We start from the raw sequence: 71186 nt of genomic DNA on the forward strand, positions 1-71186 counted from the left end.
CCTGGGTTTGTAGCAAGTATTTGGATTTAGTATGGCACAAAGACCTGTTTCAGTCTGTCTGTAGAATAATAATTACTGATATATGTACAGTGGAAGCAATATTCAAGATAGTATTCAAATCTCTCCAGTGCCTGAGATCCCAAACTGTAATTCTTGTTCACCGAAACATTTGACTAAGAGAAGTATGTGCAGTGAGGCTGGAGTGCATGTTCTATGTGCAGCCTTTCATGGCAGGAGAAGCAGGAACTTCTCCTAGTAGTACACTGCCTTTTTACTATGCCTTTATGTTGGAGGCTGCATCTGGATAGGTGAGTCTGCTACTCACAGTAAGAGACCTGGTAGAGCTGACTATTGCCAGAGCTCAAAGTAAGATAGATATCTGCAAATCACACACAAAGAACAAAGGACTGCGTTGGTGAGCATATTTCCTTTGTGCCTTTGACAGTCACAGTTGTGGCAATGGTAGAGGCCATGAGGAGTCTGTTCAGGAAGCCAGGAGTACTGTTCTGGGTCATGAAAAGGCAGCCAGTGGTTTGACTATCACATGTTTATGTGTTTTGATGTTTCACAGTGGGTCTTAAGCAAAAGGAACTCAGGTTTTGGTTGCCTGCAGGTCAGATGTTCTTTTGGGTTCAATATGTTTGCATAGTGACTTGCAACCATGGGACTGGTGTTCAAGGACCCTCTTGGTTCCTTCAGTTCCTAGGTTCTTTCTTGCCTAGATTTGACACTTTGTTTCAACAGAAGAGCTGATATTCTCTATGAAGGCTATTAGTTTGGGCACAAGTGGTAACCTAAACCTGTTCCAACCTGTACATACAAACCTGCAAGATGGTCTCATTTCAGTCCTTCTGTTTTTCTTTTCTTCCCTCAGAGCCAAAACCTGTGTTTATAAACCAGGAGCAGGTGCAGAAAGAGGTGAGTGCTGCCCTGGCAGTGAGTGCCTCCCTCAGCTGTGAAGTAGCACAGGATCCAACTGGAGTAAAATGGTTCAAGGATGGAAGACTGCTTGCCTCCTCCAGAAAGTTCAGAATGGAATCTGTGGGCAAAACACGGCGTCTGGTTGTGGAGCAGCTGGAGAAGAAAGATGCTGGAGAATACATCTGCGAGGCTGCTGGCCAGAAGATGACCTTCGAGCTGGAAACAACTGGTGAGCATTCAGAAATTCTCAGCCAGGATTTTGTAGCCTTGTTGTGAACTGGGTTTTAGGGTGAAATCTCAGTTTTCTTTGCACCTGACAGTGTGAGAATTTGCTCTGGCCCTTTGTGTACCTCCCTGGTGCTCAGTTGTTCCTTCCCTTACTTGGGGATAACGTCATTTATTCACGGTGATGTCCAAACAGTCCTCTGCAGTGCTTTAAGCTGTCATATGTCAGCCAGAATTTATGCATGTTCTATAGCCATTCCTACATGTTGAAAACACTGCACTGTGCTTAAGCTTCAGCATATGTTCCAGTAAGTACAGTTCCATTAATTCTAGGGAATTGGGTGAATTTAGCATAGATCTGAAGGCTGCCTTTGCCCAGTGCAGAGATGGAAGGACTAATGTAGATTTGACTTGATATTTTCCCTTCTAGGATGGGAAGGAGCTCTGTCAAAGTAAAAAAGTGGACATTACTTCCCAGGGAAATAAGAGAAGACTCATTATTCACAGGCGGTGAACTCTCATTTTCTCTCTCAGTCTGCAACCAGGCTGGGTTGCTGTTTCAGTACTGGCTGTTTTATGCAGGAACTCTGCTCCTGAGGTTAATCCAAGTTGTATCCAGGCCCTTCAGAAGGAAAGGGAAATAGCAGCACAGAAATATGGTCTGATTCTGACATAAATAAGTGCAGACCTAGAGAGTTAAAAGGGATTGTGTGATGTTCAAGGGACTTTGAAGCAAACATGTCCCCTAGGTAAGATTTGTGGCTGACATTCCCCATACATTGTGGGCACACAAGCTAAGGAGAGACTAGTGATGAGCATGCAGAGAAGCCAATGGTTCAGACAGGTTTGTAGTGACACGACATTGTAGAGTTCTGTCTAGTTCTCCTTGGCATAGTTTGGAAAATAAAGATGAGGTGATTGGTGGTAACCAATATGGCTTCCTCAAGGTCAAGCCATGCCTGACAAACTTGGTGGCCTTTCATGATGGAGTAACAGCATCAGTGGATAATGGGAGAGCAACTGACATCATCTACTTGGACTTGTGCAGAGCATTTGATCCCATCCTGCATGACATCCTGGTCACCAAACTGGAGAAAAATGGTTTTGATGGATGGACCAGTTGCAGGATAGGGAACTGTCTGGATGGTCACACTCAGAGAGCTGCAGTCAATAGCTCAGTGTCCAGATGGAGGGTGGTGTTGGGACCAGTGTTATTTAACATTTTTGTAGGCAACATGGAGAGTGGAATCAAATGAACCCTCAGCAAGTTTGCAGATGACACCAAGCTGAGCGGTGCTGTTGATGTGCTAGAGGGAAGGGATGCTACCCAGAGGGACCTGGACAGGCTGGAGAGGTGGGCCCTTGGCAGCCTCATGAACTTGAGTGTGGCCAAGTACAAGGCCCTGCACCTGGGTCAGGGCAATCCCAAGCACAGGCACAGGCTTAGAGGAGAATGATTTGAGAGAAGCCTTGACCCTGAGGAGAAGAGTTGGTGTGGAGGGAGGTGTCCCTGCCTATAGCAGGGGGACTGGAACTAAATGACCTTAAAGATTCAGTCAGTTCTATTCTTTTTCTACCCTTAATTTTACTTGAAAGGTTTTAGAATAAATGAGATTCTGGTTTCCATGAAAACTGTTTGCAGGGAGCTCCATTGTAGCTAGTAAGTCTATCTTTAAGTTCAAGGGCAATAATGCATTGACTGTGTTAAAAGGGAAATGACTCAGGAATGGATGATGGCTTAGAATAAAACATAATCCTACTTATTTTCTATGCAAATATGTGTAAAGAAAAGATGCTGCACTCAGTTCTGGAAATACCCTGACAAATATATCTCTAGTATTTCACAGCTGGAGATATCAAGATTGTTAAACCACTGGAAGATGTGGAAGTGAATGAATATGGGAGTGCATCTTTTGTCTGTGAGATTTCACACGATGAGGTTCAGAGCCAGTGGTACAAAGATGACAACAAGCTGAAGGCTGATGACAACATTAGAATGCAGCAAGATGGTAGGGTGTAAAGAGGGGGATCTTTCTCCTGAGTGGGGGGTGGGTTGGAGATCAAGCATATAAGACATCTGAAATGAAGTGAAGAGGGTTCAGAAGCGAGTTCCCCTTTTGTTTTGGGACTGAGGTTTAGGTGGAACAAGTGACATGGTGGGATGCTTAGTGTGGGAAGTGTGATGCTATCCCACCATCCCACACTGCTGGGAGCAGGTAGGAAATGAGTGCAGTTATTTCCAACGTGGGGGTGAACAGGGCAGTCAGTTCACCTCTCCAGAGAGGTTTTGTCTGACAGTGAGTGTGATCCTTCTGTATCAGGTACTTTGAAGGTGACGGCGGCCACATTTGGTCAGTCCTTGTAGAAGCCATGTTTAGATTACGCTTTGGTGGGGATGTGGACATGGGGGAATGGGTGGTTTCATTGACATGAGAGAACAGGCAGTGATGCTGTGAAACCAGATGGATGATGCTCAGCCTGGCCATGTGCCTCAGAGCTCTTTGCTCAAGGAAGCCAAGTGTAGTTGTGGGTTTGCTCTCAAGAGCACAGTTTGGTAGGGATGAGTTGGCGGTTGGACTAGATGACCTTAGTGGTCTTTTCCAGCCTTAGTGACTCTGTGGTTCTCTGCTTCAGGAAAGACCTACTCGGTGACTTACACACGTGTCCAAGTCAAGGATGCAGCAGAAATAAAATCTGTAGCAGAAAAGGCAGAATCTTGTGCCCATCTTACAGTTAAAGGTAATTATGCTTCTGATGACGATTTTGATTAAATTATCTTATGTTATAAACGAGCTAACATCCTTTGCTTTAATGTCAAGGAAGTTAAACACCACCAGGGCCTTTCACAGAAATAAAAACTCCTACCTACCTACCTTTCTGCCCACAAAATATCCAGCTTCTCTTTTGGAATTTACTTTTGCAAAGTAAGACGGATTATTTTCTTAGGAGGTTGATTTTCTACGTTTAGACTTCAGATTTGTGTTTGAACGTTGAGGGATAAAAAACATAGCTTGACCTTTTCTTCATTTTCTCTTGCTGATTGAAAAGAACACAGGGTTTTGGTTTTTTTTTTAATATATACAATGTTAGGGTATATATATGATGTTAAGTGTGATAAAGAAAAGGGAGACATTTGAGTTAGCACACTACTCAAGAGTTCAGTCCCCAGCTTTGCCACTGTTAAAATTATAAGGGCAAGAACTTCCTGGAAAATGAATTTCTCCTAAGTAGAGTCATTACATTTGAGCTACAGAGACCTTTACTAGGTGAAAACTTGTTGTTCAGAGCTAAGTTGCTGTATTTAACCAAAGTAATTATCAATGTCCGTGTTTCAATGAACCTCTTTTCCATTTCGTAATGCGAGGAGTTTGATATTGGGATGGGAAGGTCATGGTTTGATTTAGATGTTGGACTGGGAATCAGAAGATCTGGGCTCTTTTCAGGTTGTCAATCTTATTGTCTGACTTCTTAACAACATTCTTTTCTTTCTATTATTTTTTAATGATGTTTTAAGGCATTTTGAGCTGATAGGTGTAGTGTTCATGTGCAGTAATGCTGACGTGAGTAAGTGGGGTGATAATGTAAGGGTTTTTTACATTCCTTCTAAATCTCTGCTTTCTCTTGTTCCATCCTTCTTAAAGAGCAATCCATTAATCTAGTAAAGGAGCTGTGTGATGAGGATGTGACTGAGCCTGAAAAAGCCAAATTTGAATGCGAGATATCCATTCCTTCTGTGAAACCTCCCAAGTGGTATTCCTACGTGGGGAAGTCTTACAGGCTGGCAGAAACTTGATTATGCAGCAAGAAGGCACCATCCACCAGCTGACCATACCGAAAACCACCACTGATATGACAGGCACCATTCAGTTCTCAATTGGCAAATCCAAATCCACAGCAACTCTGCTCGTCAGAGGTAACATATCCTGGCTTTGAAAACACTGCACTGTGCAAAGATCTGTTTGAATAGCTGTGATGTGCTTACTATTCAGATCTACAGAGCTGAGGTTTAGTCCTTGGCTATACCAAAGAAGTCAAATCAGGTGAAATTAATTGTATTTCTCAACTAGACAAGGTTAAGTTTGGTAGCACCTAAATTTGATGCAGTTTGTCATTGATTTCACCTGAAAGAAACTTGCAGGCTTTTTATCTGCTGTTGTCCCCAGCATAAGAGTCTCCATTCACACCCTAAAGTACTTGTTATATTTTCAACTCACTCTTATTTGAATAAAAGCCTCAACAATTTGGAGCAATTTAATAAGCAAAGAACAAGAGCTGGACCTTGCATTTGGTAGATAATATACAGTATTACTTTATAGAAATGTAGTCAATGGCATTCCCTATAGACAATCGTTTGTTTTATCTTTAGAGTCGTTCAAAGAACCATTGTGAACTTGACATTAATTGGAATGGAATACACGCAAGAGACTTTCCTCTTCTTCCAATTGTCCTCATCCTTTCTTCTCTTCCACCCCTGCTTTGCAGATTACCATATAGAAATCACCAGGAAGTTGGAGGACAAGACAGCTTTGGAACATCATTCTGTCATCCTGTCCTGTGACTTCAGGCCTTCTCCAAAGGTTGTGAAATGGTTCAAGGGCCGCACACCCATCGAGCCCTCTGAGAAGTACAAGATCAAGAGGGATAAGCATTCAGCAGAGCTCATGATTCTGAAGCTGAAGCCCGATGATGCTGGTGTGTACAAGTGCAAGGCAGGAATTGCAGAGACTGAGGCCACGCTGACAGCTGAAGGTATGAGCAGGGAGGGTGGCCTCTTCCATGTCCTATTTCACCTCAGATTTCTCTTCTTGAGGTTGATTTCTGCCGTTCTCTCCTGCTAACTTTATAAATGTATAATCTTCACTGAGAAGATTACACAAAGATCATCTAGTCCAACCATTCTACCACATCCCAGTATGATTTATAGTAACAGTGGTAACAGTTCACCTTGTTTCCCCACAGCCCACGATGTAGAAGTAAGGAAGCACCTGCAGGATGTGGAAATTGAAGAAGAGAGCTCTGCTGTCTTCTCCTGCGAGCTTTCCCATGATGACGAGGACGTGGAATGGTTCCTGAATGGCAACCTCCTTTACACCAACAATTGCAATGACATCAAGAACGTTGGCAATTGCTGCACACTGACAATGAAGCAGGTTAAGCCTGAGGATGCTGGCACAGTGACAGTGAAGTCAGACAAGGTGTCAGAAGGCGCGCGCCTGAAGGTGATAGGTGGGTCTGATCACACCCCTCCTGGATGTAAGAGATGCTAAGGAGCTCCAGTTCATTCTATTGTGCAGCAGTCCTGCTTCTAAAGCTGACCTCTCTGGGGTGACAAGTCATCAGAGGCTTTCTTCCAGTGGAAGGTTCCATTGCAGCAGATATCAACGAAGGAGGATGGTTTTGGTGTCCTGCCAAAGCATTCCATTGCTTTTTATCATCATTTTATTTAGCACAAGGAGAGTTACAAGAGCAGTTTCTTTTACTGCTTCAGTAACATGCAGTGTCAGTGCTGTTGTCTCCAAGGATTTATGACTGTAGGGAGAGATCATTCAGTGTGTGTTTTGCCTCTGGGATGACTAATGACCAGGCTGTGAGCAACCTGATCTAGCTGTGAATGTCCCTTTTTATTGCAGGGGAGCTGGGCTAGATGGCCTTTAAGGGTCTCTTCCAATTCTAAGGGTACTGTGATTCTAATCTGCTCTCCCCAGCAATTAAGCTCTTTTACTCTATGCGCTCAGAGTTTGAAGGATTTCCTCTTTCTCCTTTCTTTTGCATTTGGTGGAAGTTTTTTCCCCAGTATAAACATCTGATGTGTGAAATAGAAGATAGATAAAAGGAGTCAATAAAACAGGAAAATCAAAAGTGTTCAGCAGCTTATCCTCTTAATCCTGAGGCCTGCTGTATGAGCTCTGCTCCATGTGAGGGCAATGCCAGCTCTCCAGCTTTAGAAGAGCTGCATCCCAATTACTTCATATGATATCAGTCCCACCCAAGGCAATGCAGACTGTCCCTCCTGTTCCCTGTATTCTCCTACTGATTAGTTCAGAATTCCATAAAGTGCATTCAGTCAACACACATGAAACCGCTTTATGTTCTATATTGGTGTTGTCAGTGCTGGTAAAGATTTATTTATCCCTCTTTAAAAATCTGAAAGCAACTGGAAATGTCTCAACTTCTGTATCACATTGTTCTGTTTTGCCCTTTTAATTGCAGAGAAGCCTGCTGTCTTCGTGAAGTCCTTGGATGATGTTTTTGGTGAGGAGCGGGGTGTGATTAAATTGGAATGCGAAGTCTCTAAAGAGAAGGTCAAACCAGTGTGGAAGAAGGACGGTGTTCTGCTCACTTCTGGCAACAAGTATGAGCTGGTACAGTCTGGGAAGACCCTATATCCCCTTATCCATGACCTCGAGAAGTCAGATGCAGGTTTCTATACCTGTGATATTGGCACTGATGTTGCCAAATCAAAGGTCGGCATTCAGGGTAAGTACTGTGGAAAGTAAAGGAGTGCTGAAAGCACATTCAGTGTGGTCACTATGTCTTACACCTATTCCCCCACGAGCCTTAATAGTTTCTACAATAGAACTGTATTACTGCAATTTAGCGCAATGATGTCTGGAAAATTCCCATTGCTTTTGATGTAAATGTATCTCATTTTGCCATGAAAATCACCAAACACATCAAGAATGTCCTGGAAATATTTCCTTTCTAAACATCCCTAAAATGGAGAAATGGTTTGAACACCAGTAGGGTAGGATGGTAACAAATTAGCTAATAGAAACATTTAATTTCTTGTCATAGGCAAAACCCTTTTTCTCACGCAGCATCCTAGAGTTGTCCTCTCTGTTAGGTTGTTCCCTCTGTAGCTCATTGAATCTTCATTCTGCTCCATGGACTGAGCTGCTCTAATTGTAGTTCTTCCAGAGCAAAGACAAGAGATTCACGTCTCTTTTTTTTTATAGCTTTCTGGTAATTCTGAGTGGAGAATGTCTTAGAGAATACATCAGTAAGGAACGCAGCCATGTTCTGCAAATCCTGAGTTAAAACACCAGTACTGCTACTCATGTCAGTCACAAATGCCTTTTCTCCATATAAACCTCATACTAACCTATCTCTTATCTTCCAGAGCTGAATAGTGGCATTACCAAACGGCTGAAAACCACTGAAATCCAGGAGGGAGAAGATTGTACTTTTGAATGCATTCTGTCCCTTGAAAGCATTGATGAGTTCAACTGGACACTGAATGGAAGCAGAGTGGAAAGTGGTGGGCGATTTAAAGCTTCTAACGTGAGTCGGAAATATACTCTCATTATCAAAAGTGTGACTCCTACTGACGCTGGGGAAGTCGTTTTTTACTGCCCGTGGTCTAACCTCCAAAGCCTCTCTGTCTGTGAAAGGCAATGAGATGGGAGAGATTCTGGGGCCTGATTCCTTCAACTGTCTTCTGATAAGATTGTCGTGAGAGCTAACTCATAATATGGTTAAAGTGAATAGCAACCTTCTACTTGAACCTCGAAGCACTGAGAATTTCTCTTAAAAATAAGTAAAAGGACAAAACATTTTACACAAATGTGAGAACTACCCAAAGCACTGGGGTAGTGTTGGAAATGGGCATCTCACTACAGCTTGTTCCATTAACAGTAAATCAGGAATGCTCTGTTGAGGGAACTGTGGGAGCAAATATCCTCTAAGTATAAGCTGAAGGGATGGCCTTCACATCATCTAGCTGTACAACAAATTCCTATCTAGAGCATGTGCATCTGAGAGCATCATCCGAGGCTCCCAGTGTGATGAGTGGAGAGAAGAGAGAGGCAGTTTTCAGACATGGTTCATCATCCTCAATTGGGTAGATTTAAGAGAGAATAAATGCTGCCTGGAATTCTATTGTCTGTACTTTGCAGATTACTGCTGGCTGTAGGATGGCGTCTGTTGCAAGTGCCTCTCTAACTTATCTCCAGCATGTAGATGCATGTATTTTGAGAGAGGCATCCTACCCTAAGTGTATGTTACTCAAAAAGCAATGTTTTCTTCCAGGAAAACCTACTGAGGTTTCAAAACAGCTGGAGGATAAGACAGCAGCAGCAGGGCAGGACATCAGCCTGAGCTGTGAGCTGTCAAAACCGGATTTGAACATCAGGTGGTACAAGGATGGCAAAGCAATCAGAAAAAGCCAGAAGTATGACTTGCAGCAGGAGGGAACTGGGGCCATTCTGATCATCCATGACTCTACTGCCAAGGACAGTGGGGAGTACCCCTGTGTGACAGAGGACTCCATAACAAAAGCCAGGGTCACTGTGCAAGGTGAGTTGAAAAGCACACTGGGGATGGCATGTAGAGAAGTCGAGGTAAATATCTGCAGCCTGTGGGTGATGTTTTTCTCTTCTGTTTCCTTGAGCAGGATCAATTCTTAGTTTTCAGAAAATATGATGGATTAAAATCTTTTCCTTAAAATAATCTGGAAACTGAATGATTCTCCAGTGTGATGTGGATCTGGGCAGCCTGGTCTGGTGGTTGGTGGCCCCTTGACAGGGGGTTTAAAACTAGATGCTCTCTGAGGTCCTTTCCTACTCAGGCCACTCTATGATTCTGTGATCATTCTATGGTTCTATGATCTTGGTTGTTAGTGAGCCAAGAAAAGATGGCAATCTGAATTAGTCTATATTGAATATGTGTAATCCAAACTATATGCAGTTTATCAGATGAGATCCTACCAGCGCATGTATAATGGTATTGAACTTTCCAAGCCAACCAGCCAAATAAACAACAACAGACCCCAAAAGCCCAACAACCAGAAAACAAGAAATGTTCATATCCCAGTGTTTTTGTTAAGTTCAGTGCTCAAGCAAGCAGGAGGGAAGAGCTCCTTCCCCTCTACTCCACACTGGTGAGGCCGTATCTGAAGTAGTCTGCTTATGTCTTCTACTCCCCAGTACAAGAGAGACACAGAGCTGCTGCAGAGTCCACTGCAGGGCCACCAAGAAGATACAGAAGTTAGAGCAACTCTGCTATCAGGAGAGGCTGAGGGAGATAGGGGTGTCCAGCTGGAGAAGGGGAGGAAAGTTCAGATTTTGGAAACCACCACATCAGCTTTAACGGAGTGAACCAGTTCCAAAAGCTGTGTTCCAAAAGCACTGCTAAATAGCCCCTGTGACTCCTCGTGCTTACTACAATAAAAGAACAACACATGGGGTTGTTTAAACGTTGAGGCCAATGCATCCCATTCCTATGGGAGGTAGTGATATGTGGAGGAACTCAGTACAACAGGGTACCTTTGGAAAAGCATGTATAAAACATTAATTGCATCAATCAACAAAATGTATAAGTGAATAACTGTTCAAATCCATTTAGTGCATTTCTTACTTCTATCACGTTTTTAATTCTCATTATAATACCAATAGAAAAGAAGAAAAGCACTTTTTCAGCAGTCAGTTTACTACAAAAAGAAAATACTTCATTTAAAGCTTTTGCAGCTCCATCTTATCTGTTTCTTTCTCAAGGATTTGATCATGAATTATACATTCCAGCACAACATGAAATATTTAACTGATGCTCTTCAATTCCTTTTCAGCTTCCCAAACAAAGAAATGAGTTTGAGCACAGGAAAATTTGGGTATACAGCTGTGAATCCACTAACGTCCACAGTAGCTTTCCCCTGTTTAGTGTCCAGATCAATGGGACAGGAGCCTCAAAAGACTTCAGGTTGTCAGCACTGCTCTGTGTGCTGTAATTACAGGAGAAATGTGGATGGATTTTGCAAGTATGAATTTAGGCTTGATGCTCTGAAAATACTCCTGTAGATTTCTAAAGGCTAGGAGGGAAATATATGAGGAAAAAGGAGTGTAATGACTATTACTAATGCAGTGAAGCTATTCTCTTGTTCCAGAATTTCTTCATGCTGTCAGGAAGGTCACAGCACTGTAGTGGGACACCAAGCAGTCAGGGAGGCTACACTCTCAATGTCCTGGACTCCTTGCCCATACTGTGCTTCTACAATGCTAGTTAATCCCTAGTGCTGTGCTGAAGAGGTCTGACGTGAAGCAGAGATAATTCAGGTCAGGAGTTGTAAGTGATTGCATTCAATTTAATTTTAATAAGCGCGCATAAGATTATAACTGGATAGAAATAGAAGGTTGATACTATGTAGCTATATACAATATCATTAGCTCTGGCTGTCCAAAGTGTGGAACAGTTATTGATCAGCTGGTATTGCCTTTGAGGAAAAGGACAGAGATCTCTCCTAGATTTCATTTAAGGGCTGACCACTAAGGCAGCATCTCTTTCTGGAGATCGCTCCTTTGTGGCAAGACTCAACCTTTTCCATCTTGTCTGAAGGCCTCAGAGTTGATGAGTTTTTCCCATAGATAACATCTGATTATTTATTTACAACTGTTCTTGTGTTATTCCAACTGTACATTACTGTTCTTGTATTATTCTAACCATACATAACTATTCTTGCCTTATTCCAACTGTACATCTGACTGCACAGGGTTCAGTGTAAGTAATGCCCAGAAACCTGAACTTGAGGTACACTTGGGAATTCTCACTGAAATCCCAGCTGATTATTTTTTCCTCTGCAAGATTTCTTGGTATGTTCTTCTTCTTTTCATTCAGAGCCAGGAAGACTGAAGGAGCAAGCTCTTACCTTAGCTTTTGTTGACTTCCACATTTCTCCTCAGGTGGACCAGATTACAGTTAATGAAGAAAGTGACATTAAAACTTCCTCATAGCTTTCTCTGAACTAAATCCAAAGTGTATCTTGTGCAACAGTTGGCTTTACTTGACCTCTTTCTTCCTAACTATAGATATATTAAGAATGTGTCTGTTTGCATCTGCTTTCCAGCACATTTGTTTGTCTGGCTGTCAATACATTGCAGCTTAGATGGCTTGGAAGACATAAATTACATATTTTGCCAGAAATAACAAGAAAGAAAATAGAGTAGATGTTGGATTTCTAGAGTACTAGCAATAACATTTCAGGCAACATCTATCTGACACCTGAAAAATGGGGATGTACTAATAATTTGTGAAAGGCCATTAATCTGCTGTGCTTGCAGGCAGTGGATTTTTGTGGGTGCAGTGCAGCACATCCTCTATGTACCATCTGTTCCTCAGAACAGGTTCACTATAAAGTGAGATGAAGTTGTTCTGGCATGGTGTTTCAAATACAGATGCTCTCAGAGGCAGCTGGGTAGAGGAGGAGGTTCCTATCAGCAATTAATGGGTTACATTAATCTTAGAAGGTATTCTGTCTTTTATGTGTGGAAGGGGGGTGGGGGATCATGGACTACAGTCTATGAATATACTACTGAAGCAGTGCGTTTCTATATGAACTCGGAGGACATCAAGTCAGGCCTTGTTTTGAGTTATACTTTGGATGAGGTGATTGGGATAGTGCCTGATGTTATGAGTGTGTCATTCTCTGCAAATCTGTGGGTTCATTTCCAGGGGAAAGCTGAAAATCAAATGTAGCACCTCCTGATTGTGTACAGTGTAATGCTGACTTGTGCTGCATCTGTGTTTTCAGTAAGATAAATGCAATAGTTTTGCTGTTTGCTAGCTAGCATTTTAAAGATAATTCTGGATTTGGATACACCTTCTTTCAGATGTTCCATACAGAAATGCGCTAACAAATTTATTGAGCCATATCCAGTATAATTTGTTCAAATCTACTGACATGAGCGTAGCCATTCTCTTTCACTATTTTACTTACCTTCTACAGCAATTCTTCTTCTGTTAAAGAAAACGTATTCTTGTTGTTCTGGCTGTCTGTATGCATGGCAATTGCACTTCCTTCTGTTTTGGTTTGTTTGTTTGTTTTGCCCGAATGTCGCACATCTGAGAGCCTAATTGCAACAGTAAATCCTCTAACTAATGTGTTGTTTTTGTAATAACTCGTAGGCTTTCTGGTTGTAAATCTTTCCATTCCAAGGCAGTAATATTCCACAATACTCTTGGAAGTCTGTGAAACAGAGACTACCAAAACAGGTTTTAGTTTCTTGGCATAACTAAAGCGATGAGATACTTTTCTAGGTTTCCTCTAGCCTTCTAAATTGATTTCTTCTGCAGATAAAGGGTGGGGGCAGTAGAGAGTTGGTTTAAATTAAACTGGATGTGATTTCAGTGATTTGACAGTTACCTTTTGAATAACAGAATTACAGCCGGATGGCAAAATGCCTCTTGGTGGCATCGCAGCTGTGATTATCCAGCTAACATAGCTGTCTATCCGGGGGAGTTCACAACAATTTGCCCTTGAGCCGAGCCGGGGCCGCCCGGGCAATGCGCAGCAGTGCCAGCAGATGGCACTCGTGGAGCGCAGCAGCTCCGGAGCTTCTTGCAAAGGAGAAGAAAATTCCGTCGCTCTGTGCCGGGCTCAGGGCTGGGCTCGGTTCACCGCTGGGAGAGAGCCGGGGTTCTCAGACGGTGCCAATGGCGTTAGGCCGTGTATTTTAATATAGATCGTCTGGTTCTGGGCAGATCGTCTGCCTGGGCAATGCCTTATCAGGCCTTTCTGAGAGTTCATAACATAGTGTGAGCAACTGAACAGGCTGGTAGCCCTTCCAACCAGTGGTTTTATGGTTCTCTTTACTACCTTAAGGAAATAAGGAGAGAACTGTTAGACTTTCATAGGCTATAACTACAAATGCTTGGCTTTGTGTACTCTCTGCTTTGATCTCATTTTCTTAAAATTTGCTTAATTAATACAAGATTTGTAGAATTTAAGTTATGAAATATAATAGTATATGAAGTTTAAGAATATGATTTACCTACAATTTATTTTTTATTATGAGAATTTATGTTCTTTTCTTCCTAGAATAAACTTCAGGAAAAAAAAACATTTATATTAAATGTAGATTCATTACTAAGTAGAATGTTTACAAGCATTTAAGGTTCATGGAGGATACTGATGTGATGATCCACAATTTAAAACCTATGCACACAATGACACAGAAGCCAGTTATTCCTATAGATACGAAAATAAGGCATGTTCTCTGTATAATTCTGGCTCTGCTAAAATATGCACAGTGTTCCTGAGAATTTTCTATAAGTAATGCCTATGAGAGACAATTGATAATCCTCCAGAAACAGGCTTTAGCTGAAAATTACAGGACCATTAGGAGTGTAGAATCCTGTGTTGAAAGTAGACACATCGGTCTTGCTCTTTGTAGATTAGCATAGTGCCTTTTAAGTCAACCATTAATACCTTATTAAAATATTTACTACTGTTTTGCACACATACTTGAGAGCATTTGTGTCTTTCCAATAACCAGCATTGTTTCTTTATGGATTTCTGTGCACAACAGCATAGGTCTGTTTTAATCCTGTTTTATGGATACAGGAGTTCAAGCTCAGATAAATGGGGAAAACCACTTGGCAGAAATGGGGACTGTGGGTGGCCCTTCTGAACACCAGCTCAGTACCAGGTGCAGTGTAAGTGACCAAAGGCCAGTGAGCTTTAATCCAACAGTGCTATCATCAACCAAGCCACCTCTTTGCTGTGGGAGAACAACCATAAGGATGCAGTGTGACAGACACTCCCAAGCCTTTTGCAGGGGCTCTGGGAGTTAAAAGGGTCCTTTGAGCCCAGGAGATACTGTGCTATTCCCACTGTGCCCTTTCATAGACTTATAGAATCACAAGGTTGGAAAGGACCTACAAAATGATCTTTCCAGTGGGAAAAGCTGTCAAGTTGAAGGTTTAACTGGAGAGCTCTGTCTGTCTTGTAGTTACTGTCTCCAAGGAATGTTTCTTACACATCTCCAAGACAGCAAGGTGCTGGGGCAGCAAGGCAAGCAGGGAAGAGAATGATGAGCAACACTGTGGTAGTAGAAAGGTCTGAGTATACGGTGTGGGAGAACAGCTTGTCCACTCCAGCATGGTGAAATGCAATGTCCAGTTGTTCCCTGTCTGTGAATACAGAGTTGTAGTTGACTACATAAAGTCATTTAATTTCATGTCCCCGTCCCAGGAATGTAGCTGTTCTGTCTGTACAAAATGTCCTTAGGTATCAAGATGTATTTGTGTCCCCCAGCTTCTGTTTATGTTCAGAGCTCATTCCCTTTTGGTAATTTGATGTTGTCAACTGTGCTTTTATTTGTGAATAGCATGATTTTTGAGAACACCAAAGGTATTAAAGAACAAAGTTCATGTGGTTATTATATTATGCTCATTTTTAGGCTATGGCTATGTTGCAGAAAAAGTCACCCCCTTCCATAGACTTCAAAGCTGAGCACATGTTCTACAGAGAAGATGCAGGTGCCCAAGTAAAAACCATCTTGGAGGGATGGAAGGCTACCCTCAGGTGGGAGCCTGATGGCAGTGTGGATGTCTGCTGCCCAGGTCCTGACCTGCTTGTGCCAGTTGTTGCCCAGGGCAGAGCTGAGGGCAAGTGCAGTGCTGGTTGCCTGTGAAATACCACTGTTACTGGCAAATTTGCTGTAAGGTCACTCTTTCAAAGTACCCTTTTTTTCTTCCAAACATAAGCTCATGGATTATCAAGATATTTTGTTTAAGTATTCCTCTCTGTTTCTGTTTCTCCCTCAAAAAAACAAACAACAACAACAACAAAAAAACAGCCTTCCTAGAACCAAATTCAAAACAATCAAATGGAATTGTTGAGTAGAAGTATCTCTTCCTGATGCATTTTGATGATGTATTTGTAAGGGTTCAGATTTGTTAGCAACTTTCAGTGGTATCTTAAAACTCATTTCCTTCAAAATCATTGCTTCTCAGTTAGACATGGTCATTTGTGTTGGTTGATATTTTAATTATTTTTATTTTTTTGTTTGTTTGTTTAATCTTTCTCACAGATGCATGAGGCTAATACTAAATCTTGTAGAACAGAATATAGTAACAGCCATGGTATAGAGCAATGCAGATGGAGTCCTGTCTCATGTTGCTGAAAATTAATCATTTATGGCTACTACTACTTGAGACTTGCATGAGATTGCTGTGAGACAGGCCAAGAACATTGGTTCAGCAGCTTCTCTTGGCCTGTTAACCAGTGATAAGCATGACAGGCACACCAGAGGCAGCAGGTTTGGTTGCAGCCTGGAGCAGCTGGTGATCCGGCTGGTAGGAGCCCAGCTGTGCCAGGCAGGGGCTGGGTGGCATGGCCTGGGGCTGACTCCTCCTGACCTGTGCTGGGGTGGGAACAGGGACGGGAATAGTTCAAGGGAGAATTTTAATCTGCATAAAATAGGGACTATTTTAAGAATAAGAACCTGTGTTCATAATTTCATTCCCATGAGTGCCTCTTTGCTCATAAATATCTCCTATTTGCATGGAATTGTTTATTGTAATAGCTCTGGTGTTTAGAAGGTACAAATAACATTTCCACTGGGAATAAAGAAGTGTCTTCTCTGACATCTATAATATCTGCCTTGTCTACTTTTGAACTAAGGAGAAGTATTTTGAGAGTAATTTTTAAATAGTTTTCAACAGCTAATGGGAATTCAGGCTTTGATGTATGAGGGATCATCTCAGTGGTCCATTTGCAATATCAGCTTAGAAAAGATGATTCCCAGCACAGCACCCACCTCTGCTGTGGTGCAGCCCAGTCCCTTCCTCACACTTCTGGGGGCTGTGGCCTCTCCACTGGACCACTGGACTGTACGTGCTCTGTGCCCCCAGTGAGGGATAACTGTACTGAAAGGGGGAGGACAGAAACTCTGAGCCTTTGCTCAGCTGAATGGAGACTGCAGCAGCCTGTGCAGAAAGAAGGCAGTGTGCAGGAGTTGTATTTGTGTGCTGTGAGGTGGACCAGAAGTGTTGCTGGGCACTGTTCAGGGTTGATTTGCATCATGATACCAGCTATTTGGCAGTTAGCTTCAATGAACCATTTCTCTGCTGTTGTCTGTTGGTTTAAACTGCAATACTGAATGAAGAAATTGTCTAGTAAATTTATTTATTAGGCCTTTCAAAGCCTAATAACAAAATATGTCAGGCATTAATTTACCTGGAAAGATAATCAGAGACCTTTCATCTGGAGCAGGCAGTCTGGACAGTGTAAAGTTAATGGGTTATGAAACGAGAAGCTAAGAGGCTGCACAGCTTCAGTCTCTCTAAGGTCCTCTTTGCTGTGAGCAGCACAAGTATGCTGTGTGCCTCTAGAAACACTGCCCAGCCTTCCCCCCTCCTCCACCCCCCACAGCCAATGACAACTTCGGTGGCAGCAGAACTTTTGCTGGCCTGTACAAAGCGGGGGAATTTCCTGAGGTGCCTTTTAATCCACATGGCTCTGACATTTCTTGTCCAGTTTCTGAGCTGTGGGTCCCAGCTGGAGGAACACAGTGCAGTGTGAAGAAGAATTCAGGAGCTGGAGAGATGGGGGCATGGGGTGGCTACTAGGAGGTCAGGGTTCTTACTTCAGACGGGTGGGTGCAATGTCCATGCAGCCCCAAGCACATAGTGCCCATTGCACTGCATAGCCATGGGGTTCACTGACAGAGCACCAAGGAGCATAGCTGCTGAGATGCATGAAGGCATGCAGTCTCCTCACAGCAAGGTTAAGTGGCACTATGCTTTAGCTTCTTAACTTTACAGTCAGATTAGTGGCTCAGAGGCCCTTAGTGTTTGCTAGACAGAAGCAGAGATTTTTCAGGGCTGCTGTGTACCACACTGTATCCCTTAATGAGCAAAAGCTGCCTGAATCGTTTTGTATATGGGTCCTATCAGTTTAAATGCCACAAGAGTATCTCTGATGTCAGGATCATTGGATCCAGGACTTCTCCCTACAGCAACCCCAACTGCTCCAGCAGTGATATGCACTGTGTAGCCCCTGTTCTCCTGCCACCCCTATGTGTGGTGTCAGCCCCATCCCTGATAGCACCTCATGAGCCCAGATTGGCCATCACCTCCTGCCTCATCTGGGGCCTGTCCTCAGGGGAAGTGCTCTCACCCAGTGCCTTGCTAGGGATGCTCAGTGGTGCCATGACAATGGCTCTGGGCTTCAGTGCCAGCCTATTTAAGGAATGTATTATCTACTTTGGTAATTGGAAGTGTAATGTATTCACTCCCTGCACAGCACAGCTGATGGCTTCATTTGTCACATTTCTTTCTGTGGTTTACGCGGCTGTCACAGTGCAAATAAACCGATTACATTTCTTCAACATTGCTTTCACAAGGCTAGGCTGTGTGATGTGTAAATCAGTAAACAGAGGATGTCTGACTGCTCTCTTATCTTCTGTGGAGCCTCTTTTGATTAGTCTGGATACAGGAGCTAAAACAGGTGTGGAGGCTGTGAGTTGGGTGTGCTTTCTCTTGGAGGAAAAATAGCTGTGTAATGCTGTGGGTGTGCAGCATATGGGAAGAAGTGAAATATGTTGTGTTAAATGAGCCCTACTTCAGCTAGAGGAGATAGCCCAGTTCCAGCTGCTTCTTATGCCAAATCTAAAGGACACAAACATGACATTTTAAAATATGGAATATCTTAAAGAAACAGGAGCAAGATAATATAAAGTGAGGTAAAATAACATATAGATCAGGAACAACAATCCACAGGCCAGATGCAGCCCATGGAACATAGTATAACTATGGAGTTAGAGAAAAATTTCTGCTTTGTTCTGTGTGCTTATACCTCAGGAATGAGAGAAACACTCTGCCCAAGCGTTTGTTAGAAGCAGTGTATGACTGTGATGGAGCCTTCCATTAAGAGTGTTTCTGAAAATGTATTACCATCAGACCATTCTCTGTATTAAATCAATATTTAAACATTCTTTCTCCCTTCTCCAGAGAGTTTTCTCTATTTAAAAAACAAACAAACAAACAAAAACAAACAAACAAAAAAAACCAAAAAACACCAATGGGAAATTAGTTGATAGTGATCTTATTTTATATGTTCATTTTTCTGTATCTGCAGCACATCAGAGAGCATGTAATGGGCAGCTTTGCTTTCCATTAGCAGTCTGATGAACCGTGCTTGCCAGATGTGTTAGGTCTGGCCTGCAGGTGAGTCCTGCACCCAGTGGGACCAAGCAGTGAGTAGTGCATGGGCCAGGAGCTGTGCTTCTGTATGAAGTGTCTGCTCAGCCTTTCGCTTTGGAGTTACACTTTCTTTGTGGACGTTATTTCACCTTCACTGAAAGGTACACTGAAAGTAGTGATAGCTCTGCAGATATCATTGGAGTTAAAGCTTGAGACAGCTCTGCTGAGTTCAGTAAAAGCTGATCTATAATATTGAGAGGGGTATGTCACTTTCCTGCACTGCTCACAGTGCTTTTCTTTGATTACTGCTAAGACTCCTGGCTCCATTGTCCATTAGCTGACATGTTTGTTTCCTCCCATTTGTACTCTCACTTTGCTGAAGTCTGATCACTTTCTGCAAGCAGATGAACTTCTGAATACAGAGGTCTGATGAGATTTGAGCAGAATGATCTCAGAAACTGTTGCAATCAGAAATGTAAAAATTCTTTCTGCTCAATAAAATCTCATGGATATTGCCTAAAATCCTATAAAACCTGTGAGATTAAAAATGGGACTTCTCTGGCCTCTTCCCCTCTCTTGTAACCAGACTGGTCTGGGTGTGCCAGATCTGACTGCTGGTTCTCATGAGGATCTCAGATACCCCAACTCAGTCTCTTTTCACAGAATCACGGAATGACCCGGGTTGGAAGGGACCTCAAGGTTCATGAAGCTCCAACCCCCCTGCCTGGCAGGGCCACCAAACTTCCACATTTACTAGATCAGGTTGCCCAGGACCCCGTCCAAGCTGGCCTTGAACACCTCCAAGGACGGGGCATCCACAACCACCCTGGGCAGCCTGTTCCAGGACCTCACCACTCTCCTAGTAAAGAACTTCCCCCTAACATCCAACCTGAATCTTCCCTCTTTTTCAACTTAAAACCATTTTCCCTTGTCCTGCTATTAGTGGTCCTTTCAAAGAGTTTACTCCCCTCCTGGTTACAGGTTCCCTTCAGGTATTGAAAGGCTGCAATGAGGTCACCCCGCAGCCTTCTCTTCTCCAGGCTGAACAAACTCCCTCAGCCTGTCCTCATAGGGGAAGTGCTCCAGCCCCCTGATCATCTTCGTGGCCCTCCTCTGGACCCTTTCCAAAATCTCCATGTCTTTCTTGTACTGAGGGCTCCACACCTGGACACAATACTCCAGATGGGGCCTCACAAGAGCAGAGTAGAGAGGGACGATCACCTCCCTATCCCTGCTGACCACCCTTCTCCTGATGGAGCCCAGGATACCATTTGCTTTCCAAGCTGCCAGAGCGCACTGCTGGCTCATGTTGAGTCTCTTGTCCATCAGGACCCCCAGGTCCTTCTCTGCCGAGCTGCTCTCAAGGACCACTCCTCCCAGCCTGTACAGGTGCCTGGGGTTCTTCTGGCCCTAGTGCAAAACGTTGCACTTTGCTGTGTTGAACCTCATTAGGTTCACCCGGGCCCACCTTTCAAGTCTGTCAAGGTCCCTCCAAATGGCATCCCTTCCTTCCTCCATGTCAACCGTACCACTCAGCTTGGTGTCTTTTGTGCTAATCCTGTACAGTCCATCTTTTTCTACTTGACTACCTGCCTCTGCATCCTGCCTGCATAGAGCATTGCTCTTGAGCACACAGTTCACGCTATAGAAGAGAGCTAGGTTCAGCTTGTGGGATTTGATGAATGCAGTCTGGAGAGATGCTGCAGTGCTTTCACGTGGCTCCTTGTGACTCTCCTTCTCTTCTCCAGCTGCCAAGGAAGCAATGAGTGGAGAGAGGAGTCCTAGAGTGCCTTGGCCCCCTGCTGGGTGCGAATTCCAGAAGGTGGGGATTGTTCCTCTTCCTTGTGCTCTTTGCTTACTTGTACCTCAGCATTCAGAACTTGAAGTGCCCCTCCCAGCAGATGAGGGGCGGTGCTACTCTGGCTGTGGGACTGTCTGCAGGGTTAGCAGGCTCCAGTGAAGTGCTGGGGTGTGTGAAGTTCTCTCAGTGAAAAAAATCAGCCTTCTGCACTTTTGTGCTGAATATTAACCATGTTTCTGATCACCATAGTTCTGAATCCTACATCTTGTCTCAAAATAAGAAAGCAACAAGTTATTGTTTAAACCGAAGTAAGTAAATAAAATAGAAGCTCTTGCTATGGAAAGAACACTTTTGTTCATTCTCCATAATGCATCTTTTCCTGCTAAGATTAAAAGGGTTTTATGTATCTTCTTCACTTTTCCTTGTGAATTGCCTTTCTCAGGGTCACAAGCTATTTACATATGTATATATATGGGAGGAGGGAAGCACCACTTGTTCTCCAGACATTCACTCTCTTCTCTCATTCCAGGAAATCTCAGCCATTCTTTGCATTTTAGGAACAACACCAGATTTCCAGGAATATTGCAGTGAGTAAAGAGTTTCTTACCTCCATAGACTTTGAGGGCACTGGGTTGCCTATGGTCCTGCTCAGCCAGTATCCCATGCACTGGGTTGTTTTCTGTGACTTGGTTCTCCTTTTTGGAATCATAGAATCCTTAGAGTTGGAAAGGATTTTTGAAGGCCATCTAGTTCAACCCCCCCTGCAGTGAATGAGGAAATCCACAGCTAGATCAGGTTTCCCAGGGCTGTCTCCAGGGATGGGACATTTCCTATCCAGATCCTCTCATTTCCAGCCCCGAGGATTACTGCTCTGAGGCTGCACATCCCACTCATCTACCCATGTGGTATTTCTTCTGGCACATCACTTCGGGTTTTCCCTGAACCTGTGTCCTAAGTATGGTTCTCCTACCCCATGGACTCTGGGCATTGCTCTGTGTGCTCACATCCCAAGTGCTGTGTCTGCACATGCCCCAGAGCCCCCGCTGCTCCTGGGCTCCCCTCCAGTGACAGGACAGTGGGGACTTGACTTTGCCATGGATGTGACTGCATCTCACAGGAAGAAGTCCATTCATGCTCCTGTCATGTACAGTGCTAAATAAATTTGGGAGTTGCTCAATAGCTCAACAGAATGACAGCCTTTTTCCTTAAAGATAGATATTGCCTTTAATCAGGTGCTCACTTGCTTTGCTTGAGTAAGCCAAACTCATTCCAAGAACAAAAGGGCTGCCATTGCAATAGCCTGGCTTTTCAATTTCAAACTATCTGCAGATTACAGAATAAATGAAATATTCAGTATACACAAATACTATACAGAATGATATGATACAGACCATTTCATTTTCTTTCATCCTTTTCTAGCTTACTGGCTTTTATGTAATGGGTAGACCTACATCAAAAGCCACGCTCAAGTAAGAACAAACAAATACTTAAAGCACACATTACACATGGCATTCCTAAGCCTTCTGTAAATGATACAGAGTTATTCTTTGAAGAACAGAGAGGCAGTCTAATAAACTTCTCTATGAGACCAGACCATGACACGGTGACAGAGAGGCATTTTTGAGTGCTTGGCATATGTAAGATACCAGCTGCCCTTGGGGGAGCATGTGTATTTGACAACAGAAATAAGGGCAGTCTTTGCTGCTAGGACCCTAGGACACAGTGCAACGTTCATCTTCCAACTCTTTTTAACCGTATCTGTCTCTCCTTCAGTAAGGAGATGTGAGCTCCATCTCAGGCAGCACCGCACTGCCAACTTGTCAAGCAATCTCTCATGGTCCTCTTGTAGTATCCCTTACACCTGGGACATGTATTCAGTCTCTGAGGGACTACTTCATTGACTGTCTGTCTCTGCCTGAACATCTTTTCTGCCTGTCAGGGTGCTGGCAGTCTGGGGTATTTCCTGCTGTGACCATGAGATCCTGCTCATCTCCAGGTGGGGGCATATCACTGCAGTCTGACTGCGACCCACTTGCTCTGTGGGTCAGGAGCCAGACATGTATTTAGAGCAGTGTTTGGGAAAGACAGAAGCTCTGGTCAGAAGTGCTATGGGGGACAATACCAGGCCGACTCTCTGAGTATGGGATATACCCTGCAGCTGGAAAACTGACATTCATCCAGAAGGAAAACATCTGAGCAGTTTGCCCAGCCTGTGACACTGGAGGAATGTACACTGCTCAGTGCCTTTGGGACTCAAATGTGATCCATACTGAGTCTGACCAGTGGCTCATCGTGTTGACGCAGAAGCTCTTCTGTTCATATCTTCTGGCTCATTAAGTCCAGACAGTCACTGACTGCAGCCGTAACCCTTCTCTACTTTCATTCCTGTGGGAATCTCTTAGTCAAACATAAAATTTCAGCATTATACAACCAAACTTCATTGTTAGTAAGGCCTGTACAGTAATGCTTATGTTTTCTTAAAATATATGTATGAGTTCTCCCTTATATACACTCATTCCAGTCATTTATAGTTACTATTAATGATTCAGCATTTTTCTGTGGTTTCAGGTTTTCCATGCCACCCATGCTATTTGCCAAACTAAAGTCACTGCTACTTTTTGCACCAGAGACTATGCTACATATCCTGTGGCCAGCCCGCACTGCCATTTAGACCACCTGCTCCCAGTCTGTTCTAGAAGTTTCCCACAATGTCACAATTGCCAATATGAGAAGGATCTCTCTTACAGCACAGCAAAAACTTCAGAGTTTTTATTACAATATTTCAAATGTGAAACAAATCTCTCCAAGTGGGAAGTGACCTCATCCCCTGATCTGAGTCCCCTCTCCCTTGGCACATGGTGGTTCCCTGGGGCATGTCCTTGCCACCAAAGTTCAGCCGATCTTTCTGTATCTCCAGAGACTGTCCCAAAACTACTCATTGCACATTAGTATCAGCTCTCCTTCCAGCATCAAAGTGCAGATGAATCAGCCGGGCTCTTCCTAGGAACTCCCATCTCTCTTCTCACTTCTTAACCAAGTTGAATTTTAGTTCTGATCATGCTTCAGTGTCCACAAAAACGTGATGAAATATCGTTAAGCTGTCTGAAATTGAGTTTTATTTTGCTTTCAGAGGGTACTTTGGAAAATTTTTCTTTATCTTTGTCAGCCTTTGTAAGTAGTTGAATGACAGCTTTACCTGTCTCCTGTGATGCCTTGCAATGTGACATGCTCCCTGTGAAGTGCTTTTCTCAGAACTATTATCCTGTATGGTACAAATCACACACTTTATGCCCAGCACCTCCTCCTACTCATGCCATTTTCTCTTAATGCTAGCAGGTCAGACTGTGTCCTGGATGTTATACCTTGTCTGTTGTGTTCCTTCCACCCAAGATATCTGTTCTCATCTCTGATTCCAGGACCTCAGGTCCATTCTCCCTTGTTCCTGATCATCTGTCCAAAGCACAGCCATTTCTGTGTTTCTTACAGCCTGCATCCCCTCTTTAAATGTTGGGCAACAATATCCATCATCCATTCAGCTGATGTCCTCAGGAAATAATCATACATCTGTGGCCACTTCACATCATTTACCTTCTAACTTTCTAGATATCATTGCTAAATTCTCACTAATTCATTTCTTCTACCTTTGTGTAAAAGTGAACATACATATTACGGCATCTCCCTGCTCTTTTCCGTCCTTTCCCCACCATTAATTTCATTTCCCTCAAGCCCAGAGGGAAATGCTGGAAGGATGCACCTTCCTGTGAATGTGCCCATGACTCTCCTAAAGCTTGCCTTGTACCAGTCTCAAGTCCTTCATTTCTTTCCTTTTCTCATTGCATCCTTACATTACTCCCTTAAGAGGGTCCTGGTCACCCAAGTCTCCACATTATGTCTTCACATTTCATCAGTCTTCTTTGATCTGTGCTAGCTGGCATCTAGCATTGTCAGTCCTTTCTGGTTTACTTCTTGTAGTCAGTCCTCCTCTTTTTTGGCTATGACATCTAATGGGTCACCCAGTCTGCTCTGATTTATGGTATCTCTCTCCATAAAAGGTTGTGGAAGTGGCACATAACTCCATAAGTAATCCCATTCATCAGAGCAGAGTCAGAATAATCACCTATTTATCTCCTATTCAATAGACTTGCTACAGCACACATTATGAATTCATTTAAACTGATGCACAGTGTCCCATTATGCACTAATGGTGATGAGAAACATGACAAAACAAATGCCATTTTAAAATTGGGAAATGAATCTGTTCAGCAAGATGTATAACTATGGCTACTCATGAATTCTTACTCTTGCAGTCTTCTGCAGCACACACCTTGTTGTCTCCTCATACCTGAGCTGTACCCTGCTATGATGCTTCTGGCAGAATCAAATCCCCCCCTGCCATGGCTACCAACACATGTTGAGGCTGCATGACTCCTGCATTCCTACAGCCCACCCCTCAGCACAGCCCCTGTGCAGAGCTCCCACTGTTGCAGTGCTTCTCTCATGACTCTGTAGCACCAGCACAGCCTGAGTCCTTGGTGCTGGGGCTGGGAATTGCCCAATGACTGTGGCCATGCTGAGCGCCCTGACTGTGCTGCACTGCACCATGCAGTCCTGGTATGGCTCTGAATGTTCTTCAGGTCTCTCCCCTGTTCTTATCTTCAGGAGGATGGACTTTGTAGGGCTGTTAAATCTTCCTCTGGCACACCTTTGAAGCCATTACTTCTCATCCTATCACTAGTTAGCTGCTTCTGCTGAATAGTTTTCCTAAGGCAGTGGTTCGGCTCTGTAATGTAGTGCTGCAACCTTCTGTAGAAACAGCCCAAAGGATCCCAGCCATGTGTATGACTGCCCAAGAAGCTGATGTCTGGAGCGGTAGGATGAGTCCAGGAGCTTGTGGAAATCCTTGCCTTGCCATGGAGCCATATGTTTGAAGACTTTGATCACAGCTTTGCGGGGAAAAAAAAAGCACACTGGGAGATGATGGCGAAAAGATTTCTTCAGAAAAAGAAGCATGTGTAGAACAACCCCTCCTCTCATTATGTTGCTGATGCTCTGGGTGCCCCTGTTCATGCCGAATTGTTCTGGAGGTCAGCCCTGGATAGGAGTGTGTCAGAGGCCAGCAGACCCAGCACTGCTCAGGGGGTTCAAGCCTCTGCCAACCTGGTACAGATAGTGGGGCTGCTAGAATGGGGCATGTGTGATCCCCCTTTCCCCACCCTTCTCAACCCCCCCCCCCCCCCAAGCCATGTCTAGGCTGTAGGAACAGCAGTGGAGTTGTTGTTGTACCTGTAATGATAGTTCTGACCCTGGATGTCCCACCGCTCACTGGCTGCAGCATCTCCTCTTCAAACTTCTGACTTCTAAGGGCTTTGGTTCATGTGGAAACTTCTCTCAGAGGTCTTGATGAGGAGCAAGTTGGATGCAGTCCCAGAATAGCACCACTAACAAAAGCTCTCACAAACAGCCAACCAAAATGCATCCTGAAGTGAGATCACAGAAATGATGCAAAGCAATCAGATGAGAGACATGGCCATAAAGAGCTGTTAGATTTTTAGAACAGAGCTTCCCTTTGCCTCAGAATAGCAAGAGGATTGCTTTACATGTGCATGTGGCCTTGTAAAATTCCAGTATCTGGGAGCTGTGTGTGTTTAAAACTGCACGAGCAATACAAGGCGCAGTGCCAGCTTTCAGCTGCATTAAATCAACAGGTGGGTGTGCAGTGCAGGGCCTCCCCAACTGGAACCACCTCCTTAGAGCCTGTCCTGAGCTGCTGTGTCTCCACCTGGAGCCCAGGGCAGGATCCTGTGCTCAGCCCTGCTCAGGAGGACTGTCCCCTTTGTTCATAGTACTTTGTCACAAAGCCCAGTGACCCATCCAAGCCCTCGTCCTCCAGCCCAGCACACTGTCTGTGTGATACAGACGTGCTCCTCGTGGCCATTCACAGAGGTTTGCTCCAAGTCCTCAGCTCCAAATGCAAATAAACAATTATAAGTCATCAATATGTCTGATATCATGGAATTCTTGGCTGGCAACAGCTATTCTGTGTTGTATAATTGAAAGAAATGCAATGGAGTGTTATTTAATAGGTAATCAATCAGTGCTGTACTTGTACACCTGAGCTAATCAATTACTGCAGGAATGCCAGTGCTGGCCACCTGCTGGGAAACCACCTGTGTACATCAGGGCACCAAAATGCTCCCCTGCTTGTTGTGGGTTCATTAACAAAATTTCATGAAGAAATCTTATGTTCATAGATGCCAGTCATCTAATAAATGTTGTAGAGTTGTTTCTCAATCTAAGCTTTTTAATTTTTATTATTCCATAGAAAGTCTGAAAATGTAATAAAAACAGTTTAATAATTCTAAACAAACAAATGAACAAACAAACAAACAAACAAAAAACCTAAAATGGTAATTCAATGTTCCTGACTTGCTTTAAAAAGATCCCAGATTTAAGAAGTAATTAAAAAGTGCAGGAGAAAAAAATACATCCTAGAAAGCCCATCTGTGCTTTGCAAAGTGGCCTCGTTGGTTCTGGGCTGTGTCCTTCAGCCCTGTGCTTTGGGTGCTGGGTGCCTGCCCAGAAGGTGTTCTACAGTCCACTACCTGCATCTCATCATGTGCATCCCACCTGAGCACTGGGATTCTACAGCCCTCTGTATTGCTATTTTATTTATAAAATGTTACCAATAAAGCCAGAAGCTTCAAACAGATTAGATTCATTCATCCAGCCTTCACACAACGTTGAATTACTCACACAAACCAGGCTGTCTGAGGCAACGACAACAATGTTTTCACAAATTGTTTAATTAGACAACTTCTGGGCAATTTCTTCCAATGGTTTCACTTCCCCTGCCCACAGATATTCTGGTGCTCACCACATCTGTCATAACAACCCTTCCTGGATGCTGGAGTTTTGGGGCCAAGCCCAAATTTTTTATTTATTTTTATTTTTATTTTTTGCTTTGAAGGACAAAAAGAAGCATAAACAGCAAAGAACCTTCTTTATTTTTTCCTTTTTTTTTTCCCCCTTTTTCTTTTTCTTTTCCTTTTCTTTTTTTTCTTTTCCTTTTTTTTTTTCTTTTTCTTTTTTTTTCTTTTTCTTTTTCTTTTTCTTTTTCTTTTTCTTTTTCTTTTTCTTTTTCTTTTTCTTTTTCTTTTTCTTTTTTTCCTTTTTTCTTTTTCTTTTTCTTTTTCTTTTTCTTTTTCTTTTTCTTTTCCTTTCTCTTTTTCTTCTTCCTTTTCTTTTTCTTTTTCTTTTTATTTTTCCTTTTCTTTTTCTTTTTCTTTTTCTTTTTCTTTTTCTTTTTCTTTTTCTTTTTCTTTTTCTTTTTCTTTTTCTTTTTCTTTTTCTTTTTCTTTTCTTTTTCCTTTTTTTTTCTTTTCCTTTTTTTTTTCTTTTCCTTTTTTTCCTTTTCTTTTTCTTCTTCTTTTTTTAAGGAACAAATTATCATCATTTTGTTTGCTTAGCTGAGAACTCAACCAAGGTCTGGCGGGCAGCTCTGAGGGCACTGCAGGGGACTCCAGGCTCAGCTTCATCACCCCAGGCTCAACCAGAAATCCAAGGTCCCTCCTGCAGCCACAGCCATGAGTCACTGATGTCTTATGCAAGAAAATTCCTCTTCCCATTTTAAACTATGGATGAGAATTTCATCAGAGGGAAGCAGCTTCGGAACAGACGTTCTCACAAACTCATTCTTTGGCTCTATCTGTTTCCAATGAGGCTTTACAATCTGCCCTTCCAATAGTATTCCCATCTTGTTTGGTGGCTTTTATCCAAGTTGGTTAATAATTTCTGTTATCGTCCTTCGAGCCTGAACAATTTTAGCTCCTCCAAATCCCTTGTTGTTCCTTATTAAGACACTAGCTACTACTGGAGAAAGATGACTGATTGCAATAGCTGTAGGCAGAACTCATGCTGATTAACAAATCACTTGAAAATAATATGCTTTTTAGCCATTAGAGTTATTAATAGTATGTTTGCTCCCTTTCTTGGGGCATTTAATGCTCAAGGAATTAGCCAATCTGGAGAGTAAATCTTTTAGTTCATAGTGGACACCAAACTCAATCTGTCTAGCTGGAATGGGACTATACACTCATTTTCTTTTCAAGACTCCACAGAATTTGACATTTTAGTAGAAACTTAATAGCTTGCAGTAATTTTTTTTACTACCTGCAGCAAGATTAGCTGCTAAGATAAGGAGCTGATGGAGCTGGTGAGTGACAGGGCACGTTCACCTCATTTAAAATATGCATAGGGGAAGGGAAACACTTTGGTACAGAAGTGCTGCTGCTGCTTCCCAGGCATCCAACGACCCTCAAAAGACACTGCCGTCGCACTGAACCTTGCCTATGGGAGCCTAGTCAGAGAGACAGCAGGTGTTTCTAAATGAAATCTCCATGCTGCCTGATTTTAATGGGTCCTTTACTTTGTAAAACCAAGAATTATTAATTAATATTTATACTTTGTTTACGAGTTAATGGGTAACTGGCTTGGGTAAGATCCCTGGATGATCTATCAGTTCACACTGGGAGTAACTGTCATGCAGAACAAGCAATGCTATTAATCAACACAAAGCAGAAGATCACATGGAGGATATTCTTTCTTGCTCTCTTTTTCAGTTTTTTGTCTCCCTCTTTGTTCTCTCCCTCTGTGCACTGTATCATAGAGTGATGGGTAAGACTGTATTTCAGCCTCTCTTGAAGAATGGTTTTGTGGTAAGGAGCCCAACAGCCTCTGGTGTCAGTGCTGCTCAACAACCAAAGTTAGTTAATGTGTAGGAAGAAAACAAGTACCTCTGGCATAGGTGTGGTCTCGCAGTGCAGAGCAATGTTCACAATAAAATGGCTGTCTGGGATAGAATGGGACTGTTCCCATATGATGAAACAAATATAGGTCTAACCTGGCATAAAAGTCTACAGCAATTAAACAAGTGGCTGTTCATTTTGGTCTTTTAAAGAATTTCATCGTATCCTGACGCTGTAAGCCTTACCAGGAAACTCAGTATGTGAAAACGGAGGAGTAATGCTTGATTTGATTTGATTTGACTTGATTTGATTTTTTTTTTATACTGATTACTGTGAATATCACTATGCATTTGAAATACCTATATTTGAATTGCATTAATCTGCAGAGTGTTTCTGAATCTTTTTAAAAATCTAGCAGTAAAATAATGTCTGCTTGGCATTTAATAATGGCAGATACAACAATAAATATTCACTTAGGATGACTGTTTTTTGCACTGTTCTGTCCATCAAAATATGAACAGAAAATGTGTCCCATTAGTGCAGAAAATGTCTGGAAAAGATACTCCCTGATTAAGGCAGATGTGTCTGCTGATGGTTTGATTTGGAACATGGATTGCTACAAATGAGTCACATTCCTGGGAAGGGGATTTAACGCTCAACAGGTTCAGGCTCCAGGCTTTCCTCTGGCTCAGTCTCACTGCTCTCTTTCTGCTTCACACTTCTTTCGTACACAACAATTCAGTTGTCCCTTATTAAGAGTGCTCCCTCTGTCAGTTCTTCCTCAAGTGCATAACCTTGCTACGCCCAATCATATTAAAGAGTGACTGAAATGGCTTTGCTTTCCATCACAAAAACAGCTGCTACATCAGTTGTAAAATCCTGTCATTTATCTTTTCCCATTTCTATCATCTTATTCAATGCATGAGACAGACACAAATGCTCTGTATTATAGATATTAATAAACCTCCAAATTCTGTGCTATTTCCATGCTGGTTAAACATGGAGTAATCCTTAAATGGAAAAATAAAGCAAGATAAATGCAACCAAAACTCAGAAAGCCAAGGTATACAGCTTTTGTCTATGTACAAGCAAATCTTCATCCAAATGGCTTAAAGGAAATAATGGTGATATGCACATTCCATGCAATCATCATAAAAAAGAAACTGTACAACAGAGCATTTGTCAGAAATCACTGTGAGTAAATGACGACTTTCAGGAAAATCAGAAACATTCTTTGCTATAGTGACTGTCTAAAACTGAGGAATAGAATGAGATGAAATGAAGCAAACCAAGAGATCTCCAATGGAAGTTTTAAAACATTACAGCTAAAAGCAGAAGCTGAAATAATAAAATGAAACTGGTCAAACCCTAGAATTAGAGATTATGTGATAGAAACACATTTTGTTAGATTGTGGGTGACATGCAAGCCTGATTTCTTTTAGTTCTATTATAAGAAACATCACTGGATTCAAAATATCTTGGTGTGGTTTTCAATCATACTTCCATTTTACAGATAGATTTTCAGTTCAATACTCATGGTGTCCTTTGAGAAACGAGCAACTACATAGCTGATGTATACATATTTAGTATGCACATGGCAATCAATTCTGGAGGGGCTGGAATTACATGATCTTGAAAGGTCCCTCCAGACAACTGTTCTGTGATTCTATGATATATTCTAAGTATACAAATACACAATAATTAAATGTTTATATAACATGTGTAATATATACGTATATTTAAGAACAGCAAATCACACACAAAAAAAATGTTAGACAAATTTTGGAAGAATGCAATTCCAGTCCTCTGCTCAGATGTGGCCAGCCTGGAGGTTTGCTTCCACTGCAGACCTGGGCCAGTCCAGCTCCGACTCTGACTGGGGATGGAGAACCCACAGCTTCCTTGGTCTCCAGCAGAGTGCCTGGCCATCCTCTCGCCAATAGCGTCATCTTGTGCCTGCTCAAAATGTACCTCACTTCAGCTGTGCCCTCTGTCTCTTCTATGTCCTTCCATGTCCATCTGCCAAGGGCCTGGCATCCCAGAGGGCAACTGGATAGAGGAATAAAATACCCATTCTACACCTCTCACCCAGCTGCCAATACTCATTCACGCAGCATTGCTTCACTCCACCCATTGCCCATCATGCCTTGGTCTCTAAGTGCTACAAATTAGGAGGTTTTTGAAAATGCACAAGGGCATAGATGTTGAAAATATGTACCATCGCTTGGCTAGCAGAGCTCCAGTTAAGCCTTTTGTGTGTTTCTGTAATACACAGATTTTGTAAGGTAAAGGACAATTTGCACTTTCCCTAATAGCTTACTGGTAGTTTGTGTTCATGGCTAACACACACCACAAAGATCTCTCCAGCTGCTTGTCATATCTTTGCAGGCATTGTTTAAAGGATGAACTGTACTGAATAAGTTTCATTCTGCATACATTATTCATCAAAAAAATATTACTTCCATGAACTGCGATTAGTACAGTTGCTGTCCATAGACTTCAGTGTATTTTGCCATGAATTTTTCTATAGCTTTTCAAAGAATACACAGTTCCAGGGTTCTTTTTCTCTGTGCCTTTTTTAAACTTCCTTCAACAATCACTTGTAGCTGGTGATATGTTTCCATTGAAAACCATATTGTGATACAAAGCAGTGTGACAGCTGCAATTTTACACAACATGAAATATCAGCTGAGGAAATTACAAAGAGCATTTCCCTGAAACCACGATTTCAAGAACAAATCAATTACCTCAGTGAAGCTGCTGCTCAGAAATTAAACAACCCTGATTATCCTCAAGTAAAGTTCAGATCTGAGGAACTCACGCTGAGGCCCACTTGGAGTTAGCAGAAAATCTTTATTCTAGGGTAATTGCAAGGAAGGAAGGTTGCGATCCCACACATGTTGATAAGGAAAACCATTATTTATTACAGCTGTTTGTCTTGCTCCAATTCATAGGAAGGAGAGGAGGTTCTTTGATATATGTATACCTGACATGAGATTAAGAAACAAAGAGTTCAAATGGTGGTCCAACCAGCTTATTACAAATCTTAATCAGGGAGATGGGGAAGGGGAGGACTGGCAACTATTATGAATTAGGGTGATGGGGAAGGGAAAGTGGGCAATAGGAAATATAGGAAAGAAGCAAAAATTGCATAAAGCAGGGATAGTCACCACCAAGACCTAGCAGTATTCTGTTGCATGCCATTGCAATGCCCCAAGGCAAAAGTGCAGGGAAGAGCAGCAGCAGAGTGGCCGGCCTTAGGCAGCAAGCAGGTAGAGACAGAGCAGGCCCAAGAGGAAGGGGCAAGTTTCAGGTAGCAGGCCCAGGAGAGTCTATCAGCATGCAGGAATCATGTTGTGAAGCACCTGATGTCATGTTTATTGGTCCCTTTTTTATCCTTCTTCTGCTAATGTGGCATTCCTGGGTACTTGGGTAAGAGCCATGTGCAGAACCCCCGAGATGGCATCTCCCTTGAGAAAAGACTGCTTCCCAGCCACTAAGCTGTGGCTTATCTCTTTCTCTATCACTGCCCTCAGACTGCAAATCTTCACACAAAATATTTCATCAGCTCTGACCGTGATTTGCCTGGACTTGTCCATATGTGTCCCTAGGTTGGATATTAGGAAACATTTCTTTACAGAAAGGTTGTTAAATACTGGAATAGGCTCCCCAGGGAGGTGGTTGAATCGCCATCCCTGGATGTGTTTAAGAGCCATTTGGATGTGGTGCTCAGGGATATGATTTAGCAGAGGGTTGTTAGGGTTAGGGTACTATGGTTAGGCTGCTGTTGGACTTGATCTTCAAGATATTTTCCAACCTGGGTAATTCTATGATTCTATGATTTAGACAAAGGATTTCTCAACCCTTGAACAGGACTTGTCCATCTGTGTCCTCAGCAAACTTTGAGACAATGGTGTGAAAGAATAATCTCTTACACTGTTTTATAGAGATCCTCAGATGAAACAATAACAGAAATGTATTAGTAGTCTTTGTGTTTAGTTATCCCTCAAGGCAGCCCTATGACTCCCTCATAGCAGCTCCTCATGTCAGAATGCAGCTCCATGGCAGCCTAAAGCTCCCCATGGCATCCCTACAGCTCCTCATGGCACCCTGCAGCTCCTCACAGAGAGTGGAGGGGTAGCACTGAGCTCTGCTCTCTGACAGCCACAGGGTCTGAGGGAACACATGGAGCTGTGTCAGGGAGGGCAGGTGGGGGTGAGGGAAAGGCTGTGCCCCAGAGGGCGGTGGGCATGGCACAGCTTCCAGGGCAGCAGGCACAGCCCCGGGCTGCCGGAGCTCAGGGAGTGTTGGGACACCACTCTGACACCAGGTCTGGGTGGTGCTGTGTGATCCCTGTGGGTCCCTTCCAACTTGGAACCTTCTATGTCCTATGGTGACCCCACCACGCAGCTCCCCACGGTCCTGGCACAGTGGCTCTCTGTAGCACCTGCCCCTCAAAAAAGCTTTCCCAAATCTCTGATATTTTCATGGAAAGAAACCCACGCAGTTCTCAAGCACCTCTGTAACACGTTCCTCCTTATGCTGTTCTATCAGCCAGCTGCAGAAATCCCAGCTGCTGCGGATGCCTGTGCCAAACGGTGACCATGCCAGTGATTGTAATCTGGAGTTTGGGCTGTGTTCTAGTCTTGCTTATTTTGCACTGAATACATGAAGGTATAGTCTGCTTCTGTCTTAATTAACATCAGGAAATTTACACTGTTCCCTTTTCACAAAAGGAGAAAGAGAATCACTTTTACCTAAGGTAAATTAGCATGACTTCAGTGAAGCTAATTAAGTTATCCCTAAATTATGTGCAGAAATCAAGGGAAGCGCTTTGTTCTCCCTAGAAGGCTGTCTGTAAAAACACACTGCTTTTTCTCTTTTCTTAGGCTTTCTGCAAAATTACTCCTGGGGAGCCCAAATGCCTCCAACTGCCAGGAGACAACCAGCACTGACAGCTCCTGCAGCACTGAAGGCAGCCATGCAGCCATGCAGAAATGCAGCCATGCAGAAATGCAGCACTGCTCCTTGGCCACTTTGTGTGAAGTGCTCAGGCACTGCCCCCGTCAAACACAGCTCTGTCTATGAGCTCAGCAGCCAGTGATGAAACTCTGGGAAGAGAAGCTGCCTAAGATCCCTTTTATATTCTTGGCAATCGTATTTTGAATGTATGAATTTTCACTCAGTCAAAAGCACCGATACACGCTGCAGGTGTGTATCACAAACAGGTTGCTGTTTGTCTCCCAAACAGAAGGTTGTGTTGAGTTATGGAAGTAAAAAATACGTATATGGTACTGTATCCGGTTCTTGAGTACTGTATCCAGTTCTGGGCTGCCAGTACAAAACAGACAGGGATCGTCTGGAAAGAGTCCAGCTGAGGGCCACAAACATGATAAAGGGCCTGGAACATCTCTCCTATGAGGAAATGGGTGACCTGGGTCTGTGCAGCCTTGAGAAAAGAAGACTCAGAGGGGATCTGATTAATGTTTATAAGCATTTAAGTGTGGGAGATAAAGGCACATGGCCACCATCTTTTCATTTGTCTGTGTGGACAGGACAAGGGGAAATGGCCACAAACTGGAGCATAGGAAGTTCCACACCAATATACAAAGGAACTTCTTCACAGTGAGGGTGATGGAGCACTGGAACAGGCTGCCCAGGGGAGTTGTGGAGTCTCATTCTCTGGAGATATTCAAGACCCATCTGGATGCCAACCTGTGCAGCCTGATGTAGAGTGCCTGCTTTGCAGGGGAGCTGGATTTGATGAGCTCTGCAGGTCCCTTCCAACCCCTACAATTCTGTCATTCTGTGACATCTGAAAATGGGGAAGGGGCTTACCAAAATGAAATAACGATTGCATCTTAGGGATGTAGTTGCTGGCTGATACAGCTAGAACACTTGTCATGATAATTCTACACACAATTCTACAAGTTAATTTTGCTCGTTGCTGTTCAGCATAAGTCTGGGAAGCGACCCATTTAAAAAAGATTCTGTGCCAAATGAAATAACCCTCCTTGGAATTGCAGCTGCTCTTTGAGAGTGTGACGTGAGTGGCATGGTGAGGGCTGCAGCAGGGCCGGAGCTGCTCTTGCAGGACCTGGGGCTGCCCCTGGGGGGTGTTGGAACCCTGGGTCTATTCACCTTAATTACTCCATCCTAACCACAATACAGTAAGACACAAACCAATGGCAGACACTGTTCCATACCTTGTTTGTTCTGGGTACGTATAATGACAGGACAATACAAAGGGAAAGTCAGTTAAAAAATGAGGGAACAGAGTAAGAAGAAGTGGCACAAGAAACACTGCAATGGGGAGAAATCTTTACAATAAGCAGTTTAAAAGGACATGAAAATAAAAAAAAAAAATGTCCCCATCAGCAGAGTATAAATCACAAGTCAGCCACTTTAACTCCAGGAACTGCTTAAATTGAAGTATATGTTTGAAAAGAGTTGTGAATCCTTGAAAAAAATGAGTTTACTGAGAGTACATGCATTAAATAGTTGGCAAGAGACTGCTTAATGTGTTACACTTATAACCATAATTGCACATAATTCTGTAATTAATTTCATTGCACGTGTGACACTATACATGCCAAACATAAGTGCTTGTGTGCAGATGCACACTGCTTATAACGTGGTCATTAATTCCCCCACTGTTGACAATCAGCTCATGGAAATAAACTGCCAAATCCCAGTAGGACTCCAATGTGTCAGATGTGTTCCTTTCTTACTGCAGATCATATCCTGTGCTGAGTGCTGTGCTTCTGAGCAAGCAGAAAACAAAATTCTCATGAATTGAATGGTGTCACTTACTTCACAGCTAATTACACGTGGTTTTGTTCTGCTCTGGGTTAAGTGATCTGTTTGCAAAATTTATAATAGGAAGAAAAAAAGAAAGAAGAACATGGCTATTCCATAGAAGTCTGTAGTCCTGTGAACAGGATCCTGGCTCATCTAAGCCAGGGCTTGGTGACTTGTATTTACAAATGAGGGTGGTACCGCCTGTTGGTTTAGGACCCTTCACCAGTCTCTGGGTGTCTGTTGTTTCCTGCATTTGGCGGAGCCTTGCAGCCGGAGCTCCAGGCTGGTGCCTTCCAGTGCCAAGCAGTGCAACTACAATGGGGGGCAAGTGGGAAGCCAGTCATCATGGTAACACTGGAGCACTTCTGACATCCTCCTCTCCAGATCCTCCTCTCAGGCATGTTAAACTTGACTCTGTGCTTATCTCAGGTCACTGTGCTTAGCGAAGGCCTTTACCAAAACAGTGTTGGAAATGTCAGTGAAGCAGCTCCTCAAACTGTTTGTATCCTGTTCCCCTTCTGCAATCTGGTCAGCCTCCACATGTGAGGCTTTGCTGCTGCTGCTCAGAGAATCACCAATGTGGGTTCCTCTGTGGGCAAACCAGTCAAAGCCCCTTGCATTATGCATCTATCCAGTGCACCCTCAATAATTTTGCACATGACAGCAAGTTGTTAGGAAGTGCTGATCTGCCTTAGGGTAAACAGGCCCCACAGAGAGACCAGGACAGGCTGATCAATAGGCTGGGGCCAATGGGATGAGGTTCAACAAGAGCAAGTGCTGGGGTCACCACCCCTGAGTGAAAAATCTTACATGCTTGGAAGAGGCAGAACACAGCAAAGACCCATTCCATCTTTATTCTTGCAATCTGAGCTGTATTTTTCCTTATTGAAGAATCCACCTTTGCTGGATTAGGACTTTTCCTGAAGTCATTCTCTGAACTGCATAAAGGATGAGCCAATGTCTAAATCCATACTGCTAGCACAGGAAAAGCAGCAGTGCTAAATAAACACGGGAATATATTTCCACAGGCTGGAAATTCTGGGCAAAATCAGTGGATAGAAAACTAAAAAAGGTGAGACTAAAAAGGAAGGGAAATAAAAACATTCCATCCAAAAATGACATTTCACTGTCACCATTACTAGAGATATATTCTTGGGTGCTCTGCTTTATATATGAATCTTACTTTGATGTTAAAAGAATATCATAAAGGCAAGTATGAGACTCGGCTACCAACTAAGAGATTTCTTTGGCATTCGCCCACCAGGATCCGGCTCTGTCTGCATTCAGAGGCTGCAAGGCAGAGAACATGCAATGGTCCAGCCAGGGAAATCCCCCCGAGCACAGTGCCTCATGGACAGCCTCCCGTTCCACTCCTGCACGCTCCAGGCCCTGCAGGCACCCCCCAGAGTAAATGAATGAGCTCAGGAAGCCAGTGTGATGGTGGCAAGGCTGGGTGGTTGGTTACAAGTGCAGGCAGAAACTGGCAGCACTGCCCACTGACTCTGTCAGTGTCTCTTTGCTAAGTCCTTTGTTGTCAGTTTCTCTCATCCGCTTGTGGATGGACTCCTGTTCTGGGATTAAGAGGTATGAAGCCAAGCGGCATGTTGCATTTCATTCTTAAGGAGCATTTGTTGGGGTGAAAGCAGCAGAAGCAGAGATCCAGGCACCCTCTGTGCAGCCAGAACTGAGCTCCAAACCTGTAGGGCCATCCCCAACCTTGGGACTCTGGAAGCACTCAGCTGGCCACTGTCTTCTCCCCTCCCCATCCACATTAATGACTCCAGCAAGAAGCTGCTCCTCCCTGATCTCGCTAAACATCAAGTCATGACTCGGGGAACAAAAGAACCACAAGGAACACTTCAAAACTTCGAACAAAAGATGAAAGCTCCAACAAGGTCAACCCAACCAGGTGTTGCTGTTTACCATGATGGCCTCATAATCCTCCAGATGAAAGTGGCCCTTTGCCACCCTTCAGGCAGTGAGACAGGGAGAGCAGCCGACATGATAAAAATGCTGTGATACATCCCTTTCATCAGCACTCCAAACAGTAAGTATGCAAAAATTATGGTTTGCATACAGCAATTTCTCTTTGCTTACACCATGCATTTCACTTAACTACAACCTATCCCACCGGGCAAACACATACAGAAATCCAGGAGCGCATTCACTGACTCCCATTTAAAGCTTGATTCAAACCAAAGAATGATCATTTAAAAGAGAGATGAAGGTTTCCAGCAAATGAAACTCACCATAGCAAATAAGGGGCCAAATACTGTCGTGAACACAACACAAAATCATGGGTGCTCTGATCTATTATTTTGGTGTTTCCTTGCTTGAAACCCTATAGGCAATCAGCACTGCATGGCAATGCTCCTATAACACAAAGCCTCTTCCTTTCATCTTTGCGGTGCCACCAGCGATGGAATTAGATGATCATTGTGGTACTGTTCAGCCCCAGCCATCCTATGAGTCTATGATGATGATTCTGTGATTCTCTAACTGCTCCTCAGTGATGCTACAGCAATGCAGCATCCCAAAGATCAGCATGGAAAGGAGCAGTGAGAGCACAGCAAAAAGCCTCCAGGTAACAGCAGGGACAGGAAATGCTGAATGGGACTCTCTCTTCTAAATGGTCCGAGACAATAGCTGTTAGAAGGCTTAGCACCAGGTCAGGTTTGATAGGAGGAACTGCAGCTCACTATCATATGAAATTTCTCCTCGTTCTGGTTGCAAATTGCTGGAAGGCAATTCATCTTATCTACCACCTGCTTTCAGCTATACCTTGGCAAGTCCCTGTCCATGTGGGATTGCTCTGTCCTTGCTACCTGCAGGCAGAACCCAGAGATATGTTCCATCTGCACAGGTAATAATCAGGTGGCAGGAGATGTGCAAGCCTCATCCACCTTTAGCACAAGGATTTACAAATCCTTCAGGAGCCCATGGACACAGAAGGGCAGAAAGTGCCATTTTTAACAGCAAACCTGTGCCAACCTCCCACTGATCTCAGAGTTCTGTAGTACGTTGGGGTGCTAAGTTGTCTTTGCGAGGATTTATGAGTGCATACAGTAGTTCTGAGTAGATGGAGTGTTCTAGAATAGCTGAGTTAGGCCTGTAGGTTAAGAGTTAGTGGGCTGCGGGTTTAGGTAGGTGTGTGTATAGGTTCTCTCGCATGCATCGGGTTTTGCGTAGCGGGTGTACGTGTCTGCGCGGGATTTAGGATGGCATATAAGGTGTGTGACAGAGCAATATATTGAGAGAAGACATGATGGCATCCATGTTTGTGTCTCTCTCCCCGGGACAGTTGAAGTCCTGGGATAAGTCAGGTTAATTGGCGAATACGTCAGTAGTACCTCTCAGATTACTTTCAAGAAGCTGAATTTTTTACCTAATCCTCTCTCTAAAGTGGATTTTTCATCTCTCTTATTTACTGATAAACTTCCAGGGCTAAGCATCTACAGCACAAAACAGACCTGTGTAGTTCATCACCACGCTATATTTTTGGTCCAACATGATGAAAAAATGGAGCAGACATTTAGAAAGATGACAAGAAGATCCAGAGCAGAGCAGTTATAGTCATTGATGATTATATCAAAATATTGTTGAAGGAATATTAAAACCCCTGCTTCAGGGTATAAAATAATATATACATTTTTGTCAAACAGGTGGACAGAGTAATATATGTTTGTCCACTGTGCTGCATTTATATACCCTTCTGAAAGGTCTATCATTTTTATATATGTAAAGGTATATTATTTCTATATAATACTGCTATCGATGGACATGAGATCTGGTCCTAATGAACTATACAGGCCTTTATGCACCATTTGTACTCGTAAAGCATCTACCAGGATACGACCCCAAACAGGACACCCAGGGCAACACCAGCAGTATTTGGTTAAGAGCACATGAAAAGAAGCATATTGCAACAATAATCAGACAGCGATTTATGTCACCCATCATACAATCATGAAATGGCCGGGGTTGCAAAGGTCCACAGTGCTCATCCAGTCCCAACCCCCTGCTGTGTGCAGGGTCACCAACCAGCAGCCCAGGCTGCCCAGAGCCACATCCAGCCTGGCCTTGAATGCCTGCAGGGATGGGGCATCCACAGCCTCCTTGGGCAACCCGTTCCAGTGCGTCACCAGCCTCTGAGTGAAAAACTTCCTCCTAAGATCCAACCTAAACTTTCCCTGTCTGAATTTAAAGCCATTCCCCCTTGTCCTATCACTGCCCACCCTCACAATGTCATGGTTTTGTACATTTTTCTATTGGTATTCCACATCATAACATCATATAGAGCACAGAGAACAAGTACATGTCCCAGAGGGTCTCACAGTCAGAGAGGGAAACACATCACGGAAGTGATGCTGTCTCTCTCTCAAACTGCCTGGTAGCGAGTCTGGGTGTGCTTCCAAGCCGTGGCACCTTCAGTTTCAAAGTAGGCTTCTCGGTCTTCGGAAAACCTCTCTCTCTCTTTCCCTTTTATTTTACTTGGCTTATTAGCCTCAATTTCCATTAGATTGTAATTAGTAAAATAATAAGTTTTCCTCCTTAGATCGTTGCCACTTCTCTGTTTGTTTCCTTGAGTCCAGCTCCCATCTCCCTACCCCTTTCTTATTTTCCCTTCCTATACGCTGGGAGCCAGGGGGAACAGGAGCCTACTGCCCCTCCCCGTCACAGACATAGATTGATCTAGATAACACCGTGACACAGCAATTCCTCCTCTGTATACGCTCCCTTCAAGTACTGCAAGGCCACAACGAGATCTCCCCAGAGCCTTCTCTAAGCTAAACAAGCCCAGTTCCCTCAACCATTTCTCACAGGAGAGCTGCTCCAGCACCCTGACCATCTTAGTGGCCTCTATATTCTTTCAATATACGTACACACGACGGCGAGATTGAGACACAACAGGATATATAGTTTATAAGAGTTTATTAAAAGTTGTTGTTGTTTAGGGAAATGGGGAAGGGAAGTCGGGTGATAGAAAAGAGATAGGAAATAAAAGCAAAGAGTCTTTGTAGAAAGCAAGAGAGAATTAGTCACCACTGGGTTTCCAGCATGACTCGTAGTTCAGATGTTGATCTTCAGTAGAGATGGTCGTCAGAGGGAGCAGGGAAGCATCTGTTTGCATCTTGCCTTCACAAGATACAATGGTTCCATCCCCAGATCTCCCATACCAAGATGGAGTCATTTGGTCACAGGCCGGATCTTCCACTGGTAAGCTCTCTCCAACGTGACACTGACTGCCACAAGGAAACAGCCACCTCTGGCCTCCTAAATAGGTCTCAGAGTCTTATTGCTCACAGGATGTGAGCTTGCAGCCAAAACAAGAGAAGGGTTCGGACAAAGGTCTCTCTCAGCGTCCGAACAGCAGCAGTCTGATGTAGCGATCTCTCAGCTCCCTGAACTCACGCAGCGCTATGGAGTGGGCGTCCGGGTCCTCCTCCAGGTGCTGGAAGAGGTTGAGCGGCTTGGCGGATCGGAAGGACTGCGGCAGGACAATCGTGCTGTGCACCGACTTGCTGCCAAGGAAGAAGTGGTTCAGGCATTTCTCATCCAGGCAGAAGCGCAGGTACCGCAGGAGATTCTCCATCCGATTCAGGAAATACTTCCTGCGCCACTTCTTCAAAGGGATGATGACCAAACTGTGGAGGACAAGAGTCTTGATGACATAGGTGGAAAAGCCCATGCCCACTAAGATGCTGGCAAGCAACGTCAGGCAGTGCAGGTGGGAGCTGTCCTGTCCGGTACTCCTGGCCGTGTGCTGGAAGAACTTCTTTTCTGCCACAGCACAGCTCTGTGGCCATGTTGTGCTGGGCGTAAAGCCGGCGTCTGTGTTCTGGCTGGTCAGGTAGATGTCCGAGTATTCTTGCTGCACCCCGAACAGCAGCTCGACGAGGACTTTTTCCCCGCTGTAGGCTTCTGTCAGCTGGAGCTTGCAGGAGCGTCTGGAAGGCAGCACCTTCAGGCTGTAGGCGTGCGCGTGGTGGGTGGTCTTCCAGATTGCTGCCACCTGGACGGTGAACCAGGTGACAGTTCTCTCCACATCCAGGTAGGAGTCAGTGCAGAGAGTCTGTAGCAGGCTGGGGTCCTGATTTTGGCTCAGCTCTTCCTCATGGTGGTGGAGGAAGCACAGCACATTCCCCAGCTGCTTCTCCCTTTGGCACATGCACTGAAGCTCCACGCGGACGCGGGAGTTCCTTGCCAGCCCGTGCCCTTCATCTCCCAGCTCCAGGAGGAAGGTGTGCCCGGGGGGAGGCTCTATGGGCACGAGCAGGCAGTACACATTGTCCCACTCCTGGGGACTCCAGCCTTCAAAGGCACTGCCCACCCCAATGGCAGGCTGCAGCACCGGGAAGAAGCTGTTGGACCAGATGAATCTGAAGGTCTGCACGAGCTCGTTCATCAGCTCCTCCACTATAGGGCACCTGGTGGCCCTTCCTTCCACCTTTTCCAGGGCACGCCTTGTGAGAAATTTTGTCAGTGCTGAATCTTTGAAGTCTTCTTCCTCGTCATCCTCCTCTTCTTCCTGTTCCTCCTTTTCCACCAATTCCACCTGCTCCTGCTGTTCTACCTGCTCCTGCTGTCCGCCCTGTTCCACCTGCTCCTCCTGCACCTGCTGTTCCTCCTGTTCCACCTGTTCCTCCTGCACCCGTTCCTGTTCCTCCTGCACCTGCTGTTCCTCCTGTTCCACCTGTTCCTCTTCCTCCTGCACCTGCTGTTCCACCTGTTCCTCCTGATGTTCCTCCTGTTCCTCCTTTTCCACCTCTTCCTCTTCCTCTTCCTTCACTCCCGATGCCTCCTCCTTGCCACTGGAGCTGTCATTTTCACTGCTGCTTTCATCACGCTTTTTCATTTTTAGGGACTGCACCATGTTCCAAAAGAGCAACAGAATCAGTCCCATACTGAAACAGATCTTCCAGTGCTGCAGCAGAGCAAAGAGCAGAGATGACATGTCCACCCAGCTCTGCTGCTCATTCCTCTGCTCAATCTCGTGCTGCGGAGGTATCATGTGCTTTTGCAGATCAACCTCGCGCCGCTGCACGTTCTCGAGCATGAGCACATCAGTATTGACACTGACACTTAGCGCCCGCACCAACAATGCGAGAACAAACACCAAAGCCATGATCTGCAAGAGATGGGAGAGAGGGGCTCAGTGGGGCTGGGAGGGAGCGGGGCCAGGAGCCGCATGGCCCTGTGCTCAGGTAGGAGCAGTGGGTACGAGGGAGCTGGGTGGCAGCAGGGACCGAGGCCAGCGCTGGCAGGGACAGTTCCAAGCACTGCCCGTGGTGCTCCCACAGGGGCCGCTGTTTGCACCACATCCCTCGTCCAGCCCGACCTTCCCCTGCTGCTGCACTCACCATTGGCCCAGGTCAAAAATGCAGCAGCGCTGCCTGCCTGTGGCCCTAAACCCATCCCCTGCATTGTCATGCAATGCATTCCTGCTGATGTCACAAATGGGCTGCCCGACTCCACCCTTCTCAGCTGCCCAGGGTGGGCACATGGCCACTGAGCCACGGCACTGCCTCAATTTGGAGGCATATCTCTGGACAGAGCTCCTGGGGACGCTCTTTACTAAGCAGGTGGGAGCTGCCCGGGCCTTTCTTTAAAATAAAATGGGGTGGTATTTCCCATGGATGCTGTGCTCCTCATGTGCCACCCCACAGGTTATGTTCCAAACACACTGTCCCTGGAAAATCATTTGGACAGAAATGGAAAATCAAAACTACTGCTCCTGAGGAAACATAAGAATTTGCAGCATATGCAGAAACTCATTTTAGTGCTGAAATGCCACAGAGGGAACAAAGCTGAAGATCAGTGCCGGTCATGTCAAAGTCTCAGCACCTGACATCACACAGCCCTTTGCTGATTGCTCCCTCAGCCACCGGTGGTCTGAACGTCCTCTGAGCAAAAGGCCAGATGGCTCGATCCAAGCAGCTCAAAGGGGCTCTAACAATGATGATTAGGATGCCCACATGTGCAGCAGCCTCTTCAGCTGCATGGGCTCTGGCTCCTTTGGGTGAGCTTATGCTGTAGAGAAAACAGCAGGAGCAACTGCTGTCTACCCCATGTTGCAAAATCACATGTGCACGAGGCAGGAATATTTCTCAAAGGCCAACAGAGAAAGGCTTGGCTGGGAGCCTGTGGGTGTTGAACCAAGGCAGCCCTGCAGGCACAGAGTGGTCTGGTAGGTAAGGAGACAGCCCTGTAGGACAGGAGCGTGATGGCAGCTGTCAGACCAGCTGTGCTTCACCTGCATACCTTGCTGCCTGCAGCACAAGGCTCCCAGCCATGGCTGTATTGACTTCTGGGAGGTAAGGCCAGAGTCACCTCCTGAAGCCAGGGGAGATCCCAGATCAACAGGGTTGGAAGTCATTTGAACCTCACGAGATCCCCTAGACCAAATCCCCTGCTACAGCAGGTTCCCTAGTGTAGGTTTCTCCACAGAAGATAATCGCTCTTCTTCTCTGTTTCCGGTAACAAGGATATCAATAAATATTATTAACCAACAGAAGCTGTGTAACCCAGTGAAACAGGACCTATTCTTTCCTGAATCTGAATTCAGCATTCAGATTTCTGTACTTCACCAGTCTCTGGGTGTCTGTTGTTTCCTGCATTTGGCGGAGCCTTGCAGCCGGAGCTCCAGGCTGGTGCCTTCCAGTGCCAAGCAGTGCAACTACAATGGGGGGCAAGTGGGAAGCCAGTCATCATGGTAACACTGGAGCACTTCTGACATCCTCCTCTCCAGATCCTCCTCTCAGGCATGTTAAACTTGACTCTGTGCTTATCTCAGGTCACTGTGCTTAGCGAAGGCCTTTACCAAAACAGTGTTGGAAATGTCAGTGAAGCAGCTCCTCAAACTGTTTGTATCCTGTTCCCCTTCTGCAATCTGGTCAGCCTCCACATGTGAGGCTTTGCTGCTGCTGCTCAGAGAATCACCAATGTGGGTTCCTCTGTAGGCAAACCAGTCAAAGCCCCTTGCATTATGCATCTATCCAGTGCACCCTCAATAATTTTGCACATGACAATATACTTCCAATCTCTACTTTTTGCATTTCAGGTAAACAACTAAACTGAATACTCATTAACAACCAAGAAATAAATCCGGACAAGCACTTGAACTGCACACTCACAGGTGAGCAGTCACCACAGTGTGAATGCAGACTGTGTGCACAACTGAGACAAATGTAGTTTGCAGCCCTGGAAGGAGGATGCTCTCCACTGGTTCCCATCATTTATTGCTCAATTTCCCTCAAGTGAGACAACGGAGAGAAAATCAGCTCTGTATGCAGAAACCAGGAGCTGTCTATTAATGTGCTTGATTTTCACTAACCTGAAAATCATGCTTATCTTGTTCAAGTTTTTATGCAGGTCTTACTTCATATTTTTGAAAGAAATCTTTCTATGAAGTCACAAAAAACCTGTGATTTTTTGTCAGAAGTACTTTTCTAAACAAAACAGTGATGACGTATTTCCAGTTCTTCTCCAGTCAGTTCACACATGGCCTAGTGCATCCCCTCCAGTGGTGCACTCCCCATGTGAGACAGAAATGCGATGAGAAATGTCATTAAGTGTCATTGTGTTGTTATAAACTGTGAGGTCTGGAGGCTGCCACGTGGAAGCACCTCTGATTGGGAGTGAGACACTGAAGGAAGCTCTCATTTTGAAGGGCTTTTATCCAGTTACAGTGGGCTCATAGTTTCTCTGATGATGAAAATATAATTGAGGAAGGTGCTCCTGTCAGCAAGACTGATGCTAAAGTGCTCCCAAGCTTGGAAAGTGTTTTATTGTTTTTCTGTTGTTATTGTAGCTTTAAAAGACAAGAACGGGAGAGATGGCCAGCAATTCTTTTTGTTGAGTTTGAACTTGTTCTTGGTTGTGGCTGAGGCTCCTTCTTAACAGTTCGGGTTTAGTTCTAACAATGAAACTTTTAAATAATAGACATTTTTCAAACCATTCACAGCGCAGGCTGAGTTCAACTCCCTGGGAAGCCGTCTGTGCAAAATCATGTGTGAAGGAATACTAAAAGTAAGTTTGCTTTTCCAGGCAGAATGTACTGCATAAAGCAGTCTTTAAAGCAGCCCATGCCTATGAGATCACACAAGTCATCTCAGCCTCATGCAGAAAGCACACAGTGAGGGCACGGGGCAGTCTGACCTCTACGCCTTTGGAAATTGAAAGGATTCACTGAACTTCTCCTCCAGAGAAAAGAGAGCTGTTGTTCCTTTTAAAGACCTATTTTATTTCTGAACCACAACACATCAGACCACGACCCAGCATCTGCCTTAAGATATCAAAAATAGTTTTCTTTTCAATGCTGTGTGAAATTTCAGGTTTTCTTTTTCTCATTCTAAGTGTGTAAATGCAGCACTGGCTGCTGACTGCCCGTGCTATGCTAACTTGTTTCAGAGATAATAGAGGTTTCTTCCATGAACACTGAATCTTATTTGCTGACTATTTCCAGTGGAGCACTCAGGAATATTTCTTTTAGTTTTCTTAAAAAGATAATCAAGAATATACAGATGTGCTCACAGTCTAAGTTGAGTTTGTCTCTATACTGACATCTTAATGCCCTTTTTTCCTGAAATCATGTTTCTTTTGACACCTGTCTGAGAACTGATCAGGGATGAGGGGAAGTCAGAGTTGCACCATGGTGATGCCACAGTTTTCCCTCACATTAACGCTGCACGGGAGAGTTGGTGGAGACAACTGCGGGGTGCTGAGCTGGGAGGAGGAGGAGGGGGAAACGGCACCTGCTGAGCCTTCTGTGCGCCGGCTGTGCTGTGCTGGGGCTGCATGGACTGCAGGCACTGGCTGCTGCCTGCCTGCACGGGCTGCTGGGGGAGCATGGAGCTGAGCCCAGGCAGTGCCCCATCAGAGCAGCCAGCCCATCCCTGTGGGATCGGATGAACCTTTACTGCTTTGCAGTCTCTATGGGCTGAAAACAATCCTGATATAAATAATTTATATGAGAATGTTGTGGAGACAGATTTTCAGTTGTTTTCATTCATTCTCAAAACATGAAATGGTAAATGAGATAGATTTGCTCATCTACACAACACTGCTCTCCTTCACTCTCAAGCCCAGACCAGAGAGGCAGGATGACCTTCTAAGAATCACTGTGGCCCCCCAGGACCAGCAGAGGGAATCCCTCCCAGTGCTGCCTTCTTTTATCACAACCAGAGCAATGTAATCACCGAGGTCTGCTCCTCAATCTGCATGTGGTGCTCATCTCAGTCAAAGAATGTCTGTGGAAGGTTGGCTTTGATTTTTTGTGTGGATTGCATCAATGACAGGTTGGACTCCAGACTCAGTGGGATCATTTTTCATTGCACTCCTTCCTCTGCAAATCTTCCAAAAATGTTGGTTTCTGCTGAGCTAGAGGAAGGAAGGAGTTCAGGCCTCCTTTACTTTGAACTAATTCTGAATTATTCTTCCATGAAAGTGGGTGATGAAATAAAACCTTCAGTATATGCAAAAACAAAACAAACAAAGCAACAAATGCTTCACTGTCTTTGCATCCTCTAGTTGTATATAGCTGCATCTTGAGAAAGATGAAAGGAACCCAGTGCCTGAATACCACAGTAAACACAGCAAACATTCCCTTCAGTTTGAAAATAAATTCCAAACTCATGGGAGCGGAGCATTTTTCTCAGCACGTTCCTAATTTATCGAGAGCACTAAAATCAATAAAACTACTTCTCTTCAACTTGGAAGCAGACCCAGAGCTCATGAGCATTTGTCTAATTTTAAATAAAAAAGCAAGATCACTTTTCACGTGCTTAGTTTACCCAGAAAATACTGTGTTAGCTCGATTCAATACATCTTTAGGACACCGAAGCAGTCTTCAATGTGTCTGTTTTCTAGTGGAGAAAAATGGAAATTCTTTGATCAAGAAAAAAGACCAAAGTTGCAAAAACTGACCAATAAAACCATTCCAACGTAAATCACATCATTGGATGCACTGGTAACATACATGTAAAAATCTGGGAAAGCACCATGTGAGGATCACTTTTAGGTAACATTTGTGTAATTCATAGGATGAGTTTTGCATGTATCAGCTTTCTATAAGTATTCAGTTAATTCAGGTATTCATGAGGCTTCCTACTGAAGCACGGAATTTTAAGTTAATATTGCAGGGTATTTTGAGACAGGATATTCAGAACTGAAAATCTCAAATATTTGTATCTGGGAATGGGTCCTGAAAGTCCTATATAGATTGAAACAAAAACAAATTGAAGACTGGTACATGTTTCTTTCATAAAGACACATAGTGAAATCATAGAAATAGGACTCCTCTATTCCAGACAAGACTGATTCTGTAATGGCAGAAGTTATTCAAGCCAGAGAAATATCAAGAAGAAGAATGCTAGCAGCATTTAACCAGCAGTATATAACCAGAAATCCGAGAGCAAGGAATATGGAAGTAAAGATGTGCAATATAAAGGTCTCCATCAGACTAACTCATTTAAAAATCTCACATTATTATACTTGATCTACATTCATAGAAATAGAAGGTGTCTTAGGACACATTGTTCCTGTAAGTTTTTTGTGTATCATCTTTGCATCATTCTGAGAAGTCTGTTCCCAGGCCTGCCTACTTATTTGCTTTGCTCGTTCTTCACTCTGGAATAGATGTAACCCTAATTGAAGTCTTGGGTCACCCTCTCCTAAACCTGAAGCAAATGAAGAATAGAAATATTTATTTTCTTTCAAGGTGTTGGTTCTTATACAGCATTTTGAACTCAGCGTCACAAAGAAACACAAGTATTTCATCAGGCAGTTGTTTTTTAGAACTGCCCTTGGCCTACACTGTCTGCGGTCAAGTGAGCTTCACATTCATCATTCACAGCACACAGTCATTGGTTTTCCTGGTACTTTGCAAGTGCATGGGGAGACACTGTTCCTGATCTGAGTTCACAGCCTAATGAAAGACAAAATAACAGAGACACTTGTGGCATTCAGAGTACAGGATTGAATTATGGGAGAATAACACACATCACATTCAAAAGTGTTTTCCTGGCAATGTCTGTTCAGAGGAGAATGTGAAAATTTGCTTTCACTGAATCTGAGAAGAAGAGGAAATACCATAATATATTTTCTGCAGATGAAAATGATTTTACAGTGGTTTGCAGATTTTGTGTAATTAATCTGGAAATGGGTTTAGAGTTACAGTATGTCCAGTCTGGCAAATTATGGGGCTCAGCCCTCACATGAGCCAGAATTCTTGCCTCCCCAGTGCTATAGGCTCTGTTTAGGGTTCCCACTTTGTTGTGAGAAGACTACTGAAATTTTTGTCTCTGATCTCATTCATAAGAAGCTTCTGACAGTGGGGTAGAACTGCCTGCACAGGCTAACCATGGTGTTGCCTTATTTGGCAAGGCTACAGGCAACAGATGAGTTCAAAAGAATTCAGGCAGGCAAACTCTTTGATCCCAAACCTTTCCCTCACAACAAGAGAACCCCTCATGCCAATGGGAGACCTGCTGTGCCTATCAGAGACATTTCACTGCCTTCATCTTCACATGGAGTCAATAGAAGCCAAAACTGGAGCACAGGACTTCACCACCTCTTGTAAAAGTCTCATTTTGTTATGACCCTCAGTAAATTTCTCATCTACTTCCCTCCCTTCCGTCTACTCGGCCACATCTGTATGTACCCTCTATGATCTTGGTTTGCTTTCACTGCTCCTCTGCCATTCCCCCTTTGCTCCTCACATTTGTCTAGTTCATTATTTTGCATCAAAATTACATGCATTAATCCCTCTTATTCTAAATATAATCCTATAACTGATCCTATTTGCCTTTCCTATCATAATTCATACTTCCACCAGCTGGAAAATTACTTTACAAGCAATACAGACTGACTTTCATCTGTTTTATACCAATGACCAAACACTTGCAAACTTTGTCCCAGCTGTTCCCAGTTAGTTTGATTCCCCAAAAACACAGCACAGTGGAGAGCGATGGATTCCTCTCACAAAAGCCCACTGAGTAATCAGCTCATCAGCATAAGGAATGAATGGGCAATTGATTCCCTGCCAGCCCATCTCTTCCATGTATTTCTCAACTAATAATCAAGCTTGGCACTGTTTATGCCATCAGCTATTTACATCTCCCTATTTCCGTACTCACCTCTGCACTCTGTCATTGCCTGAATGTGTTTAGATCCAGCTACTGCCTTGAATTTTCATCTTACAACTGTCTACCTGAGCAAGTTAATTCCCATTTGCCCTATGGTCTCTGCTCAACTTTCACACTTCGATTTTTTATAATGCCTATACTAATCAAGTCCTAAATGTACTGTTAGTAACTCCATTAGCCACAGAAACTGCTCATATGAAAATCTCTGAAAAACTCCCCTTGGAATCCACACTTAATCTCCTATCCATCTTCTGTTATATCGACTGTGAATCTAAAAGCCAAATAAGTAAATTAACTTCTGTTTTTCAAAAATAAAAAACAAAGCAACAACAAAGAATTAACATAGGATCCACTGTCTGAAATATGGCTGGTGCTTTCTATTTCTGATTTCAGCTAGATCTGTTATTCCAAAATGAATCTGATGAAACTGACAGTTATGAGGGAAAAGTTGGGCTCATATGTCTGTTTCCCAAGTCAGAAGGAAAATAATTCTGCTTTAGAAGAAGAATTAACAGGTGCCTCCCATCATTTGCTTATTGAAGCACTTACTAAATCTCAGCAGTATTTGACAGTATAAATGGTTACTCCAGTGTGCTAACAGGAGACCAGGGGCTATTTCCTTTGTCCCTTTCAGTTTCAACATCCATCTGCTCCTCGTGCCTACAAGATCCCCTGGCACTGGGCAAAGCCCATCGCAGTTAAACTGTGCCAGGTGCTTTGGGCAGGACCTGAGGAAACTGGGAATTCCTGTGTTTTGGAAGAAGTACAAGAGAATGACCAGCAAGGTTTTTTGGTGGACTTGACAATAACTGGGCCTGACAGCAAGGGATTCCATCTGTACAAGCTTCAGTCCGTGACAGCCTGGTAGGTCACATTAGATTCACAGAACAAGAAATTCAACACATACATGTCTGACATTTTCAGTAGGATGAAGGGCTAACATCTTTTTTATAACTAAAGATACAAACTGTTTCTGAAACTGTCTACTGCTACTGCTTGTGGACAGTCACTGCAATTTTCACTTTAAAACACTTGTTGTGAGTAACTTCCTTGCTGAGCCAGATGGCACAATACTTGCATCATTTCATTCAACAATGCGGTGATTTATTCATTCATTTTTTAAGCTATCAAGCCCAGGAAAAAAATACCTCAGTGCTTTAGCTCCTGTGTTTTTGTTTCACTGCTCTATATGCAAACCTATGGAGCAATATGATGTGAGTTGCTCTCAGGCCACTGATTCCTTCCAGCTCCATATGTGTTGTGCCAAGAATGTTAAAACTGCTGAAAGGTGTATGTTATGGAAATAAGGGGCACTGGATAAATGTTTCTCTTCTCACACTCATTAATTAGGCTAATATTGTATCTAAAGAAATCATATGTAGTATTTAAAGAAACAACAAAAGAAAACTATAAAACTGATTTTGGCATGAAAGGATGCACATCCTGAGACCATTCTTAACAAAGTGCAGTTTGTAGCACACTGCAGGACTGAAGATGCAGCAGACCGTCATAGGCAAAGCGATGTGTAATGGTCACTGCTGGAAGGGCAGCAGGAGAAAAGGAAGATGAAGACATTACTGGACAAGAACAGGCTGTTACTTGGTGAGACACAAGGAAGTTGCATTGAGTGGAAGTGGTAGTGGGTGTGTGTGTCAGTACAAAATCATACAGCCCATCTTGTGCCAGACACCAGCGCTGCTAAGTGCAGCATCTGAGTGCTTTCTACTTCAGTGTTTATAAAACCAAATAATGTGATCTACCAAGGAATAGCAGAGAACTTACAGCCACAGGCCTTCTGTGGAAGGCTGGAAATTTGCTTTTGACCATCTGCTTCTGGGCTTTAGGGAGGTGCAGACAAGGTAATCAAATGACAGAAAGACAAAGCTTGGCTTTGGGCACATACCCAAACTTTCACAATATTCCTGGGTAAATTAAAGGGAAAATACACTCCTAAGGTAAGGGCTTGTGAACTGTTCTGCACCCAAAATTACTTTCTCAGAGAGGAGTCCAACCCTGCAAACATAGTGCAGAATTAAAATGCTTAAACAACCATTACAGCAGAGATGTGAATATGCTCCTGTAATTATATAGCTGTTTGTTCATTAAAGGAGAAATTTAATGCAATTAAAATATTTACAATCCTGCACACTAAAATCCAAAACAAAATTAGTTTGTACCAGAGATGCAGGCTGTGTTGCCTCCCCTCCAAACTGGCCTTTAGATACCAGAGCTTACAATGGAGAACTTTCCATCTTCAGATGATGTAACCCAGAGTTAAGAACTGAGCTGGTGACTGAAGGGTCCCTAATAATCTTTAAGATATCAGATTCGTGCCAGGCATGCCGTGTAAAGTTCTTGGGATCAGAAACCAAAGGAGAAAGGACCCTGGGACAGCCACACAGAAGGGTCACTGGAGCTGCACTGCTTGCTGTGTCTGTGTTCTTTCAGACTGGCACATGGCTATGTGGGATGGGAAGACATGCTGCCCAAACTCTTGCCCTTTTGCGCGCTCCCTGAGGGCTGGATCTCTGAGATTAAACATTTGCACTTCTCTCTTCAAATGAAAACGTAACAGAACAGCCCAAAGGCCATCCCTACCAAGAGTGCAAACTGCAGACACAGAGAGGCACAGAACCACAGCAGACAGATGTGAATGCAAGCTGCAAGCAGCACATTTCAGATCCAGCTGCAAGGAGAATAGAGAAGCACTGCAAGAGCACGCTCCTCTCCCATACAGAAAGCTCACTGCTATATTGGACCTGAATTTACATGCCATTTCACTGCACCTCAGCCTTCTCCTTGCCTGTTGTTACCAGCTTGCCTGTGTCACTCACTACTGTGGGGGGGGAGGGGAGGGAGAGGGAGTAGGGGGGTGAGGAGGTGGTACACCCTTGTGGACTTTCCTTTTCTTATTGAGGTACCTGTAGAAGACTTTCTTGTTCTTCTCATCAAGTTTAGTTCAAGCTGGGCCTTGGCTTTTCTGACTACATCCCTACACAAGCATCCTCATACTCCTCATACAGGACCTCTCCCAGTTTTTACTGCCTGTGCATTTTCTTCTTGTTTTCCAGTTTGACAAGCAGGTCCCAGTACAGCTATGCTGGTCTCTTACCTTCCTTTCCTGACTTGCTATACTTGGGGATGGAGAGGTCTTGTGCTCTGAGGAAAGCATCTGTAAAGCTTTCTCTCATTCTTCAGCCATCAGAAATCATCCAGTGAGTGCAAGTAATGAGGATGACATGGTGCATGTAGAAAATGTAATTGGTAAAGCTGAGGGGACAGAGAAATGTGAATGAACCTTCAGTACTTTCCAGCAAGAGTGGCTTGGTATAAGATCTGCTCTTAGCCAAAGAATGCAGGGCAAGCTGAGGAAAAGCTGGAACGACAGCTTGGACAGTTATAGTATTTAACTTTATTCTAACACTCATTACTCATGGAAAACTTAAATGAATAGCACACTGAAGGCTGCACTTGACTTAGATGAAGTGGATGTAACTAAAGCATCTCAGCTACATCATTCAGACTGAATGTATGGTAACAGGAAATCAATTAATCTCCACCAATATTTGTTCTTTTTAGTGTGAAACTTCTTTAATGAACTCATTGTGAGTGGTCAGTCACCACTCACTCTGGAAGAGCCTCACACATTTGATAAAGCACCGTACTTTTAAAATTCATGTTGGAAAAGTGACAAATGTTGAAGATGAATTGCTTGGCATATGTGATCAGCTAATGAAATATCTTCCTCATCCCTATTATTTAATTCATTTTCTGCTGTTTTTCCCAATTAGGCAGTAGTCTTCTGCCTTTGGCTCTGAGTCCAGAAGCAAGCCTGCCATTATCACTTGTCAACATTTAATTTGTATGCAAAAAACTGCTTTAGTGGAGGTGGCAGTCACCTAATTTTTACCTGGTACTTTCTGTAGTCATTAAAGTGTTTGAAATGAATAAAAGCCACCAGCAGTCCAGGGTAGGTCCTTCACTGCAAACAACGTGGGATAAGGGAGCCCATTGCTTGATGGAGCAGCTACAAAGGTGTGTAAGGGAGTCCCTGTCAGCTGCATGAGGCACACCTACACTGCTCCAGGCAGAAGTCAGTGTATAGAAGGGAGAACTGAAATGCATGGAGTCTCTAATAAGATAATAATTAAAAAGAAAAAAACAACCAAGCAACCAAACAAAAGAAAGAAAACCACTGAAAAACTGAAAAACACCACAATCTTGGGCCCACGTCACTGTCTGAAGCTTCATACCAGCTGGAACATTTGCAGCCAGATAAGCAAAGGGAAGTTCCGTGATTGCACTGGTTTTCTTTGGTGTCAGTTTTCTCATTTCCTCACACTGCTGAATTTTGTGACTGCACACAGGCAGGTTTTGGTACATAAGGCGAAGGTAAGTGTAGCTTCTGCTTGTTGCAACACAGCCCACGATAGAACAGATGTGAAAGAGATTAGAAGGGGGAAGAGTGGGTGAGCTTGTGCTCCTGCCTTGCAAACAGAAGGTGCCAGCAAAGCCCCACTGCTCTGCTGGGCAGCAGGGCTGCCAGATGTACCCACACCAGTGGTTGTCTGGCTGACACACCCCAGGGTTGGTAGGAGGGTCATCGGTAATGTAGAGAGCAGAGAAGAGGGGATTACTTTGGAGCAGATGTTTACACCTTTCCATCTTACCTCTTCTCATTGCTTTCATTTGCATCACCTGCAGGAGCTGCCTCATCCCCACTGGAGCCAGTTTCACCACTGGGGATGATTATAGGGCTCTTATCAAGTACATGCAAACCACTTCTCCAAAGCAGGCATAGAGAGTGCTGATGACACCCTGATGAGAGACAAGGAGTATGGGTCATGACTATTGTCTGTGGGCAGCTCTGGCTGCACCTTCCTGAAGAAGGAGCAGAGGTTACCCACAAGTACTAACTGGAGGCGAGAGCTACAACAGACAAAACCTGGAATGCCTCACCTGGTAATCAGGTGGCTTTTCTAAGCAGGAGGTCAGGTGTTGCATGATTATGGTGATGGATGTAAGAGTGCTGCACAGCACCCCAGCTCAGGGAGCAGCAGCATGACAGAAGCTCATTTACGTCCTCTCAGTCATAGAGCTTTGTTGTTGTTGTTATTGTTGTTGTTGGTGGTGGTTTATTTCCCCCTCAGAAAAAATGTAGTAATCCAAGCTTGCCTTGACAAAGTCCTTCAGCCTTATCTTCCACATGTTATCACTGTTTGGAGGTCTGTGCTGGGAGAACAATGTCCTGAACTACTTAGCAGCAGGGAGGCACCCACTGGCTCTCACCTGGCCTGCCCCAGAGGAGGACTTGTTTCCTGGTGTTTCTCATTTAGAGCCAAGGGAAGAGATCTGAGTCCCTCAGGCAAGAGATGGCTATAAGAGATGGGAGGCGCTGCAGCAAGACAGGACAAAGTGCACTAAGCTTCCCAACAGAGAACTTAGTGGTGGCAGAAGTCACCAGTGTAGGAGTACTTTGAGGAAAAGTCAGTGCCCTGTTTTCCAGCAGTGGCTGTTCTGAGGACATCCCCACGTGTTTTTTCCTCTCTTCATGCAAGTCACAGGAAAGGAAATAGGTAGTCAAACACCTTATGAAGATAGCCTAAGATTGGGAGAAAAAGATGATTAATATATATATACATATATATAATAAATGTTAATTAAAATATTAATAAGGAAAGACTTCAGTCATTCATGTATAAATGAAAAGATAGTACTGTGGGCATGACATGGGAGCAAAGCAGAGCTCTGACCCCCAGCATGTACCTCAGACACATCCTTCTCTGAGCACCCAGCAGCAATCTTTGCAATTTGTGTGGCCATAATTATATTCTCAGTATCTCTCCTTAAGCTGTCTTTGACAAGTCATTTATATTTTGCCTGCTTCCATGAGCTTTTATAGAAAAAAATGTTGGCAGGCAGCTCTCTGCTATCCTGCCTGTCTCTTGTCTGTCTGATGACTGATTTTCAGTGGGAGTCAGTTTTGATACTTGAAAGGATCCAGACTGTTATTACTGCACCTGTGAGTGGCGATGGAGGTGTCTGACAAACGCAGACGGGTATTTGAGTGAAGGGTTCAAAGGCTGAGGGAAGTTCTGGATCATGTGTAAACCACTGTCCAGTGGCTTGTGTCTCTGCATCAGACAGATAATGGAGCAAAGGCAGCACCAGAGGAGCACAATCAAGTGAAGGGAAAACAGCACAAACTGAATATTTCAAACAAGCCAGCAGAAATAGTAAATTCTCTGAGGACTGAAAAATACAACACACGATGGGACAAAAAGAACTGATCCTGATGTATGTATCTAGGCAAAAACCTCTCCAACGGGGAAAGAGTGTGCCCCTGATCTGCACTAGTATCAAGACTTTGGGCAGACAAAATTGGGTGGATACTACAGAAAAGGGAAAAAAATCACACCTGGTCCAATAAACAGTCTGAAGCCAATGTGAGGGCTGTTGGCAGCTTGATGTGTGCTCAGACTGGGCTTAAGCTGAAGTTTGTAGGTGGGTAAACAGAACCACCCTCAGCTGAGGACCAGGCACTGGTGAGAGTTTAGAGATGAGCTCTGCCAGGACAAACACCACGCATGGAGCCGGGCAGTGTCAGCTGGTTACAGGGCATGCCCACGTTGCACTGCTCAGGGCCCAGTTCCAGCTCAGAGCATCGTGAGCAACATGTGCAGATCTTGCACAGGACAGCTGTTTTTTCTGGAAAACACACAAAGGTTACGCAGTTTGCACCCTCAGCCATGGCCCCCCCTGTATCTCATTGCTTATGTCAAGCACACAGCTGGGCTGATACAGCACTCACATTATTGCTCACAAACTGCTGAGGGGAAGGCACATCAGATGTGAGGCAGTGCTGTGCCCTCAGCAGCCAACAGCTGTGAGCCATGAAGGAACTCACCTCTTGTAGCCAGGTGGGCAAACACATTTCAGGGAGCCGGGGGAAGGAGAACAGCCATGTCTTGAGGCACTGAATGCACAGGGAAATGCCACTCATATGTGCAAGGAGTCATCATCACAGTGATGTGCTTCCTCACCACAAAACCAGTCCTGAAGCCTGACTCTGCTGTGACAGTGGTGGTGCATGGTGTGATCCTGGCATTGAGTGGGCAGAGCAGTGAGTGGGGATGGCACTGTGCAGGAGCGACCCAAGGAGCTGTGCCCTACAGCAGAGCTGTGCAGGCAGTGCTCTGCAGGTTGGGGAGAGGTCTGTCTTGGCCTTTTTGTCATCAGTCCCAAGCAGGTACTTCCTTTGCTGGGCTTGTTACAGCAGGTGAATTATTTCTGGGGGTAACTACTCATTGTCATGTTCTAGTACATCTTGTCAATTGACTTAATTGATTTATCAACTAACTTAGTTGATTCAGGTGAGGGTTGGCCTCTTCTCCCACATAACTAGCAATAGGACAAGAGGGGCTGGCCTCAAGTTGCACCAGGGCAGGTTCAGGTTGGATGTCAGGAAAAAAATATTCTCTGAATGAGTGGCACTGGAATTGACTGCCACGGTGATGGAGTTACCTTGCCTGGAGGCAACATGTAGTGCATCACTAATGGACATAGTTCGGTGGGGAAATATTGGTGGTGGATGGATGTTTGGGCTGGATGATCTTGGAGGTCTTTTCCAGCCTTGGTGGTTCCATGATTCTATGATTTTAACTTTGTAATTTTTTTTTTCTCACAGTTGGATTTGTTTACCAGTTTTATCAGTGCAAGCTGTTTCCAGGGTGCTCATGGATCACACATGCAGCCATCCCACCCAATCCTCCCAAACTGTCCCAAATCCACCCTGCTCCAGAACCATAAAGCAGAACAGGATTCCCTTAAACTGTTCCATGTTTTGATCTGCAGAAGTCTTTCGGGCTGCTCATAACATCTTTCCACTGTTCTTCAAACAAAGAGAAGAAAATTTTCCTAAGATCAGGAAGTCCATAAGAGTTAAACAGCCTTGCAGAAGAGACACATCATCCCATCCTAACACAGAGACAAATGCTGTCAGAGCCTTCATTAGCACTCTGCTTTGTTTTTCACTAATCAAGTCAGTGTGAATGATGCTGCTCATGACTGTGCTTGATTGTATTAGTGTTACAGATTGAACAGTCCATTTTTTAATCTGCAGAAAGCAGCAGCATTATTGCTGAACTATATTTAGAGATTTTATAGATAGCATGCTCTGTTCTCTTACTGCTTCCTTGTAATAGGATATTACATGTAGAGCCCCAGGGAAAAGGAAATGTGCCCTACACAGGTGGCTGCGAGGTAATTTTGCATGATGAGCATGTACATTTCTGAGTCATCAGTCATTTCACATCTTCCTGTCTGACCAAAGACCATGATGGTTCCATACAAAAACACTGTCACCTCGGATGTTGGTACAGATCCTGCACAGTGGTGGGGGTTGAGGCAGAGCCTGGCAGATGCTAAAGCCCAGAACCCTCTTCTGGAGATTGATAAAGCCAGGTCAATAACGCAAAGGAGAAGGGAAATTTTATGATTTCTGGTGTAACTTCTAATAGTTTTATTAAACTGGAGGCAGTTTCAATGTCAGAAGGACGGAAGATTCTATATGCTCTCAACTCCTACATCCCCCACAAAGGTGATGAGAAGATTCTCTTAGTCCCACCTTTGTCAGGTGTCAGCAAGAAATAAGGTCAGTAACTGTGAAGAGAATAACCCTACTCTCATTTTAAAACTACTGTTATTTCTAATGGTACTTTCAGTTTAGTATTTTTGGATTCCTAAAATAAAATTAGGTAAGGTTGATAAGGAATGCACTCATAGGCTGCACAATCGCTGATAGAGGAAAAGATAATGCTCACCTCCATCACACTCTGACTTCAGTGCTGCTAAATAAAACCCAGAGATAACACTATAGTTTTAAACCTCACAGACAAAATCACATTTTGTAAATCACATCCGCCTTGCCTGCACTTATACTATATCAAAATTAATGGAGACATTTTCTGCTCCAGCAGTAAAAAGTAATTTATACGTCAGGTCTGAAGTTATAATTGCAGGCAAAAAATACGTGAGCACAGGAAGCAGATTTCTATGTAGCTTTAATCACCAGCCACGGTCCTTCGAGGCCACAGAGGCTTGAAGGTGATGGTGCAGCACCATTGCAGCCATAGCAGGATTTATGGGCAGCTCCACATGGTTTCCGAGAGTGGGGAGCAGAGCCCTGGCAGCCCCCTGGGGCACAACTGGAGCATCGGGGCCCCCACCCCATTCTGGCCCAGAGCTCTGGCCAGGGCTGCAGTGTCCCATGGGGAGGGCCTGGAGTGGAGGCACTTCTTTGTGGGAGGGATGGCTCTGACATCTCTCCTTCACTGATGGCCCTTTGGGGGGCTGCCAGGACAAGAACCCCACTGACATGGCTCTGTGGGACCCCCTGCACTGACCACCAAGCACCTGCACCACATCTGTATCACATCCTGCCCTAACACCAACAGTGTGTAGAGGTACAGGTGCCATGGGACGCAGAGCCATACCTAATGCAGCCATGAAGAGAGGGAAATGGAGCGTTTGCCTCACTTTTACAAGGCTCCAGCTGATCCCTTTACACTGAGTAAATTGGTATGTTTGATTCCTCCACAGGAAGGAGCAGATAAGGAGACAAACAAAATCAAAACAAATATGCACAGACAGAACAGTAGATTTGTTTGCTTTAAAGAATGGAGACCATGGTTAAGATTCTAGACTATGAAGCTACAGGATGCTTGCAATGACATTAGTTGAATGGTTCATACATTTGCTCCAGTGAGAGGTGGGTACTGACATGTGTGACTCCGGAAGGATGAAGGAAGATCTGGATCCTGCAGCTCAGCAGTGGAGTGGGGGGGGACAGACCCTCCTCAGCAGAACCTGCACACCCACCCACTGCCACTCTGCTCTGCTCAGGCTGTGGCACTTCTCAGCCAAAAAGGGCCATGCAACCATTCTCTAAACATCTTTGTACTCATTTACTAATCCATTTCTGTCAAATATTCTTGCCTGATGTCAAAAGCACAGTTTCTATTACTCTGCTCCTCACATTCACTTTACCTTAATGCTGTCTGTAAATACAGAATTTGCATAATGAATGGTATTTATGAAAACCAATTGCACTCTGTGCGGGTGACTCTGTGACTTCTTCACCTCTGAACGCAGAGGTCTGCAGTTACACAACAGTGGAAGGGAGTAAGTGCTGCCAGCACACAGATGGGGCTGCGAGGTGGTGGGGAGGGTGTGACAGACACTAACGGGCTGTGGGAGCTGAATGCACAAAGCCAGTGCCGAAACAACACACAGCTGATGGGATGGGAAAGCACAGTCAGAGACCCACTTCTCAGCGACAGGCAGTTTGTTGCATTGCTACAGCAATTGAAAAGCCATTATTAGAGGATGATGCTTACAGACTTGTGTAACATTCAAGTATTAATGATGCCACACAGAGAAAAGTCATCCAATTTTGCCTCTTTTTCAGAAAAAATGAATTTAGTTGCAAACCGCATTCTGGGCCTAAGACTTTATTCATGCATTCTCTAATTATCTCAAAGTTTGTGAAATCAAGCTTTCTCCATTCACACGCTCCTATTTCCTATTACCCACATTTCTTTCTGTCTTTGTCATGCTACAAAAGCCTCAGTCCATCTTTATGAAGTCTCTGAAATAGAAAAAAAAAATGAAAACACCAATGGAGAGGGACTGCACTGGAGTTGGGGATCAGCACTGAACCAGAGGGTCATTTGAGGGGTGGGAAATGGGAGCCAGGACCAGGCCAGGGGCTGAGGTCCCATTGCCTGAAGGCAGTTAATCACAGGGAAATCATCGTATTCTCAGCCCAGGCTCAGTCTTTCAGTGAGAAAGATGTGAGATAAAGATAAATTAAAAACAAAACAAAAAACTAACCAACCATATAAAAAAACCCACCATAATGGCAGGTTTGGGTTCCTAGTAACTGCTTAGTGGTACCTGCCAAGAGCAATACGCATCTCCTTCATTAAGCTGATCACCTGTGGACTGCACCACAGAACACTCACAGAGAAGCAGTGGGAGGTGGCAGGAAGGGCAGCCCCCAGCACTGCCCAGACCCAACCCCCTACAAGGTCTAGGAGAAGGAACAAGGCAGCTCAGGGAAGGCAGAGGTCTACCCCCAGTCCCCCCGCTTGTGCCACAGGACCCCAACTCAACCTTCACCCCCTCCCCCCATTGCCTCTGCAGAAAAGTTCCACAGGAGTCCTTGGGTTGCCCCACCAGGTGTTTCAGTGCTCGGATGTGTTTTGCAAGGCTGGGGGCTGCTGTCCTGGAGTGACATCGGGACATGCTCAGCCAACAGGCCTCTATGCGCTGTGCTGCTGCACAACGTCCTTTCCATTTGAAATGCAATCAACTTGCTCTCCCAGTGAAGCAAGGGGAAGTACAAAGGAAACTACTTAAATGTGCACTACTCGTGACACATAAATCACTGAACAATCCTGCAATTACTGTTCTTTCAGATAAGTCATAAATAATATAGCAGAAGGAACGAGGCCTAATGAGAGAAAAGGAATCCGCACTGAGATTGTTTATCAGCCCTGCCCAGAAGAGGAGCAATCTGTATTTCTAACAGTGAATTTCCAGGCAAGCAGCAGAGACTGCTTCAAGAAGTGCTGCTGCTGGTCTGCTTTGTTCATGTGCTGCAAGATGCAGTGCAGAATGTTTCTCAATTGTTTTCCTTCCCTCTTCCCATACCTTATCTTTTGCATAGACACCTCTTCCTTGTGCTGAAGAACTCCATTACATTTGGTTATGTCCTTTGTGAAGTTCACCACCACATTTTCCAGCTTGGCAGGATCATGGCTGCACAGAGCAGGGCAGAGGCCAAACCAGACAGCGCTGCCTCAAACTCTGAGTATTCAATTTGCCTCTTGCTGTCTCCAAGACCTGATTCAATATCAGATATTTGCAGTGATGACATTTCATTTGCTTCTTGCAGAAATACCAGATACCTAGTTATGCACTGTGTACAGTTCACTATAAACCTCTGCCTTTTGTTTCAGCAGTATAAACTTCATCAGTGATTTTATACCTGATTATTTAAAGCCGACACCAAAGGCATGAAAGAAGGACCTCACACAACTAAGTATCAAGAGAGAAAGTGATGAAGTCCACTAGCAATGGAAGTTTTTCAGCATAGGCTGAATCATCTGCAGGCTTTGTGTTCCCACTATGTACTGAGTTTTCCAGGTTATCTATTGAAGGAGAAACAAGAATGAAGTGTCCTTGCAAAATAAAATTTGGGAAGGATATGGGGTCCCCTCAAAACAAGACATAGAAAAAGCTGAAAAGAAGAATTTCAGCCCCAAGGATCTGGTTAAGCAATCTTATCTTGTAAATATATGGCAGGAGATGCTAGCTTAGCACCTGCAAGTAAATCTTGTTTGCAAAAGCGAGACTTTACAGGATACAAACATGGTTCTAGTTGGGCAAAGCAACAAACTGGTGAATCAAGGAGAACGTGAACCCTGAGTAGCTCAGCCAATGGAGAAAGGGGAAGGGCTCATTAGTGTCGGGGCTCAGGGGGCTGTGCTCCCCAGAATCTTGAGGCTCCACAGGGATACAAATACAGAAAGATGAAGGCTCTCTTCAGTCTCTTTCTGGGATTAAAAGACAACTGAGCAAAATGTTTGGAGCTGAAATTTTCCCAACATCTATGAACAATATATACTAAATATATTACGTAGAAACAAAAGACAACAAATGCTCTCTCCACACATCCCACAGCACTGTTACTTTGCAGAGAACATTTGGTGAGAACTTTATAAAAAACTTAAGGAAATCCAAATATGCTGCAGGAATTAGGCATCTCTGGGAACATTTTTTATTATTATTATTTTTTTAATCAGTAAAGGTAAGAGACAGCAGTGCTGCTTCCTGCAGCTCCCAACACACCTCACCCACAGCAAAACACTGACTGTGCTACAGGGCACAGCCTAGGGGAAGGAGTGATGCTAGGACACTGCTAGGACACCACTGGGAGCAAGCAGCACCGTTTGCTCTGAACAGACCGCAGGGAAGAACCCAGACCCAAAGCACAGGACAATGAAGAGTGGAGAGCAGAAAGTACACAGATCCCGAAGCACCAGCTAAGCAGAGAGGAGAGTAACAATTAAGGTAACATTATAATATAACATAATTAAGTAACAGCAACAATTAAGGGTTTTATAGCTGCAACTTGCAGGAGCAGGTGTTGTCCATGGGGTCAGGGGATGGCATTAGATTGGGTGGGATCCCAAGTAGCAAGGGTATCCCTGGGCAGCAGCAGCACAGGGTGGGGGAAGCACCACGTGGAAATGGGCAACATTTCTGTGGGGAACTGCATCACAACGATCAGAACTGTGTAAAGTCCATTAAGTGTTACACTTAAAAACTGAGTTTAATTGCCACCTTTCAAAATGAAGAACACTCCACATGTGAGTACCAACTTCAGAGGAGAAAATCATGGTTTGTGTTACAACAGAAACACGATAGACAGTGCAGTAATAACAGCATTGTAGGCTGTAACAAAGAGAGATATGCTCAAACAGAGCAGCTGTGTACACAGAAAAAAAAAAAAAAAAGATAAGAATCTGCCTACTCTTTCAAAGCCTCAACTACACAGCGATCTCCAACAAGAAATACTCACCTCCACTGCCAACCTGTTAATGAGGTCTGGGAAGGGGAGGATCCTGGTTCCACCTCTTTCAGTCAGAGCTCCCCTGGGTTGGCTCTGCCTTCCCACCATGTGCTCCATCATTGCTTCAGGCCACTACAGCATTTCCACTACAGCAACAAGTATTATTGAAGTAATACAACTTGTGTATGAGATAATGTTATTTGTTTGCTGTAGTCTTATGGTTCCCAGCAATGTTTTTGCACACGTAGCTGCAGTGGGCATCCTGCCTTTTCCCATGAGTAGTGGGAATGAGCAGGTGAGCGCCTGCTGCAGCCATGAGATCTGGATTATCATGAATCTGATTCCTAAGATTTCAATAATGCTCGGTAATGCCATGGTTTTGGTTATATATGAGGTGTGCCCATGTAAGTACAGCGCACAGCTGGGCTCCAGTAACTTGTGTGACCCTAAGAGCCCTGGCAAGAGCAGCCTTGCCCCAGGGATGGCTCAGGCTACATACACTTACTGCACTTAGTACTCAGGAAACATCATATCTAAATCCCACAAAACTCAGGGGTGAAAACATCATGCCATCTTTGTGTCTTTCTGTTTCAGCAATGATGAACAGTTTCTCAGTTCAGTTAGTGCCTTAATTCTGACAGGACACAGAACTATAATGCTCTTTTGCTCTTTTACTAATGGAGGACAGCTCACTAGCAATTTCTGTCTGATCAGCTGTCTACCTTTACTGCTTTCATGACAGCTGTAAGAAAGTGCTCTTAAATGACAATCAACAGATGATGATTCCCACCTGACAATGCAGCATAATGAAAGGAAATAATTCTTTTCAGTTTTACTCAGGGCAGTTACACTGTAAAACAGACACCCATGCTATCTTTGGGCCAGACCCTTCTGTCCTAAAAAAGGCAGAAATGGAGAGATGGTGACACTCAGTGAAGCTACTGTAACTTCTGTGAGGTCAGGGAGAGAGGAAATGGGTTATGGTCCAGGGGATTGGGTGATGATGGGAAGGGGCATCAGCACACAGGGGTTCGTCCAGGTGGACGGCAGTGGCAGAACCAGCTTGAGATAGCCATCATCAGGACATTATGTTGTATAAAAAATAGACGCACAGAATCATTAAGGTTGGAAAAGACCTTTAAGGTCATCAAATCAACTGTCAACCCATCACACCATGCCCACTACACCACATTCCTACGATAAATACTAAGAAAAGAAAAAGAGAGAGAGAAGAGAAGAGAAGAGAAGAGAAGAGAAGAGAAGAGAAGAGAAGAGAAGAGAAGAGAAGAGGAAGAGGAAGAGAAAGTTGGAGGAAGGGATTCCTCAGTGAGTTTCCACTTCTAGTAAAAGAAAGCTTAAATCAATCAATATTTTTGTTCTGTGTTCTGTTCCTTCCATTTTCTTTTCATCCCTTTTCCATTATGGAAAGATGGAAATGAACTGGGAGAAGCAGGAAATGGTGACCTGAAATTGCAGATGAGAAGGGGATTAGAACTGAAACATTTTCCAAAAAAAGAGAAAATTCTTCCCAAACTCTTGATTCTTATTTAAGCAAAATTTGAGGGAAAAAAAAAAAAAAAAGAAATATGTTATGCTTCATTTTGCTGAATTATTTATTTATCCTGCAGGAAAAAAAATAGTGTGTATTTCTGAGTGGCCGTGGTGGCTTAGGACTTTCAAGGCAACCATGAGACAAATGGGGCCTCCAGACTGCTCAGTGCTGCCAAGCAGAGTTCATGGCATGTGGAGCAGTGATAAATAGTAACTGCTATACAGTGCAGACTGAATAAATGCATACAAATTGGGAAAATAAATAAAGCACAAAGGGGACACCCGAATGGGAAAAACACACAACTTGGAGGCTCATAAAGTGGATTGTGAGCCTTGGGAAAATATGGAGGACAAGTTTTCAGTAATAGTTTATGCGATGTCTGTAATACATCAGATCTTCTTTGATGCATTATTAACTGTACCCACAACCGAAAGCTTGAATTAACACCTGTGCAGCAGTAAGTGTTGGTTCCTGGGCCATGATGCTCCCTGAGCTTCACCCACAGCCACTCTGCCATTCTGTGTGCAATGTGCTGCTGTTTTCATTTGGCACACCCTATGTTAGAGCACAGCAAAGCTCTGCTTATGGAGCTGTTCTGAAAATCACAGGAACATTTTGTATTTTTGGCCTTTTTACTTTTCATTCTGGCTTGCAATTAAAAAGTGTGAAACACGTAATTAGCCAGAGCAATCCCTTACATGTTTAAGGCTTAGATGCATTATCAGCAGCTCAGCTCAGGGTGAAAGGAACTTCTTCCTGGATGCATTGTTTTGCAATTCTAAAGCAAGAGAACACAAATGTTTCTGTCTTACAAAGGATTTTTATTATTATTATATTTTTTAATCAAATTGACACTTGCAGAAGAGTCAGCTTTGTGAGGCAGTTGTAGAAACCACTGACTGGGATTCCCCACTGGCTGTGCCCTTCCTCAGGACAGAAGCACCGCTGCCCATGTGAAGCACAGCACTGGGGCTGTGGTGCTATGAGGACAGAGGCGCTGAATGTTCACAGCAGAGGCAGGATCCTGTGCTTTGCTGCCTAATGCACTGGAAGAACACTGGCAATGTTTCAGAAACAAAAGCTCTTCAGATCTGAAACTTCACCAACCGTATCAGTGGTTCTATTAAGAAATAAAATCTATCAACACATCCTTTACCATCTTTAGTGTTTAGATGAGGGCTGCCATTGCTTTACCTCTGCAACATGGAAAACTAATCACATTTTATGTGTTGCGAGATGCAGCAGATGATGCAATTGGTTCTAATCAAAAGCCCACTAACATCTATCCACTGTGAGCTGAGTCTGAATCGTAGAATAACAAAGTCACAGAAAGGCCTGGGTTTGAAAGGACCATAATGATTATCTAGTTTCAATCTCCCCACCACATGCAGAGCCGCCAGCCTCTAAACCAGGATGCCCAGAGCCACATCCAGGGATGGGGCATCCACGACCTCCATGGGCAACCTGTTCCAGTGCATCACCACCCTCTAGGTGAAAAACTTTCTCCTAATCTCTAATCTAAACCTCCCCTGTCTTAGTTTAAAAACATTCCCTCTTGCCCTATCCCTATTCATCCTCATAAACAGGCATTCCCCCTCCTAAGTGCTCCCTTCTAGTACTGGAAGACTGCAATGAGGTCTCCCTGGAGCCTTCTCTTCTCTAAGCTAAACAAGCCCAGTTCCCCCAGCCTTTTCTCATAGAAGAGGTGCTCCAGCCCTTTGACTATCTTAGTGGCCTCCTCTGGACCTGCTCCAAGAGCTCCATGTCCTTCCTGTATTGAGGGCCCCAGGCCTGGACTCAGCACTCCAGATGGGGCCTCACAAGTGCCAAGCAGAGGGGGGACAATCACCTCCCTCTCCCTGCTGGCCACCCCTTTTATAATGCATTCCAAAATACAGCTGGCCTTCTGGGCTGCAAGTGCACACTGATGGCTCATATCCAGCTTCTCATCCACCTCCTGGTGGGACCCCCAGGTCCCTCTCCGCAGGGCTGCTCTCAAGGAGATCTTACCTCAGTTTGTATAAATACCTGGGGCTGCCCTGACCCAAGTGCAGCACCCTGCACTTGGCCTTATTGAACTTCATTAATTTTACACAGGCCCACTTCTCCAGCCTGTCCAGGTCCTTCTGGATGGCTTCCTTTCCTTCCAATGTATCGATGGCACCACTCAGCTTGGTATCATCTGCAAACTTGCTGAGGTTGCACTTGATGCCACCGTCTGTCATTGAGGTGTTGAAGAGCACCAGTCCCAGGACTGACCCCTGAGGGATGCCACTTGTGACCGGCTTTTTCAACCTTGAAGATTTTTCAAACTGTATCTGAGAAAACAACCAGAAAATGACTTCAGGTGTTCTCACCACCTCCCAGAATGTGGGTGCCACACTCAGCAAGCAGTGCCAGCTCTGTCTGGGAATTGGGTGCTGGGGACTATGGAAAGGGGCACATTCCCCTCATATGAGTCAGATGGAGAGCAGGGAGGATAGGAAACTCCTGAGGCTGCTTGTTTTCTGCAGCATCTCCCCACATCCCTCCCCTACAGAAGGACATCCTATCCTCCTGGCCGTACTCAGGTACCAGAGACTCACACAGCTTCCCCTTTGCCCCCACTTTCACAGCTGCAGCTGGAGCTGCTGTTTCCTGGCCTTTACCTGCTTGGCCCTTGGGCTGGGCAGAGGGACCAACGCTGTCCAAACAACCTGGTTGCTGATGGCAGGCTGGTGTGCAGCCTGTGCTTAGAGAGCAGACATGATCCTTCCAGGAGGAATCCAAGCACTTGAGAGCTATTGCACAAGCCTTAAATTCATTATTAACAATGTAGAATTGCTAATTGTAGAATTGTGATGTAGAATTTGGTAATTGCTTACTATACAAACACTTGAGCAATTTAAAGAACATATCTAATTACTGGCTTTCAACATAATGCAGGCTTGTAATAACACCAGAGCTGCGGAAGAGCACGGCTCAGCATCCCAGCGGACTCTGCAGGTGAAGTCAAGATGAAGTGGATCCGTGCTGAACTAAGAATCCTTCCTCACCCTCCTCTTTCTCAGCCCACTCACACACAGTCTGTGCTGCACAGCAGGATGGGGCAGCCGCATGTCTCCCAGCAGGGCACCTGTACATGTTTTGTGTGAAATCCATGTGTGGTATGGAACTATATCAGAAATGAGACCAGGTGTTTTGTGTGGGTTCTCTTTTGTGTGTTTTGGTGCCCATCATGTTTGAAGATAAAACCAGGAATGTCAAAACTCTCCTCTGCTTTTCTGCTGGAAATATACACAGACTTACTGAGTTGCAATGGTAAATTTATTTTTTAAAAATGATTCTAAAATCAGATAGAGCTAATAAAATCTCTAGGAATGTGTTTAAAGATACTTCTTTCTTCTCTTGTTGTTGTTTGTTTTTGAGAAAGCAAACAGCTGTGTGGATCAGTCCCTGGGTGATGTGTGGCTCTGCAGCGGGGAGCAGGAAAGGCTTTGCCTGCAGTGAGTGGGGCCCACATGCACAGAGCCTTGGGGATGGGCTCTGAACCAACTACACAGGACACACATTTTTGGGTGTGCTGACTGAGAACATCTTGTCCATGAGTATCTGCACTTCTCCAGGAGGTGAAAAGCTTTTCTGGCAGCACACCCTTTTGCTATCCAGCCTGAAATCTGAGAGTGGAGTCATAAGAGAATGGACTAAATGGAGACAGTAGTACTTATTTCTTTACTGTACATAGACAGCCCCACTTTGATTTTAAAAAAATCCCTTCCTACTAACATGTAGCTGTGTGCAGCGCATTTAGGCTCCTCCACAAAAGGGAAAATTTGAGTGATGGTGCCTCAAATGGATGAATGTTTTAAAGAGGCCATAAGAAATGAGAAAACTTGCAAGAACTGGGGAAAAAAGCTTATTGACCATAGGGAAATGTGTCCAGGATTCAATGAAAATCACAGAGGAAACAAAGGTTTCTAAAAGAAAAGTAAGAAGAGGTTTTGATGGAGCGTGTGAAGTACTATGAGAGAAGTGGAACAGCAAAGCAGGAGTGGAAGAGGGCTAGGGAACATGTTTCAGGTCAGCACCAAAGGGCTGGTGCTGCTACAGCAGAAAAAAGTGAATTTCTGATGTCCACTTTTAACAATAAAAATAATAAAGTCACCTGGGTTTTAGCAAGAGGGTGGGCTGAGGGAGCTTCACACGTCCCTTTCCACCCCTGTGGTTCTGATTTTGTGACATACGTATTCCCCATAGACTGCCCCATGGCACCATGAGTAGAAAATAGTTCCAAATGGGCTTTAAAATGTGCTTGCTGCCTGACTACGTGGGAGTGAATCCTCCATTGGAAACACTGCCACAGCTAAACTCAGTAATTCAAGAGTGTTCAGAAATTGCATAGTATCATCTTTATTAGATTTATCTCACAGCTCTTCCTTCCTCCTCTGTAGGGTCCTTTATTCAGAATTTGCTCAAATATTTTTCTTCAGAAGATTTAATATCTCAAAGTGCAAATATCCAAACCTTGTATCATTTTGTAATTTCATACTCCATGGTTCTTTCATATGCATATCACTCATTTGCTATCCCTTTGAAGAATGCAGCTTGAGTAATGGAAGTGAAAGAAAACCCACTCAGTGTTGATTTTAATTGAACAAGCTTGGAAGCTATGGGGATCCATGCCAGATTCCAGCTCCCTCTCTTTTGAAGAATTATTACAAGACTTCTTTTGCCCATGTGCCTCTGCATTATTTTTTTTTCCCCATTGGCAAATTCCTGACAATATTAGTTACCCCAGCATCTTTTCATTTGTACTTGTTTGGGATGTTTCTGCCTAAGTCATTCTATCTAACTCCTTTTCCTGCCCAGTGGAATATTCCTTCTCTGGTCAGAAAATCATCAGACAGAATTAGACCCTGCCAGTACCTGTGAGTAAAATTTTGGAGTAACAATTGATTTGCTTTGATGCAACTTTGTCACTGAAGTGTGGTTATGCCAGTGATGAAATTCTGTAATGAAATTCTGCTTTAAGCTGTGACCACAAAGACTGTAAACTGAGTGATTATTATTTATTTTTTTTAAACTTGTGTGCATAAATGGTTCTTCATCCTCCCACTCATCAGCTAATTGAGAGCCTTCAGCTGATTGGGTGGGTATAATAGATAGGACATGCAGAAGGAAGATGGAGCAAGCGGCTCAAATTACTCTTCTCCACTTAAGTCTTGGCCTAAGGTAAATACTTGAATCAGCAGCTGGGAGACAAGCAAACCATTTTCAGTTCATGCTGTAAACCAGCCCTTCACCTGGCTGCTTCAGAAGCAGCAAGGATGCTCAGGCAATTCATGCAGGCTGATGATGCTGACTTTGCTACTTCCTATAGAGATGTCATCTCCACAAGGATAAGTCACATAAGGAATAATGTGAATAAGAAAGCATTAAAAAAATAAAAACAACCAAGCAAACA

The 71186-nt window shown here is 44.1% G+C and overlaps 2 protein-coding genes and 1 long non-coding RNA gene across 5 annotated transcripts; 2 read left to right on the forward strand and 1 right to left on the reverse strand.

The window, feature by feature from the left end:
• Positions 1-877: 877 nt before the first annotated feature.
• On the forward strand, positions 878-36307 carry LOC146752440 (obscurin-like). Of its 3 annotated transcripts, XM_085531903.1 has the most exons (11): positions 878-1150; positions 2984-3155; positions 3781-3885; positions 4788-5059; positions 5629-5895; positions 6106-6372; positions 7357-7623; positions 8267-8427; positions 9175-9441; positions 11024-11192; positions 34497-36307. In XM_085531903.1, the coding sequence occupies exons 4-9, from the start codon at positions 4858-4860 to the stop codon at positions 9241-9243; spliced, it is 1233 nt and encodes a 410-aa protein (XP_085388029.1). In that variant the 5' UTR covers positions 878-1150; positions 2984-3155; positions 3781-3885; positions 4788-4857; the 3' UTR covers positions 9244-9441; positions 11024-11192; positions 34497-36307. The 3 variants fall into 3 exon arrangements, with proteins under 3 accessions (XP_085388029.1, XP_085388030.1, XP_085388028.1); XM_085531904.1 differs by lacking the exon at positions 11024-11192; XM_085531902.1 differs by lacking the exons at positions 9175-9441; positions 11024-11192; positions 34497-36307 and having other exon boundaries at positions 8267-8786.
• Positions 36308-41746: 5439 nt separating this feature from the next.
• Positions 41747-43730, reverse strand: LOC146752441 (inositol 1,4,5-trisphosphate receptor-interacting protein-like 1). Its single transcript, XM_085531877.1, has 2 exons — positions 43656-43730; positions 41747-43537 (listed from the first exon to the last, which is right to left on the reverse strand). The coding sequence occupies exons 1-2, from the start codon at positions 43728-43730 to the stop codon at positions 41765-41767; spliced, it is 1848 nt and encodes a 615-aa protein (XP_085388003.1). The 3' UTR covers positions 41747-41764.
• Positions 43731-43925: 195 nt separating this feature from the next.
• LOC146752442 (uncharacterized) lies at positions 43926-46724 on the forward strand. Its single transcript, XR_014940622.1, has 3 exons — positions 43926-43991; positions 45470-45544; positions 46456-46724. It is a non-coding gene; the product is annotated as an uncharacterized LOC146752442 (long non-coding RNA).
• Positions 46725-71186: the final 24462 nt, after the last annotated feature.

Source organism: Coturnix japonica, unplaced genomic scaffold (assembly GCF_054131305.1).
Source record: "Coturnix japonica strain WE unplaced genomic scaffold, WE-NBRP24 Scf045, whole genome shotgun sequence".
NCBI lineage: Eukaryota > Metazoa > Chordata > Aves > Galliformes > Phasianidae > Coturnix > Coturnix japonica.

What these genes read in the sequence shown, in the direction of transcription:
- LOC146752441 (XM_085531877.1), bottom strand. Translation starts at nt 43,730, where the DNA reads ATGTGGTGCAAACAGCGGCCCCTGTGGGAGCACCACGGGCAGTGCTTG. An exon ending in CCCTGCCAGCGCTGGCCTCG is followed by an intron (nt 43,538 to 43,655) that starts GTCCCTGCTGCC and finishes CATCTCTTGCAG; the next exon opens with ATCATGGCTTTGGTGTTTGT.
- LOC146752440 (XM_085531902.1), top strand. Translation starts at nt 4,858, where the DNA reads ATGCGAGATATCCATTCCTTCTGTGAAACCTCCCAAGTGGTATTCCTA. An exon ending in CGCGCGCCTGAAGGTGATAG is followed by an intron (nt 6,373 to 7,356) that starts GTGGGTCTGATC and finishes TTTTAATTGCAG; the next exon opens with AGAAGCCTGCTGTCTTCGTG. An exon ending in ATCAAAGGTCGGCATTCAGG is followed by an intron (nt 7,624 to 8,266) that starts GTAAGTACTGTG and finishes CTTATCTTCCAG; the next exon opens with AGCTGAATAGTGGCATTACC.